The sequence below is a fragment of the Leguminivora glycinivorella genome, chromosome 21 (genome assembly GCF_023078275.1).
Source record: "Leguminivora glycinivorella isolate SPB_JAAS2020 chromosome 21, LegGlyc_1.1, whole genome shotgun sequence".
NCBI classification, from domain to species: Eukaryota; Metazoa; Arthropoda; class Insecta; order Lepidoptera; family Tortricidae; genus Leguminivora; species Leguminivora glycinivorella.
In genome coordinates, this window is record NC_062991.1 from 13090748 (window position 1) to 13162836 (window position 72089).

Genomic DNA, 72089 nt, shown 5'->3' on the forward strand with positions numbered 1-72089 from the left:
TGTGTGTGTGTGTGTGTGTGTGTGTGTGTGTGTGTGTGTGTGCGTGCGTGCGTGCGTGCGTGCGTGCGTGCGTGCGTGCGTGCGTGCGTGCGTGCGTGCGTGCGTGCGTGCGTGCGTGCGTGCGTGCGTGCGTGCGTGCGTGCGTGCGTGCGTGCGTGCGTGCGTGCGTGCGTGCGTGCGTGCGTGCGTGCGTGCGTGTGTGTGTGTGTGTGTGAGTGTGTGCTTCCTAGTATGGCGGTCGTAACATATCCTCCGTATCTTCATACGTCTTACTTTTCTTGGTGATAAGCGATTTATATTCGTGATATGATTTTGAGTGAATGTCAAGTTCTCTGTTGATTTTATTATAGAGGTATGAGGATTTTGTATTAAATTGTGAGCTTGCAAAGTATGTGCGAGTATGTGAAGTCATTGCTACGTTAATTATATTTCTTTTAGTTTTATATTTAGGATTATATGGTAGTAACTTGTGTTTCTTAAGCGTTGATTGTAAGATAAACAGTTTTCGGACAGAAAGAAGACCGCTGATCTGGTATAAACGTTCAGTAGAAAATTGTCTCTTCTTAAAATACATGATCTTTATGAGAGCACGTTGACAGCGTTCAAGGTATATAAAGCGGCTTTTCGCTGCATTACCCCAAATCGGTATACAATACACTAGGACAGATTGCACCAGGGATATATATATTTCATTTAATATATTGCGAGATTTTGCCTGTGTGTTGTTACCTGGTACAATGTGTCTCAGTGTCATAAATATCCAAAGCAGCTTCCTAACCCTAGTAATGACTTGGTCAAGGTGAGAATACCATTTCAGATGCTGGTCTACATTTACACCTAAGTTTACACTTAACACTTTTACACTTAAGTATTTTATTTCAGTTACCTTTTCAATAGTGGGGCAGGTACATAACGACGTAGTACAGTAAGAAAGGTGGCACGAATGAATTTTAAGATTCATCGGCATCGGCTGCGTGAAATTGGTAATGCTGAAGCACATATATTTAGTCTTGTCGGTGTTTAACGTGAGTAAATTTGTTTTAAGCCATTTTGATATCTGGGCCATTCCCAGCTCTGTAATAATTTTCAACTCTTCCCACGAGTCTCCATTGAAAACAACGGCGGTGTCGTCTGCGTAAGAGAAGATACTTGCATTTGGGATGATAATGTCGCAGAGGTCGTTAATATAGACCAAAAATAACGTTGGACCCAACACGCTTCCTTGAGGTACTCCATATAGGACGTCCTCATCTGTACTAACATAATCACCCAGTTTAACGCGTTGCTTTCTACCCCATAGGTAATCCTTAAAAAGTAAGAGCGGTGTCCCCCTTACACCTTTCTTTTCTAACTTCTTCAAAAGAATGGGAAAAGAGACCGTGTCAAAGGCTTTTCTTAGGTCTAAGAAGACAGCTAAACTCTTCTTGTTGTTGTCAAGTTGTTCTACAACTAATGTGCTGAGAGTGGTTATAGCGTCTTCTGTAGACCTTCCTCTTCTAAAGCCGAACTGCGATGTCGATAGGAGGTTAAATTTATCTAGGTAGTTTAGCAGTCTAGTATTTAATACCTTTTCAAGAATTTTTGATATGACCGGTAAAACTGAAATTGGCCTATAGTTAGTGATGTTACTCTTATCTCCGTTTTTATACACAGGTGTGATTGTAGATTTTTTTAGAGACTTGGGGAAGACTCCTAATTTAAAACTCAGGTTCACTAAGTGAGTTATGATCGGAACCACTTCTTTGGAAACGTATTTTAGAAATTTTGTGGGTATATTGTCCCATCCAGGTGCACTGTTACTTTTTAGACTTGTTAGGATATTAGAAATTTCGTCATCATTAGTGGGCAGTAGCACAAAAGACCCGGGGTGAGAGGGAATATTTGTGAGAGAAGAGTTTATGTCACTTTGTGGGTCAGGCGTTATTTGTTCAGCAAGCTCTTTTCCAATGTTTGCAAAATATGAATTTATGTAATTTGCCGATTCAGTAAACGTGGTTTTGATATTCAGAAGTTCTGCATTTAATTTGTTAGATTTATTAGTATAGGTTAATGTTTTTATGTTTTTCCAAAGTTTTTTATTATCATGTAAAGATTTTTCTAGTAGTTCCCTTTCGTATTTTATTTTTAACTTTTTAATGAGTTTGTTGCAAAAATTCCTGTACCGAGTATATGTTAATTTTAAGACCATATTAGAAGGATCACTCCGAACTTTACATTGTAATTTATTTCGGTTACGTATGCAGCGTAGTATCCCTGCCGTGATCCAGGGTTTTATAATACGACCCTTACTAGGTATTTCGGTTGTTTTAGTGTTAGTTTGTATAGAGTCGCTTAACATTATGTATCAGACGGTCGGTTACAATATCAGGATTATCACAGAAAATTAATTCAGATAGGTTTTTTTCCTGCAAATATTTACGCGCATTTTCAAAATTTATTGTGGTTTTAATATTATTCTGAACAGATTGATTTTTTAATTTAGCTATAGATAGAAAAGTTGTAAAATGATCGGTAGTAGTAGTTTTTACGATGGCTATAGTAGAGAAAAATTTTATTTTATTTATTTTGAGAATAAAATGATCTAAGCAATTTTTTTCTCTTGTTGGTCTCGTGTGACCAGCAAGCAGTCCAAACAACGATAGAGTATTTAAGTAGTAAATCCTGTTTTTAAATTCATGCGAGGGTTCTACAGGTTTAGGTTTTATATTAATGTTTATATCGCCAGTAATTATAACGTTAGTGTTTAGAGAACACGATTCTAATTTTTTAACGAGTCTATAAAAGGTTCTGCATTTGAATTAGACGGAGATCGGTATATACATAGAATCGTGTTACCCAGCACATCGAGACGAAGACATGATGCTTGACATAGATAAACTTCGTGCACGTTGTGTTTTATTGAACTTTTGATAAATACTACCACCCCGTCGTTTTGGTTAAGATGGCATGTTGTGTAATAAGAGTCGTAATACTGGAGCTGGGGTAAAGGTTTATTAGCATTTAACCTGCATTCTGTGAGTGTTATTATATCAGGTTTTAATGATAGCTCAGAAAGTGTCAACATAAAATCGTCAAAATTACTATAGATACTACGTATGTTTTGAGATATTATCGTGAAGTCATTTATATTCTATAAGCGACAGACATACTATAAGACCAATAGTAAAAGTACGCCGCGCGGTATATGTTTAAGCGAATGAAAATGAACGAGATTTTTTTCTCAGCCGCTTACAAACATGTGTTGCGTACGTACACGGCGCGCACACATACATAACGCGCGACGTACGCTTGTTAGAAGTGACACTGCTGGTCTTACTGATCTTATAAAGTGAAAGAAAGTAAGAGTTAGGTCTTCTACTGTACCACAGAACTATCAAAATTCACTATTGTTTGAAATATCACAAGACAATTTAACTGTCACTCAAATCATTAAATTCAACTTTAAAACAAAAATACAACCGATAATGACTATTTAATTAAAACATAACTTACCAAGAGGCGATCCATGATTGTCGCCTGTCGTGATGCGCCCGCGCTTATATATGTCGCTAATGAGTTTATTTTACTAATGAGAATGTGCGTTATCGTTGGTGATGAACGAACATTGCTCTTGGAGACTTATCTGATCAAGTTATTGTTAGGGTCCTACTGGGACTTATAAATAATAACGCGGACTGTATCAAAATAGGCTGGTTTATTCCGCCTTAATTACAGCTTAAAATCCCGGCCAAACAGTTTATAAATTAATTCGGTATTCGTCCGTTGCCGGTGAGGTAGGTAAAGGGCCTGCCGCGATGACGTCGCGATCGCCCGCCGCCCGCGCGTCTCCTCCCGTGCGTATGTCGAGTACTCAACATGCTGCCCGGGTTGAAGTAGTAGAGAAGACTTCAAGAATCTGGAAGGGGACAGATGTTATTGTATGCCCTTCGAATAGTTCCTCTCCTTGTCCTTATTTCAGCCACTCTGCTGATCCCGTCACTGCCTGGGTAGAGCTGAGTTACGCGCCCTAGAGACCATACTAAGGGTGGAAGAGTCCGATCTTTTATAAGGACCAACGATCCGAGTTTTAACTCTTTGCTTGAGGATTGCCACTTCAGCTTTTGCTGCAGTAAACCGACGTACTCAACCGAGAATCGGGACCAGAAATGCTGCCGGATGAGCTGGATTCGTTTGTATCGTTCCAGGCGATTGATGTTCACATCGGACACTTGTGGTTGAGGTATAGACATAAGTGAGCGGCCAATTAAAAAGTGAGAAGGAGTTAAGGCCGTAAAATCAGAAGGATCAGTGGAAAATGGAGTGAGAGGACGACTATTCAACGCTGCTTCAATTTCAGTGAGGCAAGTCGCCATTTCCTCATAAGTGAAGTGTGTAGTTTGTAGCAGACGCTTAAGATGATGCTTTGTAGAGCGAACGGCCGCTTCTGCAAGACCGTTGAAGTGAGGTGTATAAGCAGGTACAAATTTAAATTCGATGCCCTCCTGCGCTACCTGACTTTCGAGATCTGACTCCATCAGGAGTTGTGCCAGTTCATTACAAGCGCCAACGAAATTAGTTCCATTGTCACTTGTAATGGACAATGGTAACCCGCGACGAGAAACGAAACGCTTTAAAGCGGCAATATACGCCTCACTAGAAAGAGCCGTGACGAGCTCGATGTGACAGGCTTTGGTCGAGTTGCAGATGAAGATTGCCAAGAAGGACTTTATAAGCTTGCAGCCTCTACCTTTCCTGTCTGCTATCAACACTGGCCCAGCGTAGTAACAATGTAAAAAAGGGAATTCTAATTGAGTTCGTGTTGAAGGTAACTGCCCCATGATGGGCTGAACTGTGTCATGTTTAAAGCGAAGACATCGTACACATTTATTTACGGTGTTTTTCGCAAGATTTGTGCCACCTAATGGCCAATAAGTTTGCTTTATAGTTCCTAGTAGGAGTCGGGGCGGGGCATGCAAACATTTGATATGATAATGTCTAAATATGATTTTTGTTAAGTGGTGTTTGCTGCATAAAAGAATTGGATGCTTAGTATCATAGCAATAAGGCGAATTATCTAGCCTGCCACCAACTCGCATGATACTATTTGTATCTAAGAAAGGCGTTAATGAAATTAATCTATTTTTGTTAGGTAGTGCCTTGCCAGTTTTTAGAACAGCATATTCGTCAGTGAACATTTCTTGTTGTGCCTTTTGAGTTATAAGAATTAACGCATTTTGAACTTCTTGAACTGAAAGATGACCAGTTAATTTATTGTTCTGATTTTTACAATTATGTATGAATCTTAGTAAATACGCGATAATATTTTGCAAATTTATGAGTCTTGATTTGTCTTGAATTAACTTACAAATACGATCAGTGCTAAAATCATCTACAAGCGCCAAAGAACAGGTAATCAACTCAGGTAGATCATGCTTCGCGTGAGTGTTAGGCATTTTTGGCCATTCAGATTCTGGCTCCAACAGAAATGTCGGACCTGACCACCATAAGGATAAAGCGCTGATTTGGTCAGCCTTCACCCCACGAGAAACAAGATCCGCCGGATTGTCCTTCGACGGTATGTAGCTCCACGTGTGACCTGCAGTGCTCTCTTGGATCTCGTGGACCCTGTTGCGAATAAAGCTTTTTAAATTATTTGGTGGTGTACTTAACCACCCCAGAACAATAGTAGAGTCACACCAGAATCTACGTTGACTGAATTGAAGAGTCAATGAGCTTACCACTTTGTTACATAGCCTTGCAGCCAACAAAGCCCCACACAATTCAAGTCGAGGTATCGTGGTGGGTTTTATGGGGACTATTTTACTTTTTGAGGTTACAAGATGCACTTGCACCTGACCTGATATATCAATTGAACGAATATATAGACAGGCACCATATGCACGCTCTGAAGCGTCTGAAAAGACGTGGATTTCATGACTCACTGAGTTATCAGCAATCACCCAGCGAGGTACCATTAAATAGTTGAGAAGAGGCAATGTTTTAACAAATGATAACCACATTTCCTTTATTTCCTGCGAGACTTCGTGATCCCATGAACATTTTTCAATCCAAAGTCTCTGCATTACAATCTTTGCCTCCACAATGCAAGGGTTAACTAGGCCTAATGGGTCAAATATTTGGCTAATGACTGAGAGAATGTGCCGTTTTGTGACGATTTCATTAAATTCAATACTGATAGCAAACGACATCATATCAGAGTCACAAATCCAGTTTAGACCTAAGGTTTTTGAAGAACTATTTCTATCGGTACTTGCAATATCTAGAATATTATTTGTCTCTGAATTGGGTGCAATATGTTCAAGAATATACTTATTATTCGATTGAAATTTTCTTAAATTAAATTGCGCTGATTTCAGTGTCGATATGACGCCCTTGCACAACCGAATGGTGTCCTCGATAGTCGACGAACCGCTCAAGTAATCGTCGACATAAAAGTCACGCTCAATCGATTGTTTGACGTCGCTGTCGAGGGCACTAGATCCCAACGAAACCAAACACTTAGTTGCTAGGTACGGTGCCGAAGCTTGCCCAAAGCTGACGGTGTTAAGAGTGTACGTTTTTAAAGGATGTGAGGAATCATATCGCCAAATTATCTGTTGAAGAGAGCGTTGAGAGGGGTGAAGATCAATCGCCCTATACATTTTCTCGACATCACCAGTTACGATATACTTATGCTGTCGGAAACGAAGCAAGATGGAATATAGATCCTCCTGAACTGTTGGTCCAACCATTTGGATCTGGTTAAGGGACACGCCAGAGGTTGAAAGTGCTGACGCGTCGAAAACCGTACGAAGCTTTGTAGTCTGGCTGGACTCACGAAGCACACCGTGATGTGGAAGGTAGTAATTGACCTTGGATTGAAGACAGCCAGCCTCCTTGTTCTCAGTCATGTGACCTAAACGCTCATATTCCCGCATGAAGTCGATGTACCTTTCCTTAAAAATCGGCTCTCGAGTAAACTTACGCTCTAGAGACAGAAAGCGGCACTTTGCCCTTTGAAACGAGTCTCCTAAGACAGCAGGATCTTCTTTCAGCGGCATTGTGACGATAAATCGGCCATCCTCGTTGCGAGTCGTAGTACGGTAGAAATTTTCTTCACAAGCGCGTTCCTCTGGTGACAAAGAGTGCTTAGCTGCGACCGTGTCTAACTCCCAAAAACGAGTTAAGTCTGGGTTTGGCTCCACCTGTGCAAAATTGCAAACTGGAGCAAAAGATGGTGACGCACGATGGGTAAGATCCCTAACCACCAGCCAACCCAGTCTCGTTTCGAACAACTTCGGTAACTTTTCACCTAAATCAATAGAATTGTGACCTAAGACGGACCAAAATACATCAGCCCCAACTAAGATGTCTATATCTGACGATACATTGAAATAAGGGTCAGCCAAAATGATTCCTTTTGGAATTGGAATATGGTCTATATTAAAGTTTGAAGTTGGAATTTTTTCTGTGACATGTTGTAATATGTAACAGTCTACTGTGAAACTGTAATTTTCATAAGACGACATTATTGTAAGGCTGCAAGTCTCTGCAAGGTGTGATTTTTGCTTATTGACTCCAGTCAACGTGGAGCCCATACTACGCCGTGGCAAACCCAGCTTACCGCAGAGTGATTCCGTTACGAAGTGGCAGAAACTTCCGTTGTCAAGAAGCAGCCGAGCCGTATGCACGTTGCCTGCGTTGTCGCGCACCTTCACGATCGCTGTGGACAGGAAAGCATGCGGCGCAGTAGTACATTGCGGTATTTGCGGTACATCATGACCAGATGCAGCGAAGTTACAAATAGCAGAAGTCGTGGGCTCAGAATGAGCCACTGATTCATGCAGATGTAAAAGTGTGTTATGTCTCTGTTTGCAGTATTTACATGACACAAGATTGCAACTTTTTTCTAAGTGCCCAGGCCGTAAACAATTAAGACAGACGTTCGATTCTTTCGCCTTTTGAATACGACTTTCTATAGGAAGGGCTCTGAATGTTTCACAGTTAAAGAGAAAATGAGTTTGATTGCACACGGTACATGTAAATATTTTTTTATTCTGCTTATTGAATGTTTTGTTTGGGGTTTTTTTGTTAGATGAACTACTGTTGTTAGTTGTAACTATACATACATTAGTGCTATTTTTATTTTCAAATTTATGATTTTTACCTTTACTTTCTTGCAAAGTCTCCAACAAGTCTGCCCGGTTGCTAAGGAAAGTAATAAATACTTCTAAGGATGGAGGGTGAGAGAGCGTATTCCGATGCTCCTCCCATGCCCTATGCGTCACACTATCTAATTTTTCCGACATCATATGTATAATTAACGTGTCCCAATGTTCAGTTGGTTCATCCAATGTCGAAAGTGCACGTAGGTTTTTATTTGTAACGTCAATAAGACGTCGAATTGAAGCACAAGATTCACTGTGAATTTGCTCGACGCTAAAAAGTTCCTTAACATGATTATTTACGAGCAACCTTTTGTTATCGTACCTACTGCACAATAACTTCCAAGCAGATGTGTAATTTTCAGATTTAAAATCTAAGTTGTCTATGACAAGTAAGGCACTACCTTTCAAAGACGCGCGAAGATAATGTAACTTATTAATATTATCCATATCGTCCCTGGAATGTATCAATGAGACAAACGTATCTCTAAACTCAAGCCAGTGTTGATAATGTCCTTGAAAAGTAGGCAAATCTATTTTTGGCAATCTAACACAATTAGATTTATGACCACCTGCCTGACAATCCTCGAAACTCGCCACGGATCCCTCGCGTGCAACGCCCAAGGTCGCGGCGGTCAGCGGTCGCGCGCCTAGCAGGTTGCGCGCCCCTGCCACCAGCTCGTGGTACTTTGTTTCGAAATCTTCGCGTTCCGAGTCTGACGATTCCGAAAGCATCTCGATCTCGTCCTGTAATGCGTCGAAGGCGGCGTATAAGGCATCGAATTTATTAAATCTGCTTTCTAAATCTAACAGCTGGACTGTGGTAGGCTTTGTTATAGTGCCAAAATCGTCTAAATAATTACTAAAAATTGTCATTTTGCCCTTTATGCAGCTACGCTTCCTAATATGCTGTTTAAGAGTATCTGCAGCCGACATGGTAAAAAAATAAGCAATCAGATGTTACTCTAATGACCCAGTTTAAATAACTATTTATGATAATTAAGTTCAATTATAGCGTAAGCAACCTTATTGCAATACTAATTAAGGAAAAGTTAAATGCAAGCGCCCAGCTGTGCTTGTTGCTAGCCGGCGATAAGAAGCGTGCGAATCTCGTAAACAAATTCCTTTTATATGGCTACTATTTGACTACTTATTGAATTTTAGCAAATTAAAGCTTATAAGCGCACGAAATAATAGCGAAATAAGATTGCAATTTTATTAAAACTAATACTTATGATGAAATACGAAATAATTCACTGAAATCGATTGCAGTTTTAATATTTTAAATTTAATGGAAAGGAAGCTTTTATAAGGAAAAGATATGGAACGAACTCACGTATGTCTATAAACATCCACAAGTGACTTGTGATCGATGATGTGAAATTCCTTTGTTCTCACGATGACTCGCACTTTCAATGTGATGTTCAAAGTCCGTTGCAATGGAAATTTCCGAATCACACTCTATCTCTGGCGCGCGCAGTTGCTAGGCGAAGTACCCGAGGAGACAATGATGATGAGGAGTCTTTGTTAGGTATCTTCTACAGCTGAAGACCACGTCCGAAGAGCCAGGAGAATTTTGAAGGCCGTCGACCGTTATTCTCGCGAATTAAGACGGTGAGAATCCTAAAGGACCAATGTTAGGGTCCTACTGGGACTTATAAATAATAACGCGGACTGTATCAAAATAGGCTGGTTTATTCCGCCTTAATTACAGCTTAAAATCCCGGCCAAACAGTTTATAAATTAATTCGGTATTCGTCCGTTGCCGGTGAGGTAGGTAAAGGTGAGTGTGTGTGCCGCGCGCTGCTCGCGGGCCTGCCGCGATGACGTCGCGATCGCCCGCCGCCCGCGCGTCTCCTCCCGTGCGTATGTCGAGTACTCAACATTATCGTTAAGAAATAATATTTAACAATAATATTATCTATAATGACTTATAACCGTTTTAAAGAACGGGTGCACGGGACGTACCGTACTAAAATACATACGCCGTGGCTTGCGTGGCCGTGGGCGACGGTCGCGCGATGGTCGAGCGACGGCGATGCGACGCATACGCAATCAAACCTTATCGATATGGAAGTATGAGACGCGACGGCGACGGTCGCGCGACCGTCGCCCACGCAAGACACGGCGTTACTTGCGCCCTTTCTCCAAAATTGTTGTGCCACGCTCTATTTGGGATCGGTCTATGATCACTGACAACCTGACATGACTAGTAAATAATAAGCCTGATATGGTGAGAATATCGTGAGAACCGAGAAGGATAAATCTAGCAAGTATACGCAGAGTGGCACGTTGATTCGATGATCATTGTTCCGATTATCGTTTAGCTTTATTCGAAATTAATGGGATGAAACTATTGTAAATTGTGATATGACTCTATTGTAGTGACAGGTAAATAAATATATATTAATTAGGTTAAATAAATTCACTGAGTGCCATGGTAGGTAAGCTCTAGAAGACTTGTAGTGTGGCTACTCAAATATAAATAACCGAAGTAGGTATTGATGTCAATGACATATCGAAAAAGGCTAAAAGTATCTTGTATCAATTTTATTGTGTCTTCTGTCTTACAGAGAAAATAAGAGACATAATTGGCATGACATTGACAATATTGGTGTCTCGGGTGTCCATGGGCGGCGCTTATCACTTTCCATCAGGCGGACCGCCTGCCCATTTGTCTCTTATCTCATAAAAAAATACTTGTTAGTAAAAATACTAGGCACTTCTAACTCCTATCTAAACAAAAGCCAGTCAAATCTTCGCTGATTGGCACAGGTGCGTCTCGACGGGTCATATAACCGTAATAAGCGTATGCATGATCTCCAGATAATAAGAATACAAATGGGAATACATCGCGAGCACATGGTGCGCGAATATATCACAGTGATGATTTATTTATAAAGATATCTGTCAGACGTGTAGGTCAGATTTTCTGCGGTATTTTTTCTAGTCGGAAAATAAAAAGTTTGGTTATCCTTACTATAGATTCTCGAGTAGTTAAACGTTGATCATTTAAGAGTGTTCTTTAGAATTTTGTGAGCACCTTGGTTGCTTTATTACGTAGGTACCTATACAGCGCGTAAAGCTAATACGAGCGAAACTCTTAACGGTCGTGAGAAATGTAATTAGATTAACCTAAAATTTAAATAAATAATTTATCCATACAAAATAATTTGACCAGCAATATGTAATGTAAACACACTCGCATTAAACTCTCGTTGACAGTATTGCCTGTCATCGCAACTATGTTTACAGTGCCGCTGAGATTTTTCAGAAATTAATTATGTGGTGAAAATTACACGCTGTATTCATAACGGTCATAACTGACAGCCACTGAATAAATTTTAGTAGCCCTAAATAAATTTCTTTTGGTAAGGTTGAAGGAGGCAAAGCAAAAGTGTTACGCCGTGTCTTGCGTGGGCGACGGTCGCGCGACCGTCGCCGTCGCGTCTCATCGCATCGTCTACTTCCATATCGATATGGTTTGATTACGTATGCGTCGCATCGCCGTTGCACGACCATCGCGCGACCGTCGCGCTCGCAAGCCACGGCGTCAGATACAAACAGGTAGGTACATAAACTTATTGGAAAATCCCATACTACAAGCATAAGCTTTTTACTCTATCTCAATTTGTTCCTTTCAGAAACGAACTCTTACTCAACAATATACATAATGTTCTACGAACCTGCAGTCACAGAAGAATAACCACAACTCTCCCAACCTCGTACCTGACACTTCAATCCAAGGTATACGTGACTGTATTGCTTTTGAAATGGCGTCCGTATTCGTATAGCAGTATTATGTTAGATAGGTATGTGTGGAAGTTGTTATGTATTTGCGAATACCTGCATTTTATTCCGTGAAGTGGGCACAGCTGTGAATGTGCTCGAATAGTCATAGGATCTTTGAGATCGCTTGTAGCAGGTTGAGCATTTGAACATTAAGGGGCTACTAAAGGAGCGACTGACAGCTCATAGGCCACGCTTGTCAATTACCTCAGCCCCCGCAAGCACGCACACATAGAAGCGCCGAAATGCGTTCCGCGGAGCAATAGCCCAGCTAAAGCTCCATCTAGCTTCATAAATGTAAACTACAACTATCGGCAGTCAGCCAAAGAAAAATATTTCGGCAAAATGACATTGACAATTTCACGCTTCACAGATGGCGTTGTAACTAATATTGTATTCAATTCATTCGCCCAATGTCAAATAACAAAACGAATGGTTCTTAATGTTTATATCAAAGCTACTATACGTTACTATAGCTTATGGAGTTTTTTCTACACTCCATATTATGCGCCTTAGGAGATTTTGTAGAGACAGCTATAATATCTATATTAACGAATTATTCTTGGGTATAGGTTTAAGTAGTTTATTTAACCCCTCTTACAAATAACATTTCCTTGCTACCTAGGTATCTAAATCGCGTTGTATTTTTTTTATTGTTTTGCAATACTTACTTTACTTACCCTTTGGAATATACCATACGTTCTGCAACACTGCTAGCCCCGTGATGTAGGTAAGTGCGTTTTCACATTATCCTATCCGAAATCACATGTAGGACCGATATCCCATATATTTACGCCGTCATCTTTAAATTTTTCCTTGTACTTCTTTCCTACATATATCCGATGTCAGATTGGATAATGTGAAAACGCACTACGTACCTACAGCGAGTCACTAGCCCCGCAATTCCCGTTTAGTTTGTACATTTGGATCAAGTCTCTGATTTGGATAAAAATTGGTAGGCTGATAGTCCATGATGCTGAGCAAGATTCACTAGGTTTCCCAAAATGTCCTAGATTGACTGTAAGAAACTTTCCTTTTTTGTTACCGAAAATGCATAGAAATCTGGTAACAACAAAGGAAGGTTCTTGCTCAGCATCACTGGACTCTATCAGCATACCAATTTTTATCCAAATCGGAGACGTGATCCAACTGTACAAACTTAATGGGAATTGCACAGCCGGCCTCTTCACCATTTTTTAGTTCTATTTTTCACACCCGTGGCGCAGCAGCTACCAGTAGGCCTAGCACATGATGGCCGCGAGAGTATGTCGCCGCGAGATAGATGCCACGTCTTCTTCTAACTGTATTAATGACATAAGGACGGGTAGTCTATCTCGCGGCGACATACTCTCGCGGCCATCATGTGCTAGGCCTACAGATCTTGCTATGCCACTATGCGAATACAGGTGATGCTATACGGAAACGGTCTAAGGAAACCTCTAGATTTGAAATTAATGAAAATTGGCGTAATTTACAGATTTTGCAAGAAAAAAACACTTCATTTTAATAACTGTCAAAATTAATTTTCTGAACTTTTTGCTGATATTAATATGAAATTGAGTCTCACTCAATTGTTCTAAAATGATCAATGGACTCTATTGTCAAATTAAAGGTGACAGCTAGTAACTAGAGTTGCCAAAAGCAACTGAGTAGCTACTGACGCCACGGCCAACTCATTTATTTACTTTACATATTTTTATCAGACTTAATAAAATTTTAATTCAAAATGTTCATGTTTCTCGAACAGTTGTCCCTTATGTTTTATTTCTGAATGGTATATAGTACCTACATTACGATACAAGTGCAGAAACTCGTGTCGAATTTTTGACAGCTTGTTTAGGATTTCCTCTTCGCACGTGTATCGTACGATGTTTTTCAGTGCCTACCCTACATATGACCCTTTGAAATTTCGACCTGACAGAAATAGCCTGGTATGCGAACTTGTTCTGAAAAACACCATACATGTAAGAACTGAAATAGTAGGTACATTATTAACATTTGGCATTTTCGCGAGAATAATCACCAAAAATATTTTTTCTAAGGTAGGTAAAATTTATGGTTTTCCTACTCAGAATCACGAGCCCTTTCGATACATACATACATACATACAATCACGCCTGTATCCCATAAAGAGGTAGGCAGAACACATGAAACTACTAAAGCTTCAGTGCCACTCTTGGCAAATAAGGGGTTGAAAGAAAACGAAACTGTGACATTGCAGTGACAGGTTGCCAGCCTCTCGCCTACGCCACAATTTAACCCATATCCCATAGTCGCCTTCTACGACACCCACGGGAAGAAAGGGGGTGGTGAAATTCTTAACCCGTCACCACACAGGTCCTTTCGATCTGGGGCAAAAAACAAGAAATAAAAAAATGGTCCCGAAATTTTCTATTATTTCGCATACTATTCACTTTGTAACCGCAGCACAAAGTGTTTGAAAAATGGTAACGAAGTGGGAAAAATTAATTTTTTTTTGCAAATTCAACAAGCTGCAAATTCCACTTCATGCCAATTGAAATTTAAGAAAATTCATCTTTAGGTATGCAAATTCGTCTATTTAACACAACATGCTGCAAATACTTTTTTTTTTTGCAAATGCAACATTTCAGAAATTCAACTTCTGGCTGGACACCACCTCAACTCACTGGCACCTCAGATCAGATACTACGCGAAGACCAATCAACATAGACTTACTTTAGATTATAATTATATTGTCTTCGGTTAGGACGATAGTTATTTATTACTCATGAAATAAAACTAGCTTTTAATGTCGTCGTCGGAAAACATCAGGATATATTTATAAGTAAATTAATTATACGCGATTTAATCTCTTTTCATTCTTAGAAAGAACGTTGAGTTTGCGGTCCCTTCATTGTTACACGGATCCGAATTAGGGTCCATGTAATGAACGTCCGTGTACCCGTGTTACGTCGTATGTCCAAATTCATGGAATTTAATTTTAAAATGAATATTGCTAATCACAACAATAAATTGCTGTAATATTTAAAAAAAAAGATGATAATTGCTTATTATTAACAATAAATATGGCAGGGATGGAACTTGGCAGGAAGAAGAAGTAATAGCTTGTATAATTAATTAATTATGCAATCATGCGCTTATTGTTATTATTTTTTAATGTAAGGTACAGCGGGGCAAATCTCGACTGGGGGCAAATGTAACTGGTCTATTTTTTTCATGTTTTACAATGCTTGAATTATTAATTAGAGTGTCCACTGGGGGCGATACGGGATTTTGTCACTAAAATACCGGTTGAAAATAAGAATTTTCTGAATTCGAACGCGTGAGACTCAAAAGCCGGCCCGCCAGTGGATCTATGTAGAACTCATCATCATGTATGTAATAAATAAACGTTTCTTAGAAATAAACAGATTTTTTTTATCATAATATAAAATGGATCAGTTACAATTTCCCCCCAGTCAAGATTTGCCTCTCTGTACCTTACCTGGTACTATGATTATAACAGATATACCCATTTTAGACTAGCGGTCCCGTATGGTATCACTTAAATTCATTTGATTGAATTGATTGAAGTCTGTGTGTCTTGTAATTCGATAAAAGCTACTAACATTACGTACACTTTGTTTTATTGTAAATTATTAATTTTCTGTATTTACATTACAATTAGGGAACAAATCAAATTATTTTATTGAATATTTTTCGATTTGTTTTTTTTATTTTTTCAAGTAGTCACACTAGTTCACACTACTATATTAATTATAAATTTAAATAGATATCATACACGAAAGAAAAAACGACAGGGCCCACCAGGGGCCACTGGTGGCTGAGCCGGGAATCGAACCCGGGTCTTCAGCTTATGCGGCTAACGTCCTTACCACTAGACCACTCGCCCGCCCCCGGGTGGCGCCCCCGGCTATATTTAAATTTTATTTAAATTTATAATTTCTTTATTTACATTAATTATCGCCTAGCCAACTTACTCCGAAGATGGGGTAAGTTAACTAAGAGTCTGGAGTTTAGAAAATCGAATAGATACGTGTTATAATTGCATATTTGCATTATTTGCATATTATTTATTAATACTTGCGTCAAAAATAAAGGGTTTAGAGACCCGAATAGTTCTTCTATCTGTAACAACAATTATTTTCATTAAATTGATTCAAACATCAAAGATATATGAGCTGAAGCCAAAAGTTAGTCAACTATCCCCGGTCTCCCCTAACCTACTTTTTAGGGTTCCGTAGTCAACTAGGAACCCTTATAGTTTCGCCATGTCTGTCTGTCCGTCCGTCCGTCCGTCCGCGGATAATCTCAGTAACCGTTAGCACTAGAAAGCTGAAATTTGGTACCAATATGTATATCAATCACGCCAACAAAGTACAAAAATAAAAAATGGAAAAAAAATGTTTTATTAGGGTACCCCCCCCCCCTACATGTAAAGTGGGGGCTGATATTTTTTTTCATTCTAACCCCAACGTGTGATATATTGTTGGATAGGTATTTAAAAATAAATTAGGGTTTACTAAGATCGTTTTTTGATAATATTAATATTTTCGGAAATAATCGCTCCTAAAGGAAAAAAAAGTGCGTCCCCCCCCTCTAACTTTTGAACCATATGTTTAAAAAATATGAAAAAAATCACAAAAGTACAACTTTATAAAGACTTTCTAGGAAAATTATTTTGAACTTGATAGGTTCAGTAGTTTTTGAGAAAAATACGAAAAACTACGGAACCCTACACTGAGCGTGGCCCGACACGCTCTTGGCCGGTTTTTATTAAATGTAGTCTAACATGTCTACCTATTACATATTATTATGTTGAAAAGGTCTGTTTGTTAATAAATACTTATAACAGATTTTTATAGTATTTTCTTACTTTTAACAGATTTTTATAGTATTTTTTTACTTGTACTATTATATATTCTGTGCTTTTACCTCTGTGCGAGGCTAGCGGTCTCATATGGTACTAGCAATCATTCCAAAAACCGAAGGTCACACATTTTTTTACTCAAATATTGTTACCTTTAGTCAAATAAACCATAGATATATTTAAAGAACTACAAACATTGGATTTAACAAAAAACACTCACTCAATGGGGCTAAGTATCTTGATTGTGTACACTTATGAGGACACCGTGAATCAATATACATTTTAAATAAAGAATAACGATTAAATGGCGGTATGGTCTCAGTCGTTGGAGGTATACATACAGTACCTGTACAAGATAAAATATACTACTGTGTATAATGTATAATACAAACTATGCCAAGCATAACCAAATAAGGATGTAATTCTGAAAATAAGTGATTGAAATAAACAATTTGGTAGTTATGTTGTTTTATTTTATATGTATTCAAGGAGATGAAGAATACAGGTATGCTATGTGCAAATTTCTTTTTTGATGATTTTTAATTGCAAGAATCCATTTGACCTCAATGGTCTGGAATCCAATTAAAATCGTAGGCAAGCTCGGGTGCCAAGTAAATGATATTATAAGATTAGGAATAATAGGAATGCATCCTTAAAATTAACGTAACTAAGAAAACACCGTGTAGAATATTCATATGTCTTGAGAGAATCTGTATCTCTCTCAGTTTTTCTCACTCAGAAGGTGGATCTTCAACACGTCTCGGGTAGTCCGGCGGTTCCTCTTTCTGCAGCCAAGATGAAAGCGAAACCTTGTCCTGATTGTTGACATTTAACTGAAAGTTTAAAGAAATTTAGTAGGTAGTAAAATCACGTTTTTAAAACAAAGATGTCAAATCAGGTAAACAGCTGAATATAAAAAAATCTCTTTAATCGAACTGAAAGAGAGAGAGGCTTTATAACAACAAAAATAGGGTGTGAAATTATTGAAGAATTCGATACGACTGGACGATAATTTCAAGAACAGAGAGGATTGAGGCCCAAATTAATAAGTAGTTATGACTTATGAATGCTAATTGTTACCAGAACTGGTTTCAGACAATACGTATGTTGTCCCATAAACATAGTAAAAAATCTAGGTATTAGGAACCCTTTTACTCAAAAACTGTCCGTAGTTGAAGCTGTAGACAGATCCTTAGTCATTAACATATTATCTTCATCAATTTTCACAGCTAGGTAGTACCTATCTAGTACGTATAGAGTACCTATCTCTGCTGACATTAGAATCCCCTTAGTCAAAGTCCAATCCATCAGAAAGGTATTAATTTTGTTTATTATTTTAAGCCAAGCTCAGTTTAGTCAAGACTAATTTAAAACTGTAAATTAAACATAAACGCACTGGCTAGCTCAAACTAACGTACAAGGTAAATCAACTGATGATTATTTTATTTTACATTTTGTCAGAGTTTCGTTTCCTTTCAACCCCTTATTTGCCAAGTCTGGCATAGAAACATGAGTAGTTTCATGCGCTCTGCCTACCTCTTTATGGGATACAGGCTGATTGTATGTATATTTGTAAATATTATTTTATGTAAACTTTATTGCACAATTCATTAAAAAAGTACAAAATTCGAACTTATTTACTGACAAGTTTTATGTGATAGATCAGTAAAAAACCTGAAGCTGTAAAAACAACCTAACAAAACCATCATATTTAGAATAAAACTGATGTAATATAAAACAAAATTAAAGTTTTTGAAATATAGAACGTTAACTAAGGTTTTTTTAGCAAAGTTATTTTTTAATCTTTAGTATAGTATGATTTAGGGGAGTGTACAAGTTTGTAATGGGGTGGCAACGCGCATGTGACACTCTTTGAGTTGCAGGCGTCCATAGGTTACGGTGACCGCTTTCCATCAGGCGGATCGTATGCTTGCACAGAGAACCTCCTATAGAGTGGCAGTCTTGTATATTTGGTTCGCGATACGAGTCACCAGTGTTTGGGGTGCGAGGAGCGGGCGGGGAATGTGTTAAGCGCGCTGTGATTGGCCGTTTCAAGGACGGCGGGCAGTCGCGCCAGATGAAAAGGGACAGAAGTATGACTGTCCCTCTACTGACGCGTAAGTGGCCAATGTAAGTTGACCTATGCCGGCTCTGAATAAATTATAAATATGACTTATTTGTGGAATGTAATGCCGTCTGTTTTTAAATTTGAGCTTCTTGTTACCTTTCCACACCATTTCACACTACAGGTGGACATCTTTAAGGCATCAAAATACCCTTTTACAATTTTTTTGTGCGAAAAACACGCGCTGCTTTCGGGTCTGTTACTTGGTCGATACTGATCGGGCACGGCGAGTGCCCGCGCTTATATCAGTGCAAATACTAGGAAGGCTGGCCACCGCGAGTCGTCTTGTAATAGATGTCTATAGGGGTTGGTCTGTGTATGCTTGTTTGCCACCGACATAGTATAAAAAAATAAATAAAAAAAACCTAAATTATTTAGTTAAATTGATAACCAAGGTACAAATTTTGTTTAGTTTTTTTTTATATTGTGAGATGTGTATCATAACCTAGAGGAACTACACTGTTCAGTTTTATAAATAGTGGCTAAAAATTAGTGGAAATTAATATATGAAATAAAAGTTTATCATAATACAGACTTAGGTATATACCTACGCTTACTTTGTACCTTATGCTCGTTTAGCATGTCGTGTACTGGATATAATGAACTAATAAATATTATGCATTATTTGTATAAAATCCTTTAACTGATGGTATCTGAAATAAAAACTTAGGTACACAATAAATATAGACTAACTTAAAAATAACCAAATAATCCACCAAAATGAATTCCCACGGGAAGTACGAGTAATTAGTCAACTATGCCTATTACATCAATATTACTCGCTAAATTCTTTGGCCAAGGAATGGACCAAGCCTAGGGTTTCCTAGTACTATCGAAGAGGACCTTCTTTATATATTATCTGAAGTAACTCTCTAACTTCACCATACCCGTCCAGTCTACTACATATTAGTAATTATCAATCCTTCTAAGTAGTACTAGTACCTATCAAATACCAGAAGCGATGTTATGCCTTATCGTATACTCCTTATGCTAAGAAATGATGATGGTTACACACGCGTCGTCCTGTAGAAACAAACCCATTCGTTGTTTGTGAAATTTCTTAAAAATATTTATTAACATGTAAATATTTGTCTCTTAACTATTTAAAAACGCACTATAGAATAAATAGCTTTTTGGTTTTTCACCGGGAAAGTTGCCCAGAGATTCCTTGTACTTACTTACTTACTTTTACAGACATGATTTATGTTTTAGTTATGATGATGACGGTTAATGCAGTACAAGGATATTTTCCATACCATCTTCGATTCCTATTTCTATATACCTCTATATAGAAATAAAAACCGGCCAAGTGCGAGTCGGGCTCGCGCACAAAGGGTTCCGTAGCAGCAAATATAATAAACCAATAACTTAACCAAAATTACAGTTAAATCAACCTATCTCAAAAACTATAAGAGATACTTTGATCAAACCAAAAATCGTTGAAAGAGTTAATTAGCATGCATCACCTCTATTTTTTTTAGAATTTTATACCCCGTAGTTATAAAAATAGAGGGGGGGGGACATACTTTTTACGACTTTGAGAGCTGATATCTCAAAAACCGTTCACTTTAAGAAAAATGTTTTTTAGAAAACTTTATATCATTTTAAAAGACCTTTCCATTGATACCCCACACGGGTATGTACATCGAAAAAAAATTTTCATCCCTCAGTTACATGTATGGGGGCCCCACCCCCAATTCTTTTTTTTACTATTTAGTGTCATAATTTTGTAGCGGTTCATACAACACATATTCCCATCAAATTTCATCACTGTAGTACTTATAGTTTCCGAGTAAATCGGCTGTGACAGACGGACAGACGGACAGACGGACAGACGGACAGACGGACATGACGAAACTATAAGGGTTCCGTTTTTGCCATTTTGGCTACGGAACCCTAAAAAATGGAGTAGGTATATATAATTGGTCGCTTATCTACCTAACAAATAAATAAAAAGTGGTAACGGTTCGGGAATCAGCAGATATCACATACGTCAGTATATCACAGGTCGATATTCGAGTCTCTACACTTTTTATTGCATTTTTCTAAACACTCTCTCATCCGTCACTATCCGATGACATTACGGCGCTTTTTAGTGGCAAGGACGAACCTGTTCAGTCGGACCTGATTACAGTCTTCTAATCACATGTAAAAGCTACCACATAAGTACCATTCTTTAACACATGAGCTTCTTCTACTCCATGCTTTTAACATTGTGCTTAAAACTATAAACTTAAAACTATACATACATACACACAACATACATACAATCACGCCTGTATCCCATGAAGGGGTAGGCAGAGCACATAAAACTACTCAACTTCTCTACTTAAAACTATGTGTATATTAAAAGACGTAGTACCTTGAAGTTTCTGGGCCTTATAGTATTGTTCGAAAATAAATGAATATTCTATTTCGGAACACCTGAACCTTGCAAAAAAAATTTACCGGATTATCAAATGAAAGTAAGAAAACTAATTAACGTTTGCCTCCTAGATAGTTATGATTACCAAGACCTGTTCTCTGTCAAAAGAAAAAGGTACCCGTTCTAAATGTCTGCTTGTGTATTCGTGTAGTCCCGGCAGTGCTAAGTTGCCGAGGTACCGAACCCGTCCTTTACAGAATGATTTACATTCCTCACTGTTATAAAATTAAAAACGCATCCATTCTACTGTACGTAGAAAGCAAACTGGACTGTACTTAGAATCCGTGAATCCGGACATATTAAACTTGGGTACCCGGACCTTGATAACACGGACCTAGCCACAAATCCGGATTTATATAACACTACATAAAAGCGAGCCAGGCACCTCATATACGAAACGCACATGCGACTGCGATCGATACTGAAGAAATAATAAACTTTAATGTTTAGAGACACATGAAATGATGACGACCGGTCTGGCCTAGCGCGTAGTGACCCTGCTACGCCGCGGTCCCGGGTTCGAATCCCGGTAAGGGCATTTATTTGTGTAATGAACACAGATATTTGTTCCTGAGTCATGGATGTTTTCTATGTATATATTTATATAATTAAGTATATCGTCGTCGCCTAGCACCCATAGTACAAGCTTTGCTTAGTTTGGGGCCAGGTTGATCTGTGTAAGGTATCCCCCAATATTTATTATTTATTTATTTATTTACATACACACAAACGCATAAATGAGCAAATCCCTAACATGAGCTATGTGTCACTGAAGGGCTCCTAATCGGATCATCATCAGCAGTTCTTTCATCAATCTCTTAACACGAGCTATGCGTTTTTGAGGAGTTCCGTTCTGATCATCATCAGTTCCACTTCGTCAAATGTAAGTCCTTGTCCTTATTCATAATCCAAAACATTAGAGAGACTTTGGTGATAATACAAAAGTCACTACAAGTGTGCCGTTCAAATTTGAGAAGTTCCCTTGATCTTTCATGGATTGGTATCCAAAGGAGATCACCAAAACTCCAGCATGATCGAAATCTGACTTGAAACCTCAAAGTGCTTAAAAAACTTAACGCGTTAAATTCGTCGTTGAAGAGTTCCGCTCTGATCATCATAAACTGTTCCACTTCACCATATGTGACTGTTTTGAATGGAAATGCATGATGTTCTAATAAAACACAAAAATCACTATATATTATGCGCCTTTCAGACTTTAGGAGTTTTCTCGATTTCTCCAGAATCCAATTATCAGAACTGGCTTTCAAAAATATGTACATACACTAAAAAAAAATCGAAACCTGTCTACTTAGTAACAAACATCAAACATTACACACGAATTGATAAATGATAACCTCCTCGAAATTTGGAAGTTGGTTAAAACACAAGTTTTTAAAATTGATAATTAAAACTAGGTACCTTATATTATTTAAATTACCTTTTACAATTTTTTTTATACCACGTCGGCGGCAGGTAAGAGGAAAAGAGGTCACCGGAAACTTTGGACACCTGCAACTCAAGGGGTGTCACATGCGCGTTGCCGACCCATTAGAAACTAAGTACACTCCTTTTTTGAAGAATCCATACTGTAGTTCATCGGAAATACCAAAACTATGCTTTATTTCGTGCTACCCTAATAAGGAATTCTGGTAGTGATCGCATACATCGATAAGACAGCCTGTTGCTGCCTTTATTTTCAATGTAATTCTGTTATTAAATTTGTAAACCTGTTATCTTTGTGGGGCAATAAAGAAGATTAACTTATTTACTTACTTAAAAAGTAAAGTAGTGTGGAAGTGCGTTTTTACATTATCCGATCCGATATCGGATGTAGGAAAGATTTCAAAATAAAAAAATCAAAGATGGTGGCGTAAATATACGGGACATGGGATGGGTCCGACATCCGATATCGGAACGGATGATGTGAAAACGCAATACTAAGAGAAACTATGTAAGAGACATAGAGTCATCGAGTATTTTGCCGAACACGCAGAAAATAGACGGGCCGAACCGCACCAGAAAGGTTCCTTTTGTGCCTATGTTTGGTATGAAACCCTAAAAAAGAGAAAGCCAATTCTTAGGTTTATTTTACAGTTCTGGATTAAGCTTGAGTTTAGCTATATATAAACAATAATAATAACATTTGTCGGACACTATCCCGGTGAGTCACTCGGGCACATTGCACAGACATGACCTCATAACTAGGATAATTCACCAGCAGTTAGTATTTTCCATACAATCTTGTGGACCGCGAAGTACCGTACTACAAGTAGGTACTTACTACTTACCTGCGCCAGTTCTCGAAAATGGACGAGATACTTGGTTGATTCGACGATCATCGTCGTTTCGGCGAACGATCTCATAGGCAAAAGTGAGCGACACTCGCTAGGGGTGAGATGCAGAAGGCGGTACTCCTGTACACGGCGCGTAGGTCGGTCACCTATGGGCCCTGCCTGCCCCGCTGCTGGATGTATTTAAAAAATAACCATGTACCTGGAGTCTGTCTTTTCCCTTTCTTATACCATTGTTTTTGTATCTTTTGTATTTTTAGCATAAGCTACAGAAAATATTTTGACATACCAACGTCAACGAGTTTTAATCACAGACAACCGCAGAACAGAAAGATCACTGCACAGACCATACAGGTTGTTTGATAGCGAAGTACGTACTAAGTAGAAAATATCAAAGAATTATAGCAGAGAACGACATAATTACTTATGTTTTAATAGCCAAGCCGAAACGGCAGATTTAACCTTTTAAAATTGTACTGAAACACATCCAACTTATCAGTACGTATAAAACCATGAGTCGTTTATGTAAATGGCCTTGGAGATGATGAAATGAGAAAATGAGCCAAATAAATATCTGTAAGTACTCCTCACACTAATAAATACCCTTGGCGGGATTCGAACAAGGGACATCAGCTTTAGCAGGCCGGCAGGGCCAGTCCAATCCAATATGTACAAGGATTTCACTCCAGAGTTGTGGGTTCAAATCCCGTTGCGTGGCCAACCAACTTAAACATTGTAATTTTTTTTATTGCAATATCTATTTTTATTTCTCAATGAATGTATTTTTTTATTTTTGTTTTATTTTATTTCACTTATAATTGTGTAAATTATGTACAACACACAAAACAACATTGTATACATTAGGTTAGGCTCCCTCAGAAAATGTTTTCTTCTTTTGAAGATGAATTAATATTAATTTCTTTATTTTATAATTTTTTTGGTATAATAAGAAAGAAAAAAAAAAAAAAGTAGAAATTTCGAAATAAAATGGAAAAAAATCACCTAGAAGTTAGCATATTTAGCTGATGGCTGGTACCACAGGGCCACGGACACATTATCGTTCCTGTCGAAATTTCATAGCATCTTGTAACTCAAATAGTATAGAGTTTGACGTAGCTTTGGCAATACGCACACATGCGTATATATAATAAATATACAAAATGAACGTAGTTTATGGAAAAGGATCTAACCCACAAACATTGCCAATAGAATTTAAACTTTCTGACAATAACAATAGTCATTCATTTCAATGGCAATTTTATGGAGATAAATCCTTTTCGCTAAACTACGTCCAAATTTTCGTAATTATAAATTGTCAAAAACGCTGCGCGATTTGACATAGGTCTTGCCTCCTCGAGGCCCGCCGGCCGTCTGACATTTTTGACAATAAGGACACATGTATACGATTGACGTATGAAAGAAAGAGAAACGAAACCGCATAAAATGGCCGTTTTCTGTTGAATTCATGATATCGTAAATGATGATAAATCTTTGTATATACGATAATAAAAAATATTTCCTTCTACGAGAGACTAGATAATTTGGAAACCTTCACTTTAAAGTAGGTTAGACTGATTAAAGTTGCATATTTTTTTCACAATGTTAGTTAAACGAAAAATTAAGGCCTTACTTTGGATTAAATTTCTATCGAGAAAATTGTAAGCATTCGTGTTTCGAGCTGTACAAAAATTTCAATCATATAGTCAAGATATACATATCCAAAAATCAGATCTCTAGGTTTCCGGGGCTAAGCACACCAGTGAATCTAAAATCCTAATATTTATCGATGCATGGCCTTAAATTTGTACTTTATGTGACAATAGTTGCCGTCAATTTAGTAAAGCTAGGGAGTTTTATTTGAAAATGTATTGTAACGCGTATCTTTTTAGATATCATTTTTTATTTGTAGTTAAGTAGTATAAGTTTTTATTTGTAAGATTTTTAGTATAGGTAAGTGTTTAGTTGTAAGTTTTTACTATGTTGTTGTTTTGATGATAATTTATGAGATTTACATTGTGATTCTAATATAATAGTTAACATCTCAGAACATATAATACTAAAGAGCAGACCAGCCGCCGGCAGACGTGTGCAGTTGTTAACTCATTGAACATACAGTTTGTCATTGTTCATAACTCTGGAAAAATAAACGATCAGAAACGTCAGATTAAATGTAAAATAATGTATTAAATGATAGGATGTACGCAGATAGGTGGACAAGAATCGCTACCACGTGGAAGGGCCCTAGTGGCAAGAAGAGAAATGGCAGACCCAACACAAGATGGTCGGACGACCTGTGCAAAATGGCCTACGATTGGCCAACTGTAGCAAAAACCAGAGACGGCTAGCTCTGGAGGAGGCCTTTACCCGAAAGGGGTCCAACCCAAATTAGTTTGTAAGTAGGTATTTTCTTTTTATTTAAGAGAATATTGTATTGTAATTTTTGGTTCGGAATGAAAAGGTTTTTTATTTTTTCCCCTCACTAGCTCGGAAACACGTGTTTTGTCCTTTAATACCAGCGGGTAAAAACGCATTTTATCCACTAGTGGGTAAAGTAGTTTGACCTTGAATAAAGTCAAATTAACTGCTTTAAAATTGATAAAAGTAGGTGAATCTAGTAAAAAAGATGATTTACCACCTGTGGAACTACTGGAAGCAGTGATAAACGCATTTTTGCGTTGTAGTTTCCTCGCTATACTGAGGGGAAAAGTTTTGTGTTACACTCGGGTGCAAATGTATTTTACTTCTCGTGTGTTAAAAAACTCGCAAGTTCAGGATTCTATTCTCGAACCACTCGCTTCGCTCGTGGTTCAATTATAGGATCCTTTCACTTGCTCGTTTTTCAATTCCACACTCGGCGTTAAAATACAACTTTGCCCCCTTGTATAACAAATAACTATTAATGTGTTATATCGCGGCAGACCCATCAATTTATGCATATACTAAATACTGCATCTTTTAGGTGATAAAATAAACTAAAATATGCAAGAAACATTATCGGAAAAGATTTAAAAGCGTATTTAAATCTATCGGCAATTCCGTCAGCGAATACATTTTAAATCCTAGAAACTCAATCCAATACTTCGCTTTAGATACCAAAGTAAATTTTAGACGAATGTTTTCACGCTCACATCGGCTGTGGGAGTGTTTCATAAATATTTGAGAACATGAGTGCGCCACGTTTTGCTTTTTATTCGTAAAAAATGTCCAAATACAACTACCACTAAAACACTGACTCCACCAGACTAAAAAACACAACACAAATTTTTTTACGAACTTTTATTCTGCAGCTTAAAACTGTATGTATTTTTTTACTCTGTGGCAATAGTAGATAAGTTTGCGCGATAGCAGAGCTTCATCAATCAACAGTCAATATGAAAGTAGTTCCATTTAAAGGAGCCGTAGGATACCGTGGATAAATGAGCTAGACGTGTCATATTTGTCAACGTCGCGGGAACATTGGCTCGGCATTTGTCGGCAAATTTGTCGGAATTTGTTTCCTATTTCCCATGTGCGTATCTTGTTCGAATTTACACATGCCGTATTTGGCAATGTGCAAAGATGTATATTGAAGACGATTTAGATAAACGAAGTCTAAAAAGGTACTTACATACCTCCGAAATATAAAGGGTCTTATTTAAAAATATTTTAAGCGGGTTACTCACGTATTAAGTCGATATAGCGTTCGACATGTTTCGGTTCAATTTCGAGAACCTTTCTCAAGAGTAGCGACCCCGCCTTTACATGTCGAGAGCGCGACGCATACTCCAACATGTAAAGGCGGGGTCGCTACTCTTGAGAAAGGTTCTCGAAATTGAACCGAAACATGTCGAACGCTATATCGACTTAATACGTGAGTAACCCGCTCAAAATATTTTTAAATATGTATGAGTCTCACGGGAGTTTTATAGTTATAAAGGGTCTGCCTGAAAACCAGCGTTGTAGTTAATATGCTGCAACATTATACTGATTGAAGGTCCTGTTCAACACACATGGAATGAATAATTTAATCTCACATTTGTAACTCAGAAAATGAGTTACAAATGTGAGATTAAATTATGTATTAAAGATGTTTAAATCTAAATTTAAGTTTTAACCTCAGTGAGGGCAGCGTCAGCAGCAGAGGCGGCCGAGAAACTGAAGGTAGGAAAGTACAGCGGTCTCGGCGCCGAATATCCAATATTCATGAAACATGGCTAAGAACACTCCCGACTAACTCATCTTTCAGAGAAAAAAAAACTAACTCTAAATCGGTTCATCCGTTCGGGAGCTACGATGCCACAGACAAACACACACACAGACAGACAGACAGACAGACAGACAGACAGACAGACACGTCAAACTTATAACACCCCTTCGTTTTTGCGTCGGGGGTTAAAAAGAGCAGGCTGGAGGAAAGCGAATTCCAAAATGATATAACTACAGATAACCTTCTAGTCTTAGACATTTGACCTAAGAAAAAAATGAAATAATATAGTTGAGTGCACGGAGTGTAGCCGCCGCGAGCATACCTATATGCCTGAAGACGGGTCTCCTAAATGACCCGAAACATGTCGCAATCCCCGGTCTACCCTATCTTTTAACTGAGTTGTTCAGAATGAACATTTTTTATCAACATATGGTTCAATATCCCATTCGGTGTCGAGGCCCTTGGCCCGTGGGGCCCTGGCGCTCTAAGTCTCTTCAAGGACCTGTCGAGGAGACTAAGAGACGCCACCGGAGACCGAAGAGCTGGCAGCTTCCTCGCTCAGCGTATTAGCTTGACAATCCAGCGAGGAAATGCTGCCAGCGTCTTTGGTACTATAATATTATTTCAAAATCGTACAAACGACATCTGGTACAAAATTGTAGCTTTTGAATTTAAGTTTTTTATGTCAACAAATATAATGTAACACTTTTTGTAAATGGGATGTTGAATAAAACTTTTCTATCTATGTATATGTATATTTATATCTATATGTCTATGTCTAAACAAAAATGTGTGCTCGTTTGTGCAGATTTGGTTGATACTCGGCACGGTCTGTATCTGTAGCCACATCAGACGTCTGTCTGAGTGTCACTGACACTTGACAGTGACAATTCTGTGCCTATTTCGGGGTCGATAAATAAACATTACTCAACGTCAATATTTCGTTGATAAACAGGCAATGAACGGCGCAGAGTCACTTTCGGGCGACAATTGTCACTGTGGTAAAACAGGCCACTGATTACAAAGTACTATTTCATCATGATCAGACTGAGTATCAAATAGAGATATGACCGGACTGAAGTGATTTCTAGTTTATATAAACTACCGAACAGATTTGAATCAAGAATAACTTAATTTCACTAAGAATAGATAGATAGATAAATAACTTTATTCGTATCCACAACACAACATATAAAGGCTTACAATAAACAGGAAATAATAAATGTGAGTACACCGCTTAACTTAACTAACCAAAGAAAAAAGAAACAAAATTATAAAGAAACATGTGTCGTGGTACAAAAGGCGCTGGCTCAGCGTTGTGATGTGGCAAGCCACATCGCTGGTATTCTGCCAGTACCTTAGAAAATAAGTAATTAAATTAAATTAAAAACACCTAAGTGGGATAACGATGGGATACCCAAATTTTTCGTCAACAATTTATTTATTTTACAATTGAAAAATTAAGTACTCCTGGCCCATACTATAGTATTTTTTGTAAAAATAGACGTTATTATAAGAGTGTTAATTCGGACCTCCGATTTCTGTAGATTTTGAATAACTCTTTTGATCTGAGTTAAACAAATTATAAAGTGACAAACTTTTTTAAATTTTAAGTAGAAAACCATAATAAGTTCAAGATATTATTCCTCTTAAAAATACTAATTAGTCTTCAAATTATGATTCTAGTTTAAAAGTATAATAGCGTTAATTGTTAGAAGTTAATTAGTTCTTAATTAGTTTTGTTTTTAATAGCTACATAACAACTGTAACGGTAATCAATAAACCAGTTCAATTTCAGATTTATTTAGTTGAATTTCTATTTTAAGTTTAATTTTAGAATAACTTTATATTTACCTAATAGTTTATTTATTTTAAGATAATAGTAAGTAATATTGTTATTATATTCCCTAAATTAAACCATCTACAACTAAAAAAAATTCTGAATAAGTGCATAGACAAGACAAATATACGAGAAAAAACTGTTAGACTGAGAACACGCTATAGGTACCTACTACGCCTACACTTAAGATTGGATAGACCCACTCACGACCCTGTCGATTGACATAACGTCCTAAAAACGCTCGGTTGTAGAGTTCGACGTACAGAGCCAACCATGGTTGTGTCGGACAACATAACGATTGAAAACACTCTTTTCAAGGTCAAAACTGACCTCATAAATTCCCAAAATATATCAGGTTCCTCATGCTACACCGTGTAATGCTGCTTTACACTTGTATTTTGTGTGACCTCAATCCAAGACCTCATGCTTGGATTATGAATGCAGAGCAGCAATGTTAAGCTAATATGTTTCAGTTACCTTTGACATACAAAGTAGGAAAACCTTATGTACGCGAACACAAACTATGTATTTTACCGTCTAATCCGCATATAAGGAGTCTGAAAATCATAATACCACCGCAAGGCGACTTATTAAAATTGTATACAAACTGCTGGAGCTAACTACAACCATATTCTTGTTAGGATCCTAGCTTTTCGAGTAGATAGGGCAGACTATTTAATTCCATCTTTGTGAACCGCGCGTTACTTACATTGGGGGAGATTCCTAGTCTGGAGACCGATTTTTGAATCTCGATCGCATGAATTCGCCGTTCTAAAGTCTGTGGAAAACGACGTAATGCTATTTTTGAAAAAAGACGGCTAGAAATGTTAAATCCAGTGGTAAAGACCACTCATTTTTGATCATATTAGCAGAATATAAATCGCTAGTAGATGAGATATCATTGAACGAATTTCACCAGCCCCTGCCTCGTATATCTTACAACGACGGGGATTATGGCATTAAGTTCGCTTATTGTACATCGTGTTTCTTTGTTCAATAAAGATTAAATAAATAAATACAAGAAATCGAACTGTTGAAATCGGATTATCTGTATTTAAATTTTGTCTTCGGATTTCATCATGTCAGCCCTTTATCGCCCACTGCTGAGCATAGGCCTCTCTTCTAGTACGCCATGTATCCCGGTCCTGAGCTAGTCTCATCCAGTTGTGACCCACAACCTTGCGATTCTTCATTTATAAGATAGATAATAGTAGACAGTATTGATACCTATATAGGTACTTAGATATTTCTTTGTCATAGTGATTGATTATTTATGGTCAGGTTTAAAACGATGTAATAGAAACACTATATTTTGTAGTAGGTATTTGAGCAAAACAACTTTATTTAGTCACTAAAAATCTTGAATAAGCATAATTAGTGGTTTTTCGTGCTATTTTTATACGTTTTTCTTCACCCATTTCACCAAGAGCCGTCTATAAATTGTGAACTTTATGTTGCATGGTCATCAGAACTGCAAGCCAATGAACTTTGACGACTCAATTTCATAAATTTAATTCCAGAATTATTATCACTACTAAGTATTGAAATTCCACTAACGTAATGGATAACGAGAGGTTAAAACCATCAGGGTGCGTAGCCGAATGGCATTTCTCCGACGCCAAACGAAAACGAAACGCCGCGCCAGTTTGACTGGCTCTGTCGCGCCAATACGTACGAGCGATAGAGATAGATATCTACTAGCGTTTCGTTTCGTGAGCGTTTCGTGAGCGTTTGTGCCATTCGGCTACGCACCCAGATTTCCAATTTATAGCGTTTGTTTATTATTCGTGTGGAAAGTTTTTAAGCAACTCGATTAACTATTATGGAGGGGCGGATAGGACACAAAAGGCCGAGAAAAGACCAGACGCAACTATTATGGGACAAGTAAAATGAAAGTAGGGGCCGAATCAAAGAGTCAAAGATCTGGCACAGCACGGGAAGCATGGTCACGCGATAGACGATAAAATAGCAGGCCGTCCCTATCGCACTATTTGTAAGTGCGATAGCGACGGCCTGATATTTTATCGTCTATCGCGCGACCATGCTTCCCGTGCTGGATAGAAAAAGCTGGAAAATACTCCACCGACAAGAGATTAACTCTTAACCCTTAAATGCATGGTGATGTATATAATTATGCATCATATATTTGATGGCCCGTGGCTCGATATGTAGCTATCCAAAATCACATTTATTGCTTAATTGTTATTCATTATTTATTATTATTTAATAAACAATTAAATAAATTAAATAATATAATGATTTACTATTTATTATTTAAGGATTAAGATAAAATGGCGGAAAAGTGTGAAAAAACAGGACAATGGCGATTTTTATTAGTATGTGATTTAGGCTGAATTTTTCGGAGTTAGTTATTAGTTTATTTTTAAACATTTTATCATAGAGGTTTCACAAATAGTGTACCTTTTTAATAGAAGTCATTTTTTTTAAATAAAACTTACCAATTACGATATATTAATATAAATAAGATTTGGCCTATTTAACTTCGAACACCGATTTAGTATAAAAATCGATCTCAAATATTTTTTTTAATTATTTTTCCCAGAGTCAGAAAACTATTGTCTATCACATATATTAATATCTCGTTAAAAGAAAAATTCATGCATTTAAGGGTTAATAAGGATACGAATACGAGGGATTCATAAAAGGGTCACAACGACTTCACCAGACAAGTTATCAATACATTAGTGTGGTTCTTCAAACAAAAAGTGTGTTACCAACCGAAAATCAAAACTCTGCTCCCTAGTCGACGATTTTGTTGTGATTATGTTGATATCTCTGGCGTCTTTCCAACGGCCCTCTAGAGATTGTCCGTGCATGTTTCATGACGGCTTTCTTTCGCGGCTGCCACCGCGCCGGCTTCTAAAAATTAACTGTTTAATAATCATTCATGCTTAGGCTACGGAATAATACTGAAATAAATTATTTTAGGTTTTTTTTTTATGGGAGGCAAACGGGCAGACAGGTCGCCTGATGGTAAGCGATTACTGCCGCCCATGGACACCCGAAGTGTTGAAGGTGCGTTGCCGGCCTTTAAGATGGGTGTACTGTGTCCTTGTTGGCTTTATAATAAAAAAACACTTAAAACCTTACATAGAAGAAATAACGGGACTCTCAGAACGAGTTACTCTACAAACGCTAAAAATTAATCAAATAAATTTAGCTATAATTCAAGTTTATGCTCCGACTGAGTCTGCTGGTGACAAAAAGCTCGAAGAGTTTTATACAACAGTTAATAAAGCTCTAACTCTAGCAGGAAATAGAAAAATAATAGTAATGGGCGATTTCAACGCAAGAATAGGTATGCCTAGTCCGGAAGAACATCCTATAATGAAAAAATATGGCTACGGAATAAGAAATAATAGGGGAGAGAAATTGATAGAGTTCGCCTATGAAAACCAGCTTGCAACATTAAACACGTTCTTCAAAAAGAAACCAAAACAAAAGTGGACCTGGAAATCGCCTGATGGAAAAACTAAGAGCGAACTAGATTATATTTTGTCAAACTTTTCTAACAGCTTCCAAAATATTGAGGTCTTAAACATAAAGTACCCATCAGACCATAGACCGGTAAGAGCGAAAATTAATATACAAATCCCCAGAAAAAGCAGAGCACGTTATGGCAGAAACCTGTCGTTACTAAAATCTGAAAAGCAAAGAAATGTGTACTTAGAATCTCTCCACAACAACATGTCAAGCTTATTAATAGATCAAACAAACGACACCGTCGAAGATTATTACGACAAGTTAAGAAACAATATAAAAACAAGCGTTCATAAATCTTGCTCTGACAAGCTAGAGAGTGGAAAATCATCTTCTATAATATCAGACCACACTAGAAAATTAATTATGCGTAGAAACGAACTCCAGAGAACAAAACCAAAAACACGAAGCATGAAAAATGAATTAAAAGCGCTCTACAAGTTAACAAGTAAGTGTATCAAACGTGATTACAAAATGTACAGAAAAAATATGATAGACAAACATTTGAACACTACTGGCAGCTTAAAGCGAGCTTTTAAAGATTTAAGGACTCACAAAGACTGGATTGAGCGATTAAAAGGACAAGAAAAAACTCACTATGGAAGAGATGATAACGTAAACGTCGCAACAACATACTATAGAGACCTGTATAGTTGCCGTACAAAAGAATATTCATCACCTACAAATTTCACTGAATCAAGAAATAATACACTGGTGGAGCCTTTTGAAGACAAAGAAATAAGTAAACAAATACACAAACTCAAAAACGACAAGAGCCCAGGACCTGACGGCATTTCAAATGAATTGTTAAAAATCGGTATCCCATTCCTAACTCAACCGATTACTATACTGTTCAACAAAATCCTGCAACAAGAGAAAGTCCCACAATCCTGGTGCGAATCAGATATCACACTGCTATATAAAAAAGGAAACCCAGCCGATGTGAGTAACTACAGACCGATCAGCCTGATGTCTTGTATGTACAAGTTATTCGCGTCCTGTATAGAAAACCGAATAAGCCCTATATTAGAACTCTACCAACCACCAGAACAAGCAGGATTCAGAAAAAAATACAGTACCATCGATCACATTCACGTCTTGGACCAAATTATAGAGAAATACCAAAAATATAACGATAGACTCTACATAGCTTTTGTCGACTATGCTAAAGCTTTGGACTCTATCTCTCACGAAAGCATATGGGACGCCCTACTTGCACATTCTATTCCACAACCTTACTTCAACATCTTAAAGGATATATATATAGAAAAACCACAATTAGAGTAAAACTAGACCGTATAAGACCACCAATCAAAATATGTAGAGGCGTAAGACAGGGGGACCCGTTGTCGCCGAAAATATTCATCTCCGTCTTACAGAATATTATGGAACACTTACCATGGACTAGGAAGGGAATCTGGATTGACGGAAAACGACTAAGTCACCTTCGGTTCGCAGATGACATCGTTCTTCTCTCGGAGTCACCAACAGAACTTCAGTCAATGATAACGGACCTGTGCTCGGTTAGCTCTAGGATAGGTCTGGAGATGAATACATCAAAAACAAAGATAATGACGAACAGCGCTACGACCCCTATTACCATCCAGGGAAATGTCTTGAAATACGTGGACGAATATATTTATTTAGGTAAATTAATGACCTTTAAAAAGAATAGACACTTAGAAGAAGTAAAAAGACGTGTAAATATAACGTGGAATAAATACTGGAGTCATAAAGAGGTCTTTAAGTCTAATTTACCTATACACGTAAAAAAGAAAGTTGCTGATATCTGCCTTCTTCCTTGTTTAACTTATGGCTGCCAAACGTGGGTTCTGAACATACAGGTACAAAATAAAATACAGGTGTGCCAAAGAGGTATCGAGAGAAGCATGCTAGGAATAAAATTAATAGACAAAGTTCCCAACTCCACCATACGCCAAAGCACAAAGGTCATAGATGCTACAGAACACGCACAAAAATTGAAATGGAAGTGGGCAGGTCATGTGGCTCGGATGGATAATACAAAATGGACGAAACGTGCTACCTTCTGGAATGGCCCACAAAGCAAACGTAAGGCAGGAAAACCGACAGAACGTTGGGCAGATGAAATTGAAAAAATCGGCGGAGAGAAATGGAAAGAAATGGCAAGGGATAGAGATAACTGGAAACAACTGGAGGAGGCCTTCACCCAAAGAGGGGTCCTTAAAACCACGAACCTTAATAAAATAATATTTTATTAAAATTATGACAAATAATTATAACAGTATAATTGCATGAATCTAATAATTCTGTATTTTATGTTTTAAGGAACAATAAAAAGGATTTTTATTTTATTTCATTTTATTTTATTTATTATACTGTGTCCTTTTCTTGAAGGTTTGAAGGTCGTATCGGTCCGGAAATACAGCTGGCAACACTTCAGGGTCATTCCTGAGATATCGATTCTTGATGTCATTCCCTTGGCGTATTTTTTTTAAACAAATTTCTTTATAGTTGTAATAAAATATGAAATCATATTTAATTATAAGCATATTTATCGAATAGGCATCACTTTCAATTAATTTAGTTCAAAAAGCTTAGGAAAATTACTATTACCATGTATAAAATCCAAGGGAATGAGAACCAGGGGAATGGAAAAAAAAAGTATGTTTTTTTCTCGATTTTGCAGAAACTGTAATTAATATCAAGATAGCTAAATAATCAATATATGCAGCCATCCATATACTATTATTATCACTAAAGACACTAAGCTTATTGCAAGTAATAAATTTTATACAAAAATACAGGGTAATGATAACCACAGTGAACCAAAGCCAGGGAAATGATACATTTACCTTTATAGCTCAGAACTCTTACGACTTGTCATGTCCCCTCACTGTGGTGTCGGGAGCGTTACGGACGCTTATTAGGCACGGTGGGCTGCCTTGAAAAGTGTTTGAGTAGGGGTATGCACGTTGTTTAGTGAGGCACCAAGGGAATGATAGGTAAACTCCGGACAAGCCTTTCATTACAGATTCTCAAGAAAAAACAGTAAACACAGGAACCATTTTTTTTATTGAAATCATAAACTAATTCTGTAACGTAAATTTAAATAGATATCATACACGAAAGAAAAAACGACAAGGCCCACTGGTGGCCGAGCCGGGCATCGAACCCGGGTCTTCAACCGCGTAAGCTGAAGACCCGGGTTCGTTTTTTCTTTCGTGTATGATATCTATTTAAATTTATAATTTATATATAGTAGTGTGACTACTTGAAAAAAGAACAAATCAAAAAATATTCAATAAAATAATTTGATTTGTTCCCTAGTTGTAATTCTGTAACGATTTAACTTAAAACTATAGTTAATTTCAATCTCTGACTTATTCTTTTTGTAGTAAGTAGTTTACTCCAAAAAAGACGAATGGACGCACCAGGGTAATGATGTTTCAGGTGTTTGATTTTTTTTAAGTTAATTCTACTAGCCTTAAATAAAATACATTCATGCCCCAGTTAGATTATGTGGTACTATAATGATAAAAAAATAGTTTGATGATATTGTATTTCAATGTTACGGGTACTTTTTTCCTAAGACGGGGAAAATTTACACTTTCAAGAATCACCCTTCATTCGTAGGTCCAACTTCTAGAAAGAGGTTAATCGTCGAATCCGACTCGGTTGGGCAGCGTTCGGGAAGATACGTCTTTTCGTCCAATATTCCGCAGTGTCTGAAGACGAAAGTATTTGATCAGTGTGTGTTGCCAGTGATGACATACGGTACTGAAACATTTCGTGGCACCTTCTCGTTTTTATGTGTAACTATTTGTAATATTTTTTTCTTTGGTGTGTTTACATTACACCACGTATTTTCTACATGATTACAAACCATGCTTCGTTGCGTATGTTCAAAATCATTAGGTACAGTTGTAAGTAGTTCATTTTATATGTAATGTAAATAGTACCTAATAAAATTCTACAGGATACTCTAGTTTAAGGTACAGCGGGACAAATCTCGACTGGGAGGCAAATGTAATCCATTTTTTTCGATTATTACAATATGATGTTAATTTTAGCACTAATTTATCCTTTCATTCTGTACACCTAGCTACATAATATATTTATGTAAGTGCCCTGTAGAAGCAGGTTTAATATAATTTAAGTTAAATCAAAAATCCTACATATATTCAAAATATTTACGTCTCAACTTAGTAGATATCTATACTATTTATTGAATGATTTTATATCATAAAAGAGATGCCACATTCAAAAACTGAATGAATTTGTTTATAAACAGGGTGATAACTTAAGCTTTTCCTTTCATTCAGGAATGTTTTTCAAAGAACAACCCATGCATTCATTTTTATCTCAATGATATTACCTACTCGTGGAACCGCTGAAACTTTTGAACTTACAAGTGATGAAAGGGCGAATGATATGAATAAAATGTATTAAGTGAATTCCTAAGAACCGTCTCAATTCCTTAATTCTTGGTATGCTTAAGTAGGAGCAAATATGTGCCATATATTTTGAACTTTAACATTTATCTATTACTAGTCCGCGGCTTCGCTTGCTTTAGAAAGAGACAAAAAGTAGCCTATGTCACTCTCCATCCCTTCAACTATCTTCACCTAAAAAATCACGTCAATTCGTCCCTTCATTTTGCCGTGAAAGACGGACAAACAATCAGAAACACACACTTTCCCATTTATAATATAAGTATGGATGATTGACATTGGCAGCATTCATGACAGAGTGATTATTACAAATACTTGTAAGGTACAGCGGGACAATTGCGACTGGGGGCAATTATCAACTAAGTATTCGATATTTCCATGTTTTCAATTTTTGTGTCATTAAATAGTGTGTCCCCTGGTCATACACACGCGTGTTCTGTTGATAAATATGGAGCTCAAGTTAATAGTGTAAATCATGAAAAAAATCGATCAGTAGAAAATTGTCTCCAGTCGTAATTGTTCCGCTATACCTTAACCTTATGGGCATGACCAATATTTTATGCTATCGGCGGCCGTTGGAACTAATTTGACTCCATGATAATTAAACATAATAACGTTACGTCACGAAATGCGAAAATAATGTGCGAAATGTCATTTGATATTTGCCAGTCGCTTTTCGGTGAAGGAAAACATCGTGAAGAAACCGGACTAATTCCAATAAGGCCTAGTTACCCTTCAACTAGTGCCTACAACAAATCTTGGGATTAGTTGTCAAAAGCGGACCCAGGCTCCTATGAGCCGTGGCAAATGCCGGGATAACGCAAGCAGGATGATGATTAACGTGACGTCCACGTCACCGTAAATATGTATAAACCTAGCTAAACTAAACTAAGCTAAACTAAATCATGGTTTCTCACTTGTCACATCATGCATCACTTTCGCACTTTCATAGTTGTTAGAACGTGACAGAGATGGTTACAAATGATTAACAGCCGTCCATCTTAGCCCTGCAGCAGGGTTTTATTTTATTTTATTTCTCGTATCAGGTAAATCGGATAAATAATTCAATGAAGAGGTATAAAAGTTTAAAGAAACTCTACCTGTACTTTTTTAACACCATTCTATGAATTATTTTCATTCATTCACCAGTCAAATGCCGAATTCACTCACTCACTAACGAAGCACGGTTCGGGTGTGAATTATTGAGATAAGTGGAAACTGAGATCCGGCAACTTTGCTCCGTAATTATTCAGGTCCAAGTTCCTACAATGAAGTCTCGCAGGGAGCAGTGCTGGGGCCATTTTTAATCATTTAGTATAGAATATCAAATTAGATGATGAATTTAATACTTAGTAGTGTCTGTAATTACATGTCATATGAACCGTGTGGTGATGGATTAAGAATTCCACTACCCCTTTTCCTTCCGTGCTTGTAGAATTCGACTGTGTAATTTATAACATAGGCGAAAAGCCGGCAACATTGCAATGTCACAGTTTCGTTTTCTTTCAACCCCTTAATTGCCAAGAGTGGCACTGAAAGTTGAGTAGTTTTATGTCTTCTGCCTACCCCTTTATGGGATACAGTTTCTATAATGGAGTCTCGCAGGGCGCTGTTCTGGGGCCGTTTTTATTCATTTCTTATGGAATATCAAATTAAAGTATGAATTTAAGAAGCTTTAGTGATTTCTGAAAAATATCCCTATATTTGACATTATAAATGGAAAAATGTGTGTCTATTTATTTGTCCGTCCTTCACGGCAAAACGGAGGAACAAATAGACGTGATTTTTTAAGTGGAGATAGTTGAACGGATGGAGATTAACATCAGGTACTTTTTGTCTCTTTCTAACCCTTACCTTCCGTAAAAAGGATAGAAGTTTGTATGGAGCATTCCGTAATTTTCTAATTAAACACGAGCGAAGCCGCGGGCAAAAGCTAAAGCTAGCAGGCAAATTCAAACTTACATTGTGATATTTGTGATTTTGAAGTAAAATTAACGCCCTAATTTTTAAATACAGTTGAGCGTTTTCAAAAGGGTCTTCGGTTTTTAAGTAAAATTAGACCAAATCATAAAACGGAGACTGACTTGTCTTATTCCCGTATGTTTCTGAACGCAACTATGTAATTGAATGAATAGTATTATTCCTGAGTCCATTCAATGACTCACGCACTCTTTTCTTTTCCAACAACTCAGTTTTGTAAATTAATTACTAATATCTGGGCGAATGAGCTTCGCTCGGTTCTGTTTCGTATCCTTGACCTGTGTCGCCATCTAGTTCAAAAATAAATAGTACCTACATCGAGCGAAAGAATTCTCAGTTTTAACAACACAACTAATACACGAGATGGCGCGCGTTTCGCCACAAAAGCTCAAATTTTATAGTGTATTTTTCTATTCGTGTTAGCCTTGACCTGTGTCGCCATCTAGTCTTTGCAATAAATAGTACTTACATCGACCGAAAGAATTCTGTCTTAACAGTACAACTACTGCACACGAGATGGCGCGCGAAGAAAAACGCATGAAAACTCTAAAATTCGCGTTTTCCGGGACCTAAGGATAAGTTAGATCGATTTTTCACCCCCGAAAACCCCCACATAACAAATTTCAGCGAAATCGTTAGAGCGGTTTCCGAGATCGTCGGTATATATAAATAAATAAATAAATATACAAGAATTGCTCGTTTAAAAGTATAAGATTTTGAAAATAAGTGCTTTAACTTATCCACCATCACCAAAATTTTACCACTCTAAAATCTCACGCTGTGCACTCTACGATTTTATTACAGATACATCTGTCTGTTTTGTGTCTGTTGTTGTGTCTGTGTCTGTGTGTTTCGCACTACAGTGCGAAAAGATTTGCCTTCGTATTGTTACGGAAACGTACGAACGTGACATGCGTGCTATTTCAGTCCACCGACCGAACTAGCATGACAAAAACGAACGTTTGAAATGAAATGAAATGAAATGTAATTTGAAATGAAATGATTTGAAATGATTTATTTATGCATGTGGATAATGGGTTACATATTAGGTTATATTTGCTACTCAAGTAGTCTCACCAAACTCTACCTTTACAGGCGTACGTACATACATTTTAAGACGATACACACAATTCACACTATAATTATAATACCAATTTATATACATACATACATACATACGATCACGCCTGTATCCCATAAAGGGGTAGGCAGAGCACATGAAACTACTTAAGCTTCAGTGCCACTCTTGGCATATAAGGGGTTGAAAGAAAACGAAACTGACATTGCAGTGACAGGTCGCCAGCCTCTCGCCAATCAACCAATTTATATAACAAGTCAAAACTAAAACTAACCTGAATAAATAGAATCTAATTACAATGTCATCATAAAATTATTAAATCCTAGAAAATATCATTCAAAAAATCATTTATACAGTAATAACATTTTTGTATGAGCCATTGCTTGACTAATTTCTTAAATTTACTAAAATTATTACATTCTTTAAAAAAAAAATAAGAAGGAAACCCTTTTGGCACTACATCTTTAACCACATTAATATCAGAAATCCTTACAAATATCACCTCGCAGTATGAGTAAACCTGTCAGTTTGTGCCGCTGCAACTATTAATCAAAGCGCCGCGAGACATGACATACTCCGCTAATATGGCCGCAGTTCCATTCACTAACTCACTCACTCACTCATTCATTCACCCGTTCAATTGTTTCATTCGTTGTTAATCATAGTTTGCTGTCTAGTGATAAGCCGTCAACATTACGGTTGAATGAACTAAGTTAGAACTAAGTTTTTAATTCAGTTTATGAGCTTTGTAGTTCCTGGATTCTACGAACGAGAATGCGTTCTGTGTGACCAACTGAGTTTCTGAAGTTTCGAAAAAAAGAAAAATAAACGGAATAGAAATTACTTGAGAGCATAAACATCGTGAAAAATGCTATTCATTGTATGGAGCAAGTTAACAGTGCTCCCGAACTTTACATGACTGTATACTAGCTTATGCGCGCGGCTTCGCTCGCGTTAAATTAGAAAATTGCGGAATGCTCCGTACAAACTTCCACCCCCTCCCCCCATGTTAGAGAAGGGGGGGAGACAAAAAGTATGCCACTCTAGCACCTCAAGTCAATTCGTCGCTCCGTTTTACCGTGAAAGACGGGCTGACAAACACACACACACATTTTCCCATGTATAATATTAAGAAATAGATATACATTTTCTGTTACGTTTAAGTTATCTAGTAACATATTATAAACCGGATCCCTTTCTTTGACATAGGTAATGACTAAAAGTCATAACAACATATGAAGTGGTATGATTGCCATATTATCATTAGTCATAATTCTGAAACGGTTAACATTCAAGTTTTTAATTAAGGTGATTTATAGATGGTTAGGTTAGGTTTGTTTTTTGCCAATCCTGAAAAGTTAAGTGTCTCTGAGAAAAATCAAATTATGACTTACGATAACCTGGCATCTTCTGGGCGAGCTCACTCCATCGTAGGCCACGTCTTTGCTTTTGGCTAGTCTGTGGCCAAGAGTAAGCCCATTTATAAAAAAAAAATAAACCCCACCACAAAATTAAAATTTTGAAAAAACCCCCGACCTCGACATAGTAGACCGATTTTCATTAAACATGGCTAAGAACACTCCCGACTAACTCCGCTTTCAGAAAAAAAAACGAAATCTAAATCGGTTCATCCGTTCGGGAGCTACGATGCCACAGACAGACACACAGACAGACACGTCAAACTTATAACGCCCTGTCATTTCTGCATCGGGGGTTAAAAACGAACATAAACTCATTTTGCACTCGATCTATAAGTAATACTAAAAAAACACACACATTCCAACCAACCATTCCACTATTCATAACCACTCTGGGCATTTTGTTCTGTCACTGACTGAGTGAATAAGTGAATGAATGGAATGAGTGAGTCGCGTTGAGACAGAATGTTACGCGCTGAGTGAGCGGCATTCCACGCAAAGTAACAATGACTGAGTGTTACGCGCTGTCAGTTGGAAGTCGCATTAGCAGTTTCACTTCAAAAACGGGACTTCAGATTCGAGCGCCATCTTAGCGGTATCGTGTTGTGAATAATTGCTCCTTTTATATCGAAAGCTTATTAAACAGTAAACTAATGTTCTAGTGAGAAGCTGAAGAAGAATTAATCTCGAAGCGCGTATTGCCATTTTTTTGTCGTCAACGGCCGGTAATTCACGTGCTCTTGTAAAATCTAGCTATCAATTTACAAGTGCTAATTCACAGTACACTGTCATACCTACTTACCGTACAAAAATTATTAATAATTAGCTCATTTCACCTTGACACTGGCAAAATAGTCCCACAAATAGGACTGAGGCCATTTAATTAAAAAAAAGTGGCTCTGTGTCAGCAAAGGTAACCGGATAGTGATATCTAAACAGTTATGATAAATCGCAGGAGAGTGCTTCATAAACACCCATTCATATTTATACCGGTCAACTTGTCGTAGCAGCCACAGTGTTACACACACAGTAGTATAAGGTTGTGGACTGGACGCTCGCGTGCCATTATCTAAATGTACATAATATATCATTGAAAGGACCTGTTTTAGACTATATCGTGATCGTTGATCGCGTCACGCGCCACATGCGTTTAGTCCGCGATTTAAGGGTGGCTAGAAGGTCAAAATGTTCGTCTAGGCAGACATGTATGATACTAAGTGATTTAATGACGACTTTTACACATATTTAAAATTGCACACGGGGCTTAATAGAAGTATTATTATATTTCTAACACTGACCTCCGACGTTTCAAGGACGGCATTGTCCCCGTGGTCTCGGGGCAGACTCTGCGTGTGCAATTTTAAATACATTATATGCATGATACATACTTCAAATAAGTTTTCTGTTTCCGAGGAAACGTTACGTATCCGATTAGATATAATTATGTTTCTTGGAGATCTATTAATTTGTTCACATTTTCGTTAGTCATCATTTAGTTTTTCTCAGAAACGGGTATATTTTACGTTGCTTATGCGTCATCGCCGCTGAACACAGCCGTACGGCCCGTACCCCGTACGCTTAACGCCGTGTCTTGCGTGGGCGACGGTCGCGCGACCGTCGCAGTCGCGTCTCATACTTCCATATCGATAAGGTTTGATTTCGTATGCGTCGCATCGCCGTGTCGCGCGACCGTCACCCACGCAAGCCACGGCGTAAGTATTATAATCATACTAACGAGCGATTTTTGGTCAGCGAAAGACGATTCCGCGTCGATATTTTTGGGAAGACCCTTATCAATCTTATCATACTGTTTCCAAATAACCGTGGTTTGAAAAATGTACGCTATGACGTCATACCCGCTCTGGCTCTCACAGACATGCGATACTCGAGCAGGTGAATTTAAAACGCATTTCCGTTAGACTCAATTATACGACACGATCAGGGGACGACACGACTTTCAATAAGTCATTATTGGTAGGAAAAATGCAGTACATTTTTACCTTATTGTGCTGCGCTGTAAATGAGATTTTTTTTAATACTACGTCGGTGGCAAACAGGCATACGGTCCGCCTGATGGAAAGCGGTCACCGTAACCTATGAACGCTTGCAACTCAAGGAGTGTCGCATGCGCGTTGCCAACCCCTTAGAAGCTTGTACACTCCCTTTCGCTGTGTTAAGAGGCTTTCATGTGAAAAATAGTGAAATCGCAACCGAGCGCTTGATCATACCGTGTGTGGTATCAAATTAAAGGGCTTTTTGAGTAGTTTACAAATATATAACATATAAGTAATAGGACTTTTCTACTTGGTCTAACAAAATATGAGAAAATGTCCAGAAGTGGTAATAATTGTGACGGTGAAGGCTTGTTTTCAAAAAATTGCCAAAAATGTATAATAGAAATTTATAGTCACTTAGGTCTAAGAGCAATTTAAGTAAACGTTGCAGATTAATTTAGTACGAAAATATTATAACTTCTCTGTGATGTAGATGTTCAAAGAAATTGTCACTTAATTTTAGGTAATTTCTGAAAAAAAATTAATTCGTCTTAGCCTCGTTTACTCTTTTTCAAAACCTTATAATAAAAATGTAGTCTGAGAAGGTTGTAGTACAGGATATACGTATTATAAATTTACCAGTTTCAGTATTCAAAATTGTCCAAATTTTACAAATAAGTTTGACTAATTCAGCGCTATACGCGGGTTTTCCTAAACGTGCATCAGATAAAAATTCATAATTAATTTAGTCTTATAAGAACATCGATTTAAACTTCCCTAGATACACTATCGCCTACAAATTCGACACTCAAAAGTGTCCGATCGCTTAGTTGCAAATGTGTGCGTCTAGTTGACAAACGAAAACTTCGCAATGTAGTAAAAACTACTTTAATTTTTTTACAAAAACAACGTTATTTCTTAGTACTTAGAGTTCAATTTCAAATGCAAGCAATTGGCGGTTATGACATTAATGAATGTGATCATCGCGAAAGCCATAAAATTTTATGACCGCAGATCGCAGGTGTGCATATTTTTAAACAAATCTACGTCTTATTGCAACCAACATAAGTTTAATTTCGTTCGCGCTGCAACAATCTAAACGCCATTTTTAAATTGGGAACGAGGATGGACAGAGGCATCATGGGAGTCGCGCTATGAGATGAAAGGTGAGAATGAGGAAATTTGCGGTATTTTTGCGAACAATTTTTTAAATATATATATATATATATATATATATATATATATATATATATGTGTGTGTGTGTGTGTGTGTGTGTGTGTGTGTATGTATGTTTATAAATAAATAAATAGATATTGGGGACACCTTACACAGATCAACTTAGCCCTAAACTAAGCAAAGCTTGTACTATGGGTACTAAACGACGATATACATACTTAAATAGATAAATACATACTTATATACATAGGATACATCCATGACTCAGGAACAAATATCTGTGCTCATCACACAAATAAATGCCCTTACCGGGATTCGAACCCAGGACCGCGGCTTAGCAGGCAGGGTCACTACCGACTGAGCCAGACCGGTCGTCTAATATATATAACATATGTGTGTGTGTGCGTGTAGTGAGTGTATGTGTAGCGATTATGTGAAGGTAAACAGTTGAGGGATTGTATGTGGTGTGTGTGAGGGATGGTGCACTTGGAGAATATGAATTAAGTAGCTATTAAAACAAAGAAGAATTGAATGATGACATTAATTTATTATTCTACGTAATTTCTTTCAAAGCTTTGTGTGGGTAAATCTTCTCTCCGCTCCTCAGCTATAATCTTGCGCCATTTTTCCCTTTCAACGTCTTGTTTTGGGAATCTGGAATAAAAACCTTTTTTATTACTTAAAAACGAATTTGCTATTCCCGGGTTGTTTCTTTTTATAATTAAAAAGTAATTTATAAGAAATATTATTGAATTGAAATCATTTATTTCAGACTTATTGGTCCATAATAATAAATAAATACATACACTAATAATATGAAATAGGCTTCTTTTACAAAAAATATAAATTAGCGACTCCATCATTCCATTTTTAACTATGTTCCACTTCATCCATCTTTTGTCGCCGTCCGCTCATTACTAGTATAGCGCGAGAGAAAGAGACAAACTGCGTAAGACCAAATCAAGGAATTTACTTTAATTATTCTAGAAAATAAATGTTTTTAGTAAGTTAGGAAGCCATTTTGGCCACAAATGCATAACATTATAAAATTATTAACAATTACTTACCGGAAATACGATACGTCATCCTTTTTTAACGTATATAAGGTGTTATTTTTGCACTTTTTTACGGAGCACTTAGGCATGTTGCCGACACGGCGGATGAAGCGCTACTGACCGCCCAATTGTGCTTAGAACATTTTCAAGCACAATTTGCTGCGGACACATTCTAAGCCATGATGGTGCATCTAGGTAGTTTAGATCGATGTATAAGAATCAAAACAATAAGATTCTCTAATTGAAACTTGAATTAAATATATCTGTTAGATAACGGAAAGTGTAGTATTTCACCGACTAAAACTATCAATTTTACATTATTTTGACGTTTTTCTTGAAAGCAGCCTTAAGTACACAGCAAAAAAAGTGTACAAGTTCCAAGGAGGCTGACTACTCAAAGGACAATAGACGGAACAAATTAGTTCCGTAAGTCCTCCCGTCGTCGGCACACCGCACCCTCGTTGAGCTCTGGCAGCCTTACTCACTGGCAGGAACACAATACTATGAGTAGGGTCTAATGCTATGCTAGCACGTTCCCTGTGCATGTATCATATGTGTAGCATTTTAGGGTATAAATGATACGTGCATGCATCATGGGTGATGCACGACCCCTCGTGAACATAAGGCATCGCCAAAAATTGCACGTGTGAGCTAGATGTTTTTTATTTGCGTGCACATATTGGGTACCAAAACTTTGACAGAAAACACGTGCGTCCGGAGGACATTTTCATAATTTTGCCAGGTGATGGCTGTTTAAAAAAAAATATGTTTTTATTTTAAATAATTAAACAATATTAATTATATATTAATTATTTGCATTGAAAACAAAAGACTAATCAAATAAATTTGTAAACTGTGATGCAAGGATTCAACTAGATAAAGCTCCAGGTTATCGGTTGTCAGACGTCAAATTTGGTACTGGCAGTACACATTCTGCATTTTGAACTAGAGGCGGTACACCAGGTTCAGGCTATGTCTTAGTAAGTTTTTGCAAAGCCACGTAATCTCCAATTGTTTGATTCTTGATTTTTATAAAGTATTTTATGTCATCAATAGTCCAAGGACGATACAGGTCCTATCACCAGAAATGTTAGAACCATCAATTTGCTCCAATTCGTCCATGATCTTTTCTATCACTCCCTCTAAAATTATCTATATTTATTCATAAGTAGGTATATGGCAAAAATTAATTGATCGCATTTAGTTTTGAAGAGTATTTCATGATTAACATCCGTCTTACCAAACACTTCTGACAATTGACTAGGCATATTCATATACCAATCAAACTTATGTGAAACTTTCTTCCTTCAAAAAAATGGCATAAACAAACGTAGCCACATATATAAAAACAAAAATAACGTCAAATATATGTATATATATTACATATTTAATTAAATAAGTGACTAGTATGTACAATCTTAAACAATTAAAATATAAAAATTAAAACTAAAGTACCTTAAAAATTTAAATAAAACTAAATTAAAATATAATTATAAACTAATAAAAAGGACCTCCGCGAGCTGTACCGGGTGCAAAGGTGCCCATTAAACTTGCCGCATTGCCGCGTTGGATTACTCAAAAATTACTTAAAAATATGTATATAAATATAGGAGTGATGCACTCAGCAATGAGATAATACGTGCATGCATCACATTGTGGGCACTAGTTCAGAAGCCTATACGTGTGTGCATCACATGTGGGTCACTCGGAAAAATGGGAAAATAGGGAAAACAGTCGTCATAAAAGATGTATTTGTATATAAATATAACAATATAATACAGTTCCGAGTTAATTTACAAAAAAATAAAAATGCACGTGAGGAGTCAATTTCTGGTTGTCGGTTACACAGGGAACGTGCTAGATTATGAGTGTAGTGCAACATTTTAGGGCAAATTTTTTTTTTGTTGTATGGTACCAAATTTGCCATGTCCTACCTCTTCTGACAAAGATTGCACAAATTCTATATAACTTTTTTACAGGCGTTTGATATTTATGCATAAATAAATAAATTGTCTTTCAGAAATTATTAGTTTTGAATGAATATTAGTCATATTTTTAATAAAAACTTCTGTTTGAAGTCAACAAAAGTGTTGTTTTTCCCATGTCCTACCATGAAGTGTTTATGTTTCATAGGCGTTAAAATATTATTTTTGTATCATAACAATATGTTTTTATTTACTAATTTGTTTCTTTGTACATTCATTTTTAATTTAAATAACGTTTTACCTATCAAAAATAGTTTTAGAATACTAAAAAATCATTTCAAACATAAACCACAAAATGTAGCTCTGTGGAAAATCCTACTGAGTTACGGAGAAATTTCGTCAATATTTACTTATTTTACTACTAAAGTGGTAGGTTATTTTTTATTCTGGCAACATTATAATGTCTTGCCGTGTACGCCATATTGGTTATTTGTTGTCAGTCGCACAGCACAACTCGTGAAGGGATTGATTGATTGATTTATCTATTGATTTGTTCGAGCGTTTTTTAGAGGTCCGTTTCTGAGTTCCACATAGTGACTACGTTTTCGAAGGTATGTTGTATATTTTATTAAGAAACTACCTGTTCATATTACTAGTTAGTTTATCTATTTTAATAATATATAACGTTTATGGGAAGAGTTTGTATAATTTAATTTACAACCAGAATTTTGTTTCTCAAAGTCGTAACCGTTACGTTCCATTGCGAAATATTGTTTCTCAGTGGATCAAAAAGTAACTCAGTGGAACGATAAAGCCGCGTTATAGGTACACATTTATATTTTCACATCATATATATGAAAAAAAAATTTATTGTCACTTTTTTATATGGAAATTGAATTATTTTCATGAATGTGATGCAATATACAAAGAAAACAAATTACTAAATTAAGGGCCTCAACTTTCATACATGAGGCGTAAAATGAGTCCAAAAACTAAATATTTTGAAGACACTGAATATGTACACTTTTTCTGAAATAGGCTCAGTTAATTTTTTATTTTTTTATTTGAGATATTAACATCCACGTAAAAACAGTTTGCTTAATTGTTTGACGTAGTTAAATTAGCTCCATGTTAATCGCACCCTTAGTTTTATGTTACGTTCCACTGAGAAATTGTCCTAGCAATTTCTTAGACGTAAATTTAAATTTTTATAAGATTTTGTTAGCCTTACCTACCTGTGAGTATGATATTATATAAATCTAACATCTTCTTTACAATTAATAGGAGTTTATAGATACTTTTTCTACAGATTTTAATGTTTTTACGAAAAAGTTTTGAAGTTTTTTGACCACAATGTCACTCAGTGGATATGTAAAAGTGATTTTTAGAGGGTTTTTATGTGTTTATTCTACTGTTTGTTTTAAATTTAAGTTCATTTTGTTAAGATTTCTAATATTAATAAAAGATTTCACATATATACGTCTTTTTTGTTATTTTTATACATTAGTAAGTTTGTAACTCAGTGGATCACCAAGCTCCAGAAACACCGATTAAAGTTCATTTTTTTCTCAGTTCTTACAAAAATGCTATTAATTTCATTGAATTTTATGTAGATGAATGACTAATGAACACGAAAAAACAATTGTTATCATTCAAACTAACAATATTTATAAAAACACAAGTTTTTCAAAACACTACAACAAAATAAAAATCCGCCCTTTAAGAGTTTAATAATTAAAATGCTTTTGATGACACGACACAGTAATTTCTCTTCACTTACATTACATTTGACAAAGAAAAGAATTGAGTGACATTCTCAACACATTGTAATTTCTTTAAAAAAATCCTTGAATGTGTTTTTTATCAAGAGATCTAAAGGATACTCAATATTATCAAGAGATCCAAAGAATACCCATATTCACATATCGTACATTTGCGTGCGGTTACAGCTGAACAACCACACCTACTGTGCATTGGCCATTTACCGCGCGACCAAATCACTTCGCGATGATGCTGGTGATGATATTAAGTAATTTCAATCTCCGTTTGAATTATCCTGATAGTGATTTTAATAATAAAACTACCGTGAGACACTGACATAATTAAACATGTGACGGAACACACACTGGATTCGGATTCGACACACTATATTCGTTTCGATAAAGTAACTGTACTTGCAAAAGAAAAAATCGTGGTTCAGCGAAAAGTCCGGGAGGCCATGATTAGTCGTCATCCGAATTTAAATCGATCAGTGCCCCCTAGCTGAAAGACGGTCTTACGTACTACGCCGGTAGTCCGTGTGGATGAGCCTTTAGCGAAAGACGTAGCGAGTATAGAGTGCAACCCAACAAATGACAATTATGCCGAAAGTGAGGGTAGTTTCGCACCGCTCCTGCCGCCGCCGACCCCCGCGCCGAACCAACGGTCGCAGCGAGCTGCGGCCCGCAATCTGCGTCGGGATATCATCTGCATCTCGCGTGCTCAATGAATTCTCCTCGTTACGGAACGAAACATGTCGAGCTGCCTTCGACAATTATACGTGAGTTACCAAATTTAACATGTTTAATATCCTGATAGTATTACCTAAATCGGAAGCTGTAAGTAAGCTCTGCACAAATAACGGCACATATGAAATATTATTCGTGCGATTGCAATGCCATTTTCTATTTCCATGCCCCGATCATCAATATCGCAGCTTGTCATACGCGCACGTACGGTTTATAAAACTTTAAAGAGATTTGTACAGATTTTTCTGACTGGCTACCTATTTTACTTTATCTATGGCACAATTGTTATTTTTAGGGCCAGTCCGAAATATGTTTTTTTGCCGAAGCCTCGGTTTCGGTTTCTGCAAAAAAACACAGGTTTGGTTTAAACTTAACTCTGGTTTTGGTCGAAACCGAACCTTCGTCCGGAACGTACTTGTTATGCGGACATCCGTCGAAAACTTTCGACACTAGTACCTAAATTTTCATTGCAGTAAACGAGAGAAAACATTGAGCAGCAAATCGGCCATGAAAATAAATATTATAGGACTTCTTACACAGATTTACTGAGTCGCAATGATTCTTCTAAATACAGAAATAGGCACATAATTGTCACTTTCAGGGGGGTTACCATGACGTACTAAAGACGTTCAGTTTAGGTTGAGAGAAAGGGACACAGCTATAGCAGTTACATAGCTCCGTCCCTCTCTCTCAACCTAAACTGAACGGCTTTAGTCATGGTAACCCCCCAGGTATCAATGTGACTATCGTGAAATAGCCCACTGGACTAAGATACAACATGTCTAACTCACTTTTGCTGTCGAGTATCTTCAGAAATGTCTGTCTTATGTTATGACACAATCTTGCCACGCATTAGAAATATTTTTCGCTTAGTGTATTCCTGGCGTATAATGACAGTCCCTCAATTAATAGGCAAGACGACTAAAAAAACTAATTAGTCTGTAAGTTAGATTATCGAAGAATTTTAGACACGTATTTTTTCATTTTTCTCGTAAACGAAAAATGACGACGTTGCAGTGCGTTGAAGTTTCACGTGACGTCACACCTAGGTACAAGTTTTACTTAGAAGTGACGTCACAAGCCCCCATTCCGGAACTTTGATGCTCTATAGCTTTTTATTTTTTCATTAATTAGAAAAAGCGAAAAATATGTGTTTTCATCAGTAGCCGCTAATTATCTCGATTGGCGAAGCGAGATTTCTTTTCAAAGTAATAGTTATTCCGCCATTGCATAGATTAAAAGGGCGCCTCTGGCACTGCACTCGCTTTATCAAAGCCAATGCATGGTGAATGGCGTGGCCGATGGTCTAAACATAAGAGCTGAAATAATACGAAATATGACTTGGGTACAGAGCTCTCCCAAGTAGCACAGATAGCTGTATAACTGCACACATCAGGGTCAATTCAAAGCTATACGCGTTTTAGCACTGTTATAAGAGCGTTCAGAGGAACCTTCAGCTGCATAGTAGCATTCAGTGAAATTTAAACAGCTGAAGCAGTTTAAAAGCTGCATTATGGTGGAGAACAGTACCACTAGTTTGCCAATAGTCCTGTAATGGTATATTTGCAACGACCTTATTCAGCTATTAACATTTTTGACAGCCTAGAACGTAATAAGAGCTGCGTAGTAGATCACACTACGCCAAAAGCGGTATAAGAGCCACTTGTGACCTTTTAAAACGCTGACTTTTTAAGATAGCATATGTGGACCATTAAAAAGTCAAAAGACTCATTTGTGTTCCGCAACGCATTTATAACATTTCTGGAGTATCTAGTTGCATCAGGGGTTACTGGTTACCATAAATTGATCGTGCAGTCAGTAGGGCATTCACTGGAGTACCAAATGGCCGTAGACGATCAAAATCAGTTCAAGACCTATTTAAATATGAATCGAACTTCATATAAAACAGACAGGGAAATCACTTGATGCACTTCCTCACGGCTTCCTTACTCTTCTTATGCCGCTTATGCGTGGGAGGAGGCTTGTGCCAGGCAGAGGAACGTATAATATAGACTCAGTTACTATTAGCTACCTACTCCCCCTAAGCGATGGTAGGAGCTATGCCATTATCTTATCTTGTGAATTTTAATTTTTCTTGATTATTTTTTTTATTTTTGTTATTGTGACTTTATGTTTATAATTATTATGAATTATTTTATTTTGATTATTATTTTTTGATTGTTTAATTGTAATTTTGTCTTTTTTTTTTAATTATAAATGGGCTTACTCTTGACCACAGACTAGCCAAAGGCAAAGACGTGGCCTACGATGGAGTGAGCTCGCCCAGAAGATGCCTGTTCACTCTTGATTTGAAGGTTGCCGGGTTATATGAGCTCGAAAATATAGCCGCCGGCAAGGAATTCTGTCTCTTTGTGTTTTTACTTTTATCCATGTTTTGGCGTTTTTTCCGCTGTAAGCCAAACATGAATGTCATGTAAAATATAAATATATATACTCGGAATAAGAAAATTCAAAATCGCTTAACGCTCTTCCTTGTGGCACACCACACACGGCGTAACACGGTATCACACGTATGCTAATATGTGCTGATGACAACAGCTAGTGGCACAAATCGCTTTGCAGCCTTAAGTCTGTTAGGGAAGTCAGCTTGCGTTCTGAATGGACTGTTGGAATGTTAACTCCTTGTGTAAGAGTTTTAAGGGGGTTATGTAAAAGCTCCTTAAACCAGTCGAGGATAAATGAAAAGATTATACAACCAAATAAGGAGTTTCAAAGCAGGTCGCTCAATTAAGGTAATATGGCAGTATTTTTATTTCAGTTGGTCTATTACGTCACACTAAATTTCTATTTTGGAATAAAATCAGGGGCGGCTCACTCCGCGTTTCTTCCATACATTTCGACGGCCGCGAGTTCGTGGCCCATAAAGTTTGACAAACTTCACGCTGCGCAATAGAACTCAATGTCGCATGAAGTCCGTTGACAGGTTGTTGAGAGTGAACCTTCTAATCTGTACTTGTACTTTTATATATTCTGTGATAAAATAGTAAGGTGCAATAGGGTAATTCCGAATGACAGAAATGCTCTGGTAATTCTGAAAGGGGAAACTTGATATTATGAAAATAATGGTGGTTTTTATGCGACTTTCGTAATTAGACGACTTCCGGAATTACCCTAATGCACCTTAATGAAAGTTAGGGTAATTTTTACAACCCTCGGTTCCTTTATTGTATAGTTTGAGCTATTAAAAAACTGGATTCTTTTTGAACTTGTTTTGTTTTTAACCCCCGACGTAAAAACGACGGGGTGTTCTTGTTTGACGTGTCTGTCTGTGTGTGTCTGTCTGTGGCATCGTAGCTCTTGAACGGATGGACCGATTTAGATTTTGTTTTTTTTTGTTTGAAAGGTAGCTGACTTAGTCGGGAGTGTTCTTCTAGCTATGTTTCATGAAAATCTTAATTTTGGACTTATTAAACATAGAATACAGTCTCAATACACCAACGCCCAACTTACCCCGTACCCCGTTACTCATGTACCCCGTTGTTCACAGATGCAGTAACTTGTATTCATTACCAACTATTGACAAACTGATATCGAACTCCGCGTTGTCTCGGATCAAAAATAGTTAAGCGAGTGAAGCGTGCATGGTAATTAGTAGTTGTAGTTTGTTGAAGACCATGTTTGTTAGTTAGAATGTACCTGTCTTAACTAAATTAATTTACAGTAAACTGAAAAGATAAGTGACTTTTTCGGTTTGGAAAGACGGAAGAGGGGGGGGGGGGTAGCTTTACACAATGTTGCAGTCCGTTACAGAAAAAATAGTGGTCCCTTGCATGCTTGCTTGATATTCATATACCTTTGTGCTTAGCAACTTGCAGTAAACGGGGTATTTGCAAGGAAATTTGGCGTATTTAAACGGCCTTAAAATGAGGATGATTAATTGTGAATATAAATACAACATTTTAATAAAAGGTAACTTAAAATAAATATTTACAAATAAACTAACTATTAAACCCCGCTCCTTATCGCTTCTGGTGCAAAAGTACCCATAATACTTATGGCGTTACCCCTTTGGATGGTTATGGATAACTTTTGCACCAAAAACGATTCAGAGCGGGGGCCCTCCCCTTTTTGCCGTAATCTACGGCCTATGTCGCGCACAAACTCTTTTGCGTCGGCACCCCAGCAGCCCGCCGTCTCCACTGCAAACGGTACGAATATGTACCCGCTCAAAGGAGCATACTTCTGGCGCTTTAGCGCCGCTTGAGCCTCTGCTGCCGCTCCACCCGCGCGTACCGTGCGACTGATATGGGAGGCCGCGTAGGTACTTCCGCACGTGGCGTCCCATATGAAATGAAATGAAATGAAATGAAAATCAAGTAACGACCTCTCTCCCAGGGCACTAACGTTAATCCATCGGGTCGTTTGCCGTCCGTGCAACTTAGGCCTGGGGGCTCAAGCACGGACGGAACGCCCGCCGATCTAAGTGTCCTCTGGATCAGGTCATTGAGAGCATGGTGGCGTGGGTCATTGAGAGCATGGTGGCGTGAATTAAAACTGTTCGCACACTTAGTAAAATTACTTAATATTCTTGTTTATCTATTGCAGATAATCTCTCATTCAATTATGTGCAGTATTTATTAAAATATAGAAACTTCTTTTTTTTAAGCTACTTATCCCGTTTTAAGGTAATTTAACTAATTTAATAATAATGTCTAAAATCACTTGACATCTAACTAACAGCTAAAACTAAAATTATCATTATTTAACTTACTAATAAAAACTTGTCTTCAATATCTGTCACAAAAATCCGTTTCATACCACACCAAATTAATTAAATGTCATGAACCCCAAGATGACAAACTTCGATGACCCTGTGGCAAGACAACAAACATTTACAACACAAGACGACCAGTTCACCAAGACCTGCTTCTTCAACCAACTCATAGTGCATTGAGTCCAGAAAGTTCTGGACATTTAAGTCAATGTTTGCAACGGTGACTTACGCTAGACAATACTCTTTATTAGGTGTGTTGTAAACTTGATCGTGTTTATTATGGCCTTTTAAGAAGTTTAGGGGAACAATGAAAGAAAGTTTTTAAGTTTTGGGCGAGACGGTGAACGGTTTAAGAAGTTTGTTTTTATCGATAACTTGTGTTTCAGATAATCTAACTATAGCAAGCAATATAGTAGCAACTGATGTAGATTTAGTTTTTTTTTGTCTGAAAGCTGAGTTAGTCGGGACTGTTCTTAACCATGTTTTCGCCGACGCCGAGCTCACTAAGGTCTACCTACACTCCATCCACCCGAAGATATTTCGGGTGACCAACAGGACGGCGTTCATTGGTCGAGCCAAGTAGATCCATTGACTGCCCGATCTTCACCCATCCTTTCGAGGTTCGGGTTCGAATCCGGTAAGGGCATTTATTTGTGATGAGCACATGTGATGTTTATTATGTATATAACTATTTGTATATATTATAAATCGTTTATATACACACACACAACAACACAAGCCTTCTTGAGCTTACCGCGGGACTGAGTAAATCTGTCTAAGAATGTCCTATAATATTTATTTATTTTATTTATATTTTCGTATAATATGCAGTGCACTGGAACCCAACGTCATCATATATTTATCAGAAGGATCTCACGTAACGGGGGCATAAATATCAAATCTCGGCGACTACGCCCATAAATTATTTAGGTGTGCCCTTACCCTAGCTTACAACTTACAGATGTTGCATTAATATTTATTTATTTATTTATTGATTCAAAAAATTTACACAGCGGACTAATACACTGTGAAATTGATAACAGACAGTATTTATACAACTAGGTACATAATACAATCTAAAAAGGTAAAAAAAGAAAAACACAGATAAACTAATACAAGACAGAAGATTCACGATTATCCATCATCTCACAAAACCTCATACATTCTGTACACAGATTCAACCAACTACTTGCAAATACATCACATTCCGGTGCTGATGCGAGTAGCTGCATTAATATACCGTAGAGCGCGGACAAGTGGTGATTGGCCATAGGATACAGTACGGGTTTTAGGCACAGCTATAAGTTGACTACTTCGTGGTCTGAAATTAAATTGGGCCTTAGCTATAGATGGAACGAACAGGCGTACACGTACAACCTGTGCAACCAATTCCGGGCAGTCCGAGTTTCCTCGTAAGACATTTACACGCAGTAGTCAAGAGTCCATAGTTGCGCCTTACCTCTAAGGAATTAAACCCTGATACTCCAAGTAGGAATTTTGATGGGTACAAATATGGGTAATAACCGTATTCCTTCTTGTATAAAAATCGCAGAAAGGCTTTCTGAATTTTTTCCAGCAAGAGTATGTACTTCTCCTCATGCGGGCTCCAGATAACCGATGCTGCCTCGAGTTTACTCCGGACTAACGCAGTGTACACTAATTTTATAATTCTAACCTGATCAAAATCTCGCGCATTTCGAACCACAAACCCTAACCTCCGGTAGACATTAGTTGCCAGCGTTTTCATATGTTCATGAAAGTTAAGCTGCATGTCAAGAATGACTCCTAAGTCCCGAACAGACTGGACTCGAGTAATGGGATCAGGACATAGTAGGTATTGAGCGAAAATAGGGCTATTGGCACGGCTGAAAGTCATCACGGAGCACTTGGAGTTATTGAAAAGGAGCTTGTTCTTAATGCTCCACTGATGAACACGATCAATATCTTCCTGTAACGATGTGCAGTTGGACAATTGTTGCACTCCATAAATTAGCTTTAAGTCGTCTGCGTAAAGTAAACATCTCGCATGTTTAGGGATAGCAGCTAAGTCCGTTATCATCAAGCCAAAGAGAAACGGACCTAAAATCGAACCCTGACTGACTCCGGAACGCGTGTGGTAGGGTTTCGATACGAAGCATCCGTGTTTATGGTTTGTTCAATTTTGGATTACAATATAAACGTTTTTAAAGAAACTCAATATACCTACAAAGCTCCTTTAAGATTATCCTTTAAACTACCATATTGCCGACATACAGTAAAAATGAAAAATGTACCCCGATTTTCTTTTTTGAGTTCCAAATACTGAAAATGTCGTCCATGGGGAAGAATGTAGCCTTCAAATTAGACTTAATTAACATTTGTCATGTCCATAACCCCCCCCCCCCCCCCCCCGGATCTGCGCATGCTATAAAATCTGTATCACCCCTGGGTATGTAGCCAAATGCACAAACACTTACAATAATGTCTAATCTATTGTCAAGTAGCAGTACTGATAATTTACGCTGACGCTTGATTGACGCTAGATGTCACTGTGTACGGAGTTACAACTCTTTCCTTAGGTACTTATTCCTCTACCAAACCATGACAATGTATGATCAAGACAAATAAAGAATATGAATATGAATATGAATATGGTCGTCAGGTGCCGTAGCCGAATGGAACTGCGACGCGAAACGAAAACGAAACGCCGCGAAAGGTAGTCTGGCTATGTCGCGCCAATACGCAAGAGCGATAGAGATATATATCTACGAGCGTTTCGTTTCGTGAGCGTTTGTGCCAATCGGCTACGCACACAGTTATTGTGGCGCCGGCTGTACTGTCCATAGTACACTGGCAGACTTACATTGTTATATAAACCGTACACGTCGTATTTGCGTAAATCAGAAGGCGATGACACTTGTGTATGTCGTGTTATACTCGTACAAAGGAAATTTGGCTGCATTTGCAATACTGTTGCGACGTTTGTTGACGATGCTATATCTATTTCCTAGATAAAGAGTTACTTATTGCTACATTTCTGGCTGTAATTATTACGTTTTCTTAACTTTACTAATCCACGTTCATTCATTTATTTATGGAGAACCATTTAAGTAGTAAAAAACTCAGGCACAGTGATCCAAAGTGAATCTTGGCCTCCAAAATGAGAGCAGGCCACCTGTCCCAATCCTGCGTAGCCTCACGCCAGTCATTGACTTGAAGCTGACGTAGATCTGCCGTCACATTTTCCTTCCAGCAGCGATACCTAACCCTCTAGCAGAACTTGATGAACGCATGATGTATGAACTCGCGCGACAAGGCAAGTTCTGCTAAAGGGTCTGGCAGGCAATTATGGTCTCGCGATAAGTGATAAAACATCTGGCCGTCCCTATCGAACTTACAAATAGTGCGATAGGGACGGCCAGGGGCCCGTTTCTCGAAAGGTACAAGCCTTGTATTACAAGTGCGCGAACTGTCAAATCGTATGGGTTGTCATGGAAACACACTTGTAATACAAGGCTTGTACCTTTCGAGAATATAATACAAGGCTTGTACCTTTTTATCATTTATCGCGCGACCATACTTGTCTGCCTGATGACATGACATCAATGCAGTACTTTATTAATATTTATCATAATTGTAAATAACTCGTTAGCAGCGAAGTGTACCTACAACAGTTCAGATATTTTTGTATGCAACGTTGTTTAAATTAAGTAGTCAAAAAATACACATGTTGTCTTTATTAACAATACCTACGTAATAACAACACTATCCTCACATCTGGCCTTTTGATTTTTCTTGAACAACGGTTGAATAAAATATTATTAAGGTACAGTGGTGCAAATCTCGACTGGGGGCCAATTGTAACCAGTGTAACTAATCCATTTTGTCCATTATTACACTATGATGTTGTATCTACAATGTAGATTCTACATGTATCCACTGAACATGCCTCCCATATATAACCGGTAGACACTCTATTTAATAATGCAAACATTGTAAAACATGGAAAAATGGACCATTTACAGTTGTCCCCCAGTCGAGATTTGCCTCGCTGTACCTTACATTGTTCTATAATAGTCATCGACCTATAATAGTACATTACGATACAAGTGCGTAAAAAAGGAAGTTCGAAACGAGTGACGATAAATTAAAACACGACCGAAGGGAGTGTTTTAAATCGACACGAGTTACGAATTTCCTTTTCGCACGTGTATCGTACGACGTTTTTCAGTACAGATGAGCCTCCGAAGTTTCGACCTGGCATAAGTCGTGTTTTAATTTATCGCCACTCGTTTCGAACTTCCTTTTTTACGCACTTGTATCGTAATGTACTATTTCAGTAGGTACAGATGGTGCTTTTTTTACGCACTCGTGTTTTAATTTATCGCCACTCGTTTCGAACTTCCTTTTTTACGCACTTGTATCGTAATGTACTATTTTACTCGTTTCAAAAGATTTCCTGTTACAAAAGCCTATACGTAATTTTCCCGTTGTAATGAATATACAACTTCATTAGGTACAGAGTTTCCTTTCCGTTTCTTAGAAACTTCCGGGTCCTATTTGTCACACTCCATACTTCCGGCACAATATAATAAAGAGTACTATCGTACAGTATGGCCACTCCCGTTCCCCGCTGAAAGCGCCGCCCACCCCCTCTCGGTTACCTCACAGTTACCGCCTGTCAAAAACGTGAACAGTCGACCTGTCATATTTCACTCATACAAGCATGGTACGCGTTCACCTACACGAGCTTAGACTGTGTGCTAGGAACGCGCCTCTTTCATATATTTGATCGCCAGTGTCCGAGGTATGCTTCCGGTACGTTATGGTTGGTTGTTGCCGACTCTATTTTGACTGTTAGTCAAAACTATTCCTAAAATTATGCTTAAAGTCCGTCGAAGTTCTCAAGTTATTATAATCATCAACTTATTAGATATAGATTTATAGAAACTAAGACTTAGTATACAATTTATTAGTAAATGGGCCTTTGAGGCAATGTACCACATTTCCTCGCTCTATCGTAATGCTGATTCGTTGTGCGAGGAATTCACCATCTCTTAAAGTTACGTCAACCAGACGATTTGCGATTTTTGTGAAAAACTTGTGCGCCCATGGACTTAAAGATTCACCATTTTCTCTAAATCTGAAAAAAAATTGAAAAGCAATATAAAATTTGGCTCAAATGACAAAAATTCCGAAAGAAACATTAAAAACAGCTTAAATAAGTTTCCTCTCAGAGAATTGGGGCAATATTTAAAACGACCGATAAAATATTAATTATCCGTCTAGACGAAAAGCGGTTGAAATGAATTGGGTCATTCCATTTAATAAGCACCTAGAGAAACGACTGTCATGATTTTTTACTGTAGAAAAATCTATGACATGCATACATTCACGTCGGTTTCCCTAAGGGGTAGGCAGAGATCAGAGATTCCCATTTGCTACAATTCTGACAAACCACTTTCGCTTCAAGTGTATTTTCTATATTATCTTAGATTTGCGGGACTTATGGATACACTTCGACCCATCGGGATCCTTTGTGCAATTACCCCCTACGATCCTTCAGATCTTTCAGCTATTCAGGAGCTTCTCGTCCATCTCCATGTGTCTGATTATGAGGGTGGGTAGCTCATGTAGTTCTCTGAAGTCCTTTGATTTCAGGTGAACTGCTCCAAAGTTCTTCATTCTTTGTCTGGCGAGGGCGTGACATTCGCACATTAGATGTCTGACGGTCTCTTCCTCGTCACCACACATACGACAATCAGTGTTGTCAGCGTGTCCCATCTTGGCCAAAATTCCTTTGACCCCGTAATGGCCCGTGAACACCCCCATTATAATTTGGAGTTGTCTTTTGCTTAGTTTCCCTAGCTTCCTGCTCCATCCGGAGTCTACCCTCCGCATAAAGTGCTTTGAATGTTTTTCTTTCCTCCATGCCCTCCACATGCCCAAACCATTTTAACATACCCATCTTAATCTTTCTCACATTTATTAAAATATATTAGGTTAATAAAAATGGTGTCCTGTTTAAAAATTTTGCTCGTATAACAGGAAATACCCAGTATAAACCATGAAGCATTGTATAGTAGCAAAATTATACTACAAATCTAATAATATAACCTCGTCATACTTTTGCCAGTGACAGAAACCACTATTGGAAATCCTTTAAATAGTTATAAGATTTCACACAGTCGAAACTCTTTTCCAAACAAACTTCAAATAAGTGAAAAGTATTAAAAGTTCCCTCCTTAATAAAGTGGGGTGAGAAGGAGGGGGGGGGGGGGGGGGGTAATAGATATCTAGCAAGTGAGTTCTTAATAAGATTTCAAGTCTTATTAAATATTGGAATTAAAAGTTTTGTTCTCAAAGAGATATGGTCTAGGTGCACCGATTTATTTTTACAAAAGTATAATAACATGATAAGTCTTCACTCATGACTGTATTCCCAAATGGGGTAGGCACAGAACATGACGCTGCTCAAGTTTCAGTCCCACTCTTGGCAATCAAGTTGGATTGTAAGAAACTTTTGGGAGCTGAAATTTGGCATACTCGATACTAATACAAAGACAAATCAATAAAAAAAAATACAAGCCGAAACTCGCTGGGGGCAGATTCAGTTAGCTTATTCTGGCATGGCCTTTAGTAATTATTTATTTAGTTTCTTTTACATACCTAATAGTACATAGTATAGTTTTGGAAAAAGGCTCCTTTCGGGCAAGCTCGGTCCATAGTAGGCCATAGCTTCGCCTCGGCTAGTCTGTGGCCATGAGCAATCAATCGCATTTGGTTTTTTTTTTAATCAATAAGGAAGTGCTGGTGGCCTAGCGGCAAGTACGTGCGACTTTCGTTCCGGAAGTCGCGGGTTCGAACCCCGGCTCGCACCAATGAGTTTAACGGAATTTATGTGCGAAATGTCATTTGATATTTACCAGTCGCCCTTCGGTGAAGGAAAACAAAACATCGTGAGGAAACCGGACTAATTCCAATAAGGTCTAGTTTACTCTTAACTAGTGCCTACGCCAAATTTTGGGATTAGTTGTCAAAGCGGACCCCAGGCTCCCATGAGCCGTGGCAAATGCCGGGATAACGCAAGGAGGATGACACACAATATTTTCTAAGACTAAGTTTCTTAGTCTTAAGTACCTAAACCATTATTTTTATTAGACGTTTCTCAGCCGAAAGCCTTTGGACGTTAAAACACGTCAGCGTGCCAAGTTCTAATCGAGTTAGGCCCTCGTCCATTAAACGACATTAACGAGTCAGTGTTAGGCACTTCGTCCATTTAGACATAACTAGGTTAGCTTAGAGATTGAGTGAGACTTTCAAACCAAATGATGGTTGAATAACTACTTTTTTTCAGAAGGTATCTATCTATACAAGTAGAGACTGGCACGGGCAATTTGATAAAACAAAAAAAATCACCTCAACCTTGTGTTGTGTGTTTAGGTAGGTTCTAGAATAAGAGAGAGACGCCATTTGCTTATGAAAGCACACTGGGCACCATCATCCAAAAACTTTGATACAAACTCGCAAATATAGTCGCGTACTTAAATAGATATACAACCTGTATATCACCATAAATTAAATATAACAAGATCATACCATCCCATACATTAAAATGCGACCGCCTACGAACGCGCTTACACTCCACCACACATAGATGGCGCCACAAAAAAATGCCTTGTTGCCACCGATTATTTGTAGATTGGCATTAAGTGTCAATTCCGAGCCGTAAATCTATGTCAAAAGTGTATAATCGAAAGCTACAAGATATTTTTTTTGTGGTGCCATCTATGAGTGGTGGAGTGTAAGCGCGGTCTTAGGCGATCGCATTTTAATGTATGGGATGGTATGATATTGTTATATTTAATTTATGATATCGCATACTTATTACTCCTAGCGTTAAATTCGAAAATTGCAGATTGCTTCATACAAATTTCCACCCCCCCATTTTCGGGAAGTTGGGGGTTAGAAAGAGACAAAAAGTAGCCTATGTCACTGTCTATCCTTTTAACTATCTCCACCTAAAAATCACGTAAATTCGTCGCTTCGTTTTGTCGTGAAAGACGGACATACAGACACACACTTTCCCATTTTATAATATTAGTATGGAAGTATGGATAGATATATACTGTAGTAATTTAGACTTCCTAACTTCCTCCATAAACATTTGACATGTTCATTACAGGCCGAAGTGGACGTCCGAACTTTTAACGTGGATATTACTGCGGTCGAGAAAGTGAATGGAATGGATTCGTTCATTCACTTATTGAAATTACCATTCACTTGCGGGGCGATATCTGCAGATCGTTATAATGAGGGAGTTGCCAAGTCAATGAAATGAGATTTTCTTATTATACAAGCCGTACATTGTGAATTTCATTTTTAGTAAGATTGTTTTTTAGAATTATTTTGAAGGTTTTATTAGAGATAGGTTTTATTTTGTTATTATAATAAATTATTAAATTTGAAACAAATAAAAAAAATGTGTTGTAGGTTAAACACCCTTGCAGATATAATTGTTTTGATAAAAGTATACCTAGTTGTATTCCATGAAATATGATACTACAAAAAAATTGTAATGGAATAATATTAGATTAATAACTTGGGAAATATAATGTTAAAGCAATTTTTGTACAATTTTTTTTATACTAAACGGACAGAGTACCTAAGTAAAAGAAGGCGATATCATTTTATGTACTCTTGTTATTTTAAAGGATTTATTTTATTTACCTATTAAGTAACATCCATTATTAAAAAAAAATTCATTGATATGAAACTTTAATTCCTCATTTCACTAAATTCTCATGATTTTAACTGTTTCAATTATCATGCTTTGATATTCAAATCATTAAAATTCAGCCTTTATACAAGATTAAAACATAACTGCAGTACTGAGTGAATCCGTTCATTTCATTCACTCGCTCATTTACCCCGCATTAAATTACCATTCAATTTGGCAAAGGACTCAGAAATCAGATGAAAGATTAATTTTAATCTTTAACTGCATTTTGGTTTAAAATGTTAAATATGTCTTGTTGAATTGCTTCTATACGAACAAAGTGATAATAAGAAGCATATGGGCCAGCTTATGGTAAGTAGTATCATTAGACCAGGAATCTTGAAATGGTGGATTTGATTTACACAGAGCGCGTTTTGGTGTTTTGCCACCTGGAATGGATACTGATGGTTATTTTATAATAAAAACCGCACAAATGAAAAAAACTAATCGTTGACCCCTTGCTGTAGCATATTTCAAAGTGGTCAGAAAAGATGTCGTATTACAAAGATTTTTTTTTGTTTTGACATTATTCAAAAATGAGTCACGCTGCGCGCTAACTCTAGGTCTAAAAAAAAGTCTAGACTATATTTTTGTGGGCGGAATGTTCACGTTAGGAATAAATAAATATCAAAGTAACGCCTGTTAATTAACATCAAACATCCACAATTCTCTCAAAAATTCTAATAAGTGTTAGAGTTTCAAAATATTATCCCTCAGGAACATTTTGTCGCAACTAATCTTATTACAATATATTCATAACACTCCACAGGGTGAAATATGAATAACAACACTCTTCGAATGACGAATATCCGTCATCAAATAATCATTTTCGTACACTACACCCAAATCGGCTCATTTGCTCCGCGAGCTAACCCATTCACTCAGCACATCAATCATTCAATCATTCACTCGAGCTTTAAAAGAGGTGTATGTTGGCTTAGAAGGTTTATAAGAAATGTAGGAACGGGCTTTAGGGATAAGTGCGAAGTGTAATCGACATTGAAAGTTACTGAGCGTTAAGTACTGAATAAAGAATTGAGAATTATAGATAGCTTTGTATAAGCACAGTATAATAAAGAGTACTATCGTCAGCATGACCACTCCCGCTCCTCGCTGAATGTGCCGCCCACCTCCTCTTGGTTACCTCACAGTTACCGCATGTCAAAAACGTAAACAGTCGACCTGTCATATCTCACTCATACAAGCATAGTACGCGTTCACCTACTTACACGAGCTTAGACTGTGTATGTCACAGTTTCGTTTTCTTTCAACCCCTTATTTGCCAAGAGTGGCACTGAAGCTTTAGTAGTTTCATGTGTTCTGCCTACCCCTTTATGGGATACAGGCGTGATTGTATGTATGTATGTAGACTGTGTGTTAGGAACGCGCCTCTTTCATATATTTGATCGCTAGTGTCCTAGGTGTTAAGATTGATTTAAATTTTTAAAGATTTTTACACACGCTTGGGTCTCACAGAGAACACTTTGAATCAATATCGTCATTTTGAATTTGTTCAATTGCCAAAATCTTAACGCGCAGTAGAGTGCACAAGTACTCATGCCTAATGATAGTAATGATAGATCTCCATATAACACGAAACCTCAGCACATCCGTATATCTATTATCGTCATCCTCCTTGCGTTATCCCGGCATTCGCCACGGCTCATGGGAGCCTGGGGTCCGCTCTGACAACTAATCCCAAGATTTAGCATAGACACTAGTTTTACGAAAGCGACTGCCATCTGACCTTCCAACCCGAAGGGTAACAAGGCTTATTGGAATTAGTCCGGTTTCCTCACGATTTTCCTTCTCCGAAAAGTGATAGGAAAATCGCACATAAGTTGCGAAACACTCATTGGTTCGTGTGCCGGCCTGCCGGGGTTCGAACCCGCGACCTCCGGATTGAAAGTCGCACGCTCTTACTGCTGGGCCACCAGTGCTTCCGTATATTTATTATATTTCCATATAATTTATTTGGATATCGGATCTATGCCTGAATTTGATCTACAGAGCAATAGTTTGGTCAGTTGTGGAAATATTTCTGTTCTTCTGCGATGGACAGCGCTTGCTTGAACTTTATTACTACACTGGAAAATAGGTTACCCACAAGTACATAAGTCTTTATAAGCTAACTTTTAGTTTTTGCTTGCAACTTCCATTGAGTATTATGGTTTCCCTAATAGGTACTTCAAGCAAAAAACCGTAAAGTTAATCCAAAAGTCACTCAAACGCCAAATGAAAAATACACCATTCGAATAAAAGTTCACATCCATTCAATCCGCTCACTCAACTCGTTCAGTCGTTCGCGAACTTTTTTCATTTGCCAATTTTCGTGAAGTTGGCCTCTTTCTGACGCGAAGGAGTGATAGGGAGAGATTGCTAACAGTTGAATATTTGTTACAACATGGCTGTGTGTCACACCGTACTGCCAAGTACGATCATAAGAACTCTATAATCTGTAATAAATATTGCTTAATGAAATGTGGTAAAACTTTACACTCACTGTTTTAAACTGAAACGGGATTTAATTGCGTGACACATACGTTTATGTTTTGGTCCGACGAGTCGGACGCACATTTGTGCATTTTTACATTATCTGATCCTATATCGGATGTATCGAGATCTTTGATTTTTAACTTTGAAATCCTCCCGACATCCGATATCGGATCGGATAATAATGTGAAAAGTTGAAAACGCACTAATGAATGTAATTCTAAAATGTCAAAATCTCGTGTTAGAGGCTCTAGATTCGTAAGGTTGAAACAATAGAGAAAAGGCCCGAATAAACTTGTTATTCGTCACTTACCCGGCGACGATTCTGTAGACACGTGACGGAGGTGCCAATGGACCGGAATTGCTAACACAATAACAGTAGTTTCATTTTTTGAGTTCAAGAAGTAGGAGTGTACCGCGAGCTCTTATGCCTGATCAAGGGTTGACTTGAAACATGACAATCGCGATATTTAACATGAGTACATTCGTAGCTCAAGAATGTTTAACGTCTATTATATAGCCGTATTAAATAAAATACAGCCGTTTGGTTAAGAATTTAAATAGCCCGTTTCCTCGTGTGGATGTTGTAAAATGGTTTGGACGATGGGCTAGCAAGCTGTAACTGCAATATTTATAACAATTTAGTTTTGTTTTAACTTCCTTATTGCTAAGAGCGGCACTGGTACTTGATAAGTGAGAGTACTGGTGTGAGTGTATGTATAAATCATATTATATATGTGTGTAATTGGCTTATTTTTACGAGTTGCTACAATTTTTGTGGATCAACACAGTCTAAATCTTTGGATTTTAAGTAAGTAGTACTACTAAGGATGACGTTTTTTTACGAACTCATGTATGTAGGGTTAGAGCCGGCGTAGCTTTATTTGACGTTCATATGCGCATTGTAATATGCCTACTTGAAAAATAAATATTTCATTTTCATTTTCATTTTCATTTTTTCATTATCCTCCAAAATTATGTTTCAGGAAAGCTTCAAAATAAAACGTGTTTTAAATACTAGGTATTTCTAGTAGCTTTGTACTTTATATAATTTATTGAAATTAATTTCCATTGAGTGTTTTTTTTTATGAATATTTTTGCTTATTAAATTGTATCTTGTTTTTTTTACTGCATGTTATTTATAAGATGTAATATTTTGAAAAGAAGTGGCCCGCCGAGTTTCTTGCCGGTCCCATAGTGGATACCCCCCTCCAACTGAGGGGGGACTGAAATCTTCTCGAGGTTGAGGAGTAGGGTTAGAGCCGGCGTAGTTTTATTTGACGTTCATAAGCGCATTGTAATATGCCTACTTGGAAAATAAATATTTCATTTCATTTCATTTCATTGGCTTACAGATGTAGTGCGAAAAGGGTTTCCTTCGGAAACGTTCGTATTTGTCATGCTAGTTCAGTCAATGTCAGTACATCTTGTACTGAGACTGACTGAAATAGCATGACACGTTCGTACGTTTCCGTAACAATACGAAGGCAAATCTTTCCGCACTACATCTGTAGGTAATTGAACCGTAATTTAAACATGAAATAATTACGACCCTCTCTTGTTAGTAAGACATATATACTGGCCACATCGCTTTTGATGACTAAAGAGACCTATGCGAGAGCGACATATTTTGCCACATAGCTGAGTAAGACATATTGTTATTTACCGGTTATTCAGGGTTAGGCAGAGTGTGGATACTAATGGAAACACTAGTTGTTGACGTGGCGAGCAATATATTCAGAGTGACATATTTACAAACACAACTTTTAAAACATAAATATTACTGCTGTCACATAAGTAATCCACGAATCCGCACGAAGCGCAATAAATTACGTCATTCTAAATTAGGGGGGGGGGGGGTTTGGTCTGCGGATGACGGTAAATGATAGATGGGGGGGTTCGAAATTGACGTCATTCTTATTTATTTATTTATAGTTTATTTTTCACGTACAAAAAGATTATTTCTAAAAAGAAATTTCTTCCAGCACACCCAGTAAGTGAGACTGCAAATATGAGAGGCGGCTAAGGCGCATACAATACTAAAATAACTCATAATAAACATACATAAGTAATGCAACATAGATGTACACAAATACAGTAATAACTACAGATAAAATACTCTAACAATAATATTACATATAATACTAGCTGCCCGCCCCGGCTTCGCCCGTGGTACTTAAATGTATTATACATATAAACCTTCTTTAAGAATCAGTCTATCTATTTAAAAAAAACCGCATCAAAATCCGTTGCGTAGTTTTAAAGATCTAAGCATACATAGGGACAGACAGCGAAAGCGACTTTGTTTTATACTATGTATTTATATTATATTATAAGTAGTTATATTATATCAATGATTATTGCCAAAGTAAAAATAATAAAAGATGATTCTATAACCAAGTGTTTTAATCATATAATACCCTATTTTTCTCAAATCTGCAATGTTTTATTTTGTCAAACTGGTAATGACGTCAATTTTGGGAGAAGGGGGGGGGTCATTAAGATATGACGATAGGATGATTATAGGGGGGGGGGTCTAAAATCTGAAAAAATCGATGACGTAATTTATGGACAGCCCCTTTGCTACTTCTTTTCTTATGCGCACTGCCAAGGAGTGGAATTCCTTGCCGGCGGCTATATTTCCGAGCTCATATAACCCGCAACCTTCAAATCAAGAGTGAACAGGCCTCTTCTGGGTGAGCTCACTCCATCGTAGGCCACGACTTTGCCTTTGGCTAGTCTGTGGCCAAGAGTAAGCCCATTTATTATAAAAAAAAATGGCTTACTTTATGCCAGCATAGTACATACATATGCAACCTCCAATAAGACATAGGTTAGATAAACGTGTACCTACTGTACTGTCTCCACTGTACCAAGGTTATATAAAAGAAACGTGCTCAGGTTCAGAGGAAGCGCACTCCTCGTGCCGAGGGTTGCAGGTTCCATTAATGCCTAGCCGAAGTGACAATCGTTGAAGCTTCGTGGCCATTTGTAGCAAACTCTCCCTAGTCTCCCTATCGCTCTTCAGACTGCGGTTCAAGTTGGCTAGGCTAGCTGTATTAGTTTAGGCATAAAAAAAAAAAAAAAAAATTATTGGACATTCTTACATAGATTGACTGAGGCCCACGGTAAGCTCAAGAAGGCTTGTGTTGTGGGTACTCAGACAACGATATATATAATATATAAATACTTATAATTATATATAGAAAACATCCATGACTCAGGAACAAATATCTGTGCTCATCACACAAATAAATGCCCTTACCGGGATTCGAACCCGGGACCGCGGCGTAGCAGGCAGGGTCACTACCGACTGCGCCAGACCGGTCGTCATAAGTACTTATAAAACTTTTTTGCAGTAAATTGTGACGTTCTTCGCTTACCGTAAGAACGAAAATACTCGTAACTTTAAGCCAAGTACGATATAATACGGGACTGACAAAAGCCATACAAAAAAGCGTACCCCTGAAATGTATGAGCTTTTTAGGCTTAAAACTTAGATGGCGCTGTTTCGCAGCCTAGTGGCCAAAATCATATTTTTCCCCAAATATTTTCGCGTTTTTATGTTTTATAAGAATAAATGACATGCTTCTTTATTTTAATATCGTGTTATCACGTCAATATTACACATTTTGAAAAAAAAAAAAAATTTTAGCTATCGTTAATGTAGTTATGATGGTATTTAATAGATAGCGCTAAAAATCGAAGTAAAATCTTTCGGTCTATGTTGCTATTTTATAACATGTATGCCATACGAATAAATAATTTGTACTTAAACGACAAAGAAGTAGTTACCTTTTGATTGAAAACGGGGGACAGTTGCCTTTTATACAGGATGCCATATAAGAGTTATAAGTTTCTAATCTCGACGTGTGAGTAATTTCTCGAAATTCTATAAGTGACCATGGGGCGCAACTTATTCAAAGCTTCAAATTGTACGATTTAATTCATCGGTGACACACGCCAATAAGACCTGTATTTATGATAATAATCGGCTACAGTTTCTCCGTTATTCCTTGTTTTATCAATTGTTTGCATCGAGTTACCCATTTTGGGTATTTTCAAGTTAGTTAGTATGATCGATGTGAGAGGCAGGCGCGATGGGTAGATTAGATTCAAAGATTTTTATTTGTTCAACATATGTAAGTTACAAGATGTTCAATAATTGTTGATTAGCGACACGATTTACTTACTTGACTCGCACCCCACTTGTTACGCCGTGTCTTGCGTGGGCGACGGTCGCGCGACCGTCGCCGTCGCGTCTCATACTTCCATATCGATAAGGTTTGATTTCGTATGCGTCGCATCGCCGTCGCGCGACCATCGCGCGTCCGTCGCCCACGCAAGCCACGGCGTTACAGGGGTGATGAATCGGGTCGGGTGGTTTTAACACCATGGGTGTAAAATCAAGATGAAGAGAGTGGAAAAATCAGAAAAGCGCAACAGGGGATTTTAGACGACCGGTCTGGCCTAGCGCGTAGTGACCCTGCCTGCTAAGCCGCGGTCCCGGGTTCAAATCCCGGTAAGGGCATTTATTTTGTGTGATGAGCACAGATATTTGTTCCTGAGTCATGGATGTATTCTATGTATATATTATATGTATGTATTTATCTATGTAAGTAAGTATACTCGTATCGTCGCCTAACATCCATAGTACAAGCTTTGCTTAGTTTGGGGTTAGGTTGATCTGTGTAAGGTGCCCCCAAATATTTATTTAATTATTTATTTATTTGTACAAAATAAGCAACACGCACACAATACGAAAAAATCATGACTAGACACTTCGACAAAATTTTGAATTATGATATTTTCGCGTAGAGGTATAATAAGTGAGAAATAATATGCTAATATTTATAAATACAACAAAAACTAGGAGGTGCAGCTAAACTACATTGAAAGCCCTTTATTTTGAGATTAAAATCTCTTTAAAAAAAATTGGCTAGACATGTTTTTTTTTTCTCGTGTAAACTCCACTTGGTGCATCACTCAAGGCTTGGTGCATATGGAATTACGGAACGGTGTGAGAGGCGGCCGCGGTAGGTAGATTAGCGACACGACTTACTGACTTGACTTGCACCCGACTTGTAACATGGGTGATAAATCGGTTGGCTTTGACGGGGGTGTAAGAACAAGAGGGGAGTTCAGTGCAACATGGGGTTCCAAATTCGAGTGTAACTGTCGTATTAGAACAATGTTTCAGTGTTTTAATGACACTCTTCCACAGCGACGACCGGTCTGGCTCAGTCGGTAGTGACCCTGCCTGCTGAGCCGCGGTCCTGGGTTCAAATCCCGGTAAGGGCATTTATTTTTGTGATGAGCACAGATATTTGTTCCTGAGTCATGGATGTTTTCTATGTATATAAGTATGTATTTATCTATTTAA

At 37.5% G+C, this 72089-nt stretch overlaps 1 protein-coding gene and 1 non-coding gene across 4 annotated transcripts; both read right to left on the reverse strand.

Annotated features, from left to right (window-relative positions):
* Positions 1–3783: 3783 nt before the first annotated feature.
* LOC125237545 lies at positions 3784–9925 on the reverse strand. 3 transcript variants are annotated; one of them, XM_048144672.1, is made up of 3 exons: positions 8147–9460; positions 7604–7702; positions 3784–3895 (listed from the first exon to the last, which is right to left on the reverse strand). In XM_048144672.1, the coding sequence occupies exons 1-3, from the start codon at positions 9078–9080 to the stop codon at positions 3888–3890; spliced, it is 1041 nt and encodes a 346-aa protein (XP_048000629.1). In that variant the 5' UTR covers positions 9081–9460; the 3' UTR covers positions 3784–3887. The 3 variants fall into 3 exon arrangements, with proteins under 3 accessions (XP_048000629.1, XP_048000628.1, XP_048000630.1); XM_048144671.1 differs by having other exon boundaries at positions 7604–9453; XM_048144673.1 differs by lacking the exon at positions 7604–7702 and having other exon boundaries at positions 3790–3895; positions 8721–9925.
* A 5810-nt stretch (positions 9926–15735) lies between these two features.
* Positions 15736–15807, reverse strand: Trnam-cau. Its single transcript has one exon. It is a non-coding gene; the product is annotated as a tRNA-Met (tRNA).
* Between the last annotated feature and the right edge of the window lie 56282 nt (positions 15808–72089).

What these genes read in the sequence shown, in the direction of transcription:
- LOC125237545 (XM_048144671.1), bottom strand. Translation starts at nt 9,080, where the DNA reads ATGTCGGCTGCAGATACTCTTAAACAGCATATTAGGAAGCGTAGCTGC.